This window comes from Vulpes vulpes, chromosome X (assembly GCF_048418805.1).
Source record: "Vulpes vulpes isolate BD-2025 chromosome X, VulVul3, whole genome shotgun sequence".
Lineage (NCBI taxonomy): Eukaryota > Metazoa > Chordata > Mammalia > Carnivora > Canidae > Vulpes > Vulpes vulpes.
Genome location: NC_132796.1, coordinates 116,293,666 through 116,365,754, shown reverse-complemented (window position 1 = coordinate 116,365,754; position 72,089 = coordinate 116,293,666). Strand labels below are relative to the sequence as shown.

General features: G+C 46.0%; 1 protein-coding gene across 1 annotated transcript; it reads left to right on the top strand.

Moving 5' to 3' along the window:
- Positions 1–32,177: 32,177 nt before the first annotated feature.
- LOC140596137 (melanoma-associated antigen 8-like) lies at positions 32,178–71,629 on the top strand. Its single transcript, XM_072743530.1, has 3 exons — positions 32,178–32,242; positions 70,322–70,378; positions 70,804–71,629. The coding sequence occupies exons 1-3, from the start codon at positions 32,178–32,180 to the stop codon at positions 71,627–71,629; spliced, it is 948 nt and encodes a 315-aa protein (XP_072599631.1).
- Positions 71,630–72,089: the final 460 nt, after the last annotated feature.

The following is a 72,089-nucleotide window of genomic DNA, read 5'->3' as shown; positions in this document are numbered from 1 at the left end:
CCCCCATCTTTCTTTTTCTTTCTGTTTTTCTTCTCTTTTTTTCTTGCTTTTTTCGTTTTCTCTTTTCTTTCTTTCTTTCTCTCCTCTCTTTTTCTCCTTTTCCCAATACAACTTGTTTTTGGCCACTCTGCACTGAACAAAATGACTAGAAGGAAAACCTCACCTCAAAAGAAAGAATCAGAAACAGTCCTTTCTCCCACAGAGCCTCTCTGGAAAACTGTGTGGAGGTTCCTCAAAGAGTTAAAAAGAGACTTGCCCTACGACCCAGCAATTGCACTGTTGGGGATTTACCCCAAAGATACAGATGCAATGAAATGCCGGGACACCTGCACCCCGATGTTTCTAGCAGCAATGTCCACAGTAGCCAAACTGTGGAAGGAGCCTCGGTGTCCATCTAAAGATGAATGGATAAAGAAGATGTGTTTTATGTATACAATGGAATATTACTCAGCCATTAGAAATAACAATTACTCATCATTTGCTTCAATGTGGATGGAACTGGAGGATATTATGCTGAGTGAAGTAAGTCAATCAGAGAAGGACAAACATTATATGTTCTCATTCATTTGGGAAATATAAACAATAGTGAAAGGGAATATAAGGGATGGGAGAAGAAATGTGTGGGAAATATCAGAAAGGGAGACAGAACATAAAGACTCCTAATTGTGGGAAACGAACTAGGGGTGGTGGAAGGGGAGGAGGCCGTGGGGTGGGAGTGAATGGGTGACGGGCACTGAGGGGGCACTTCACAGGATGAGCACTGAGGGTTATTCTGTACATTGGTAAGTTGAACACAAATAAAAAATAAATTTATTATTAAAAAAAAACAAAACCTGGATTACAATTAAATGTCAGAAAACCAAATCAGAAGCACTATTATACAGCAACTGGTCGCTCTAGAAAAAAGCATAAAGGACTCAAGATACTTCATGACTGCAGAATTTAGATCTAATCAGGCAGAAATTAGAAATCAATTGAATGAGATGCAATCCAAACTAGAAGTCCTAATGATGAGGGTAAATGAGGTGGAAGAACGAGTGAGTGACATAGAAGACAAGTTGATGGCAAAGAGGGAAACTGAGGTAAAAAGCGACAAACAATGAAAAGACCATGAAGATACATTAAGTGAAATAAACGACAGCCTGAGGAAGAAAAACCTACGTTTAATTGGGGTTCCCAAGGGCACCGAAAGGGACAGAGGGCCAGAATATGTATTTGAACAAATCATAGCTGAAAACTTTCCTAATCTGGGAAGGGAAACAGGCATTCAGATCCAGGAAATAGAGAGATGGTACCCTAAAATCAATAAAAACCGTTCAACACCTCGACATTTAATAGTGAAGCTTGCAAATTCCAAAGATAAAGAGAAGATCCTTAAAGCAGCAAGAGACAAGAAATCCCTGACTTTTATGGGGAGGAGAATTAGGGTAACAGCAAATCTCTCCACAGAGTCCTGGCAGGCCAGAATGGGCTGGCAGGATATATTCAGGGTCGTAAATGAGAAGAACATGCAACCAAGAATACCTTATCCAGCAAGGCTCTCATTCAAAATGGAAGGAGAGATAAAGAGCTTCCAAGACAGGCAAGAACTGAAAGAATATGTGACCTCCAAACCAGCTCTGCAAGAAATTTAAAGGGGACTCTTGAAATTCCCCTTTAGGAAGAAGTTCAGTGGAACAATCCACAAAAACAAGGACTGAATAGATATCATGATGACACTAAACTCATATCTGTCGATAGTGACTCTGAACGTGAATGGGCTTAATGACCCCATCACAAGGCACAGGGTTTCAGACTGGATAAAAAAGCAGGACCCATCTATTTGCTGTCTACAAGGGATTCATTTTAGACAGAAGGACACCTACAATCTGAAAATAAAAGGTTGGAGAACCATTTACCATTCAAATGGTCCTCAAAAGAAAGCAGGGGTAGCCATCCTTATATCAGATAAGCTAAAGTTTATCCCGAAGACTGTAGTGAGAGATGAAGAAGGACACCGTATCATACTTAAAGGATCTATGCAACAAGAGGACTTAACAATCCTCAGTATATATGCCCAGAATATGGGAGCTGCCAAATATATCAATCAATTAAAAACCAAAGTGATGAAATATTTACATAATAATACACTTATACTTGGTAACCTCAATCTAGCACTTTATAAACTCGATGGGTTTTCTAAACACACATCTCCAAAGAAACAAGAGCTTTAAATGATACACTGGAACAGGTGGATTTCACAGATATCTACAGAATTTTACATCCAAACTCAACTGAATACACATTCTTCTCAAGTGCACATGGAACTTTCTCCAGAATAGACCACATACTGGGTCACAAATTGGGTCTGAACCTATACCAAAATATTGGGATCGTCCCCTGCATATTCTCAGACCATAATGCCTTGAAATTAGAACTAAATCACAACAAGAAGTTTGGAAGGACTTCAAACACGTGGAGGTTAAGGACCATCCTGCTAAAAGATGAAAGGGTCAACCAGGAAATTAAGGAAGAATTAAAAAGATTAATGGAAACTAATGAGAATGAAGATACAACCGTTCAAAATCTTTGGGATGCAACAAAAGCAGTCCTGAGGGGGAAATACATCGCAATACAAGCATCCATTCAAAAACTGGAAAGAACTCAAATTCAAAAGCTAACCTTACACATAAAGGAGCTAGAGAAAAAACAGCAGATAGATCGTACACCCAGAGGAGAAGAGAGTTAATAAAGATTCAAGCAGAACTCAGGGAAATCGAGACCAGAAGAACTGTGGAACAGATCAACAAAACCAGGAGTTGGTTCTTTGAAAGAATTAATAAGATAGATAAACCATTAGGCAGCCTTATTAAAAAGAAGAGAGAGAAGACTCAAATTAATAAAATCATGAATGAGAAAGGAGAGATCACTACCAACACCAAGGAAATACAAACGATTTTAAATACATATTATGAACAGCTATGTACCAATAAATTAGGCAATCTAGAAGAAGTGGACGCATTTATGGAAAGCCACAAACTACCAAAACTGGAACAGGAAGAAATAGAAAACATGAACAGGCCAATAACTAGGAAGGAAATTGAAGCAGTCATCCAAAACCTCCCAAGACACAAAAGTCCAGGGCCGGATGGCTTCCCAGTGGAATTCTCTCAAACGTTTAAAGAAGAAACCATACCTATTCTACTAAAGCTGTTCCAAAACATAGAAAGAGATGGAGCACTTCCAAATTCATTCTATGAGGCCAGCATCACCTTAATTCAAAAACCAAAGACCCCACAAAAAGGAGAATTACAGACCAATATCCCTGATGAACATGTATGGAGAAATTCTCAACAAGATACTAGCCAATAGGATCCAACAATACATTAAGAAAATTATTCACCATGACCAAGTAGGATTTATCCTCCAGACACAAGGCTGGTTCAACACTCGTAAAACAATCAATGTGATTCATCATATCAGCAAGAGAAAAACCAAGAACCATAGGATCCCCTCATTAGATGCAGAGAAAGCATTTGACAAAATACAGCATCCATTCCTGATCAAAACTCCTCAGTGTTGGGATAGAGGGAACATTCCTCAACATATTAAGCCATCTATGAAAAGCCCACAGCAAATATCATTCTCAATGGGGAAGCACTGGGAGTGTTTCCCCTAAGATCAGTAACAAGACAGGGATGTCCACTCTCACCACTGCTATTCAACATAGTACTGGAGGTCCTAGCATCAGCAATCAGACAAGAAAAAGACATTAAAGGCATTCAAATTGGCAAAGAAGAAGTCAATCTCTCCCTCTTTGCCGATGACATGATACTCTACATAGAAAACCCAAAATCCTCCTCCCCAAGATTGCTAGAACTCAAACAGAAATTTGGTAGCGTGGCAGGATACAAAATCAATGCCCAGAAATCAGTGGCATTTCTATACACTAACAATGAGTCTGAAGAAAGAGAAATTAAGGAGTCAATCCCATTTCCAATTGCACCCAAAAGCATAAGATACCTAGGAATAAACCTAACCAAAGAAGTAAAGGACCTATACCCTAAAAACTATAGAACACTTTTGAAAGAAATTGAGGAAGATGCAAAGAGATGGAAAAATATTCCATGCTCATGGATTGGCAGAATTAATATTGTGAAAATGTCAATGTTACCCAGGGCAATTTACACGTTTAATGCAATCCTTATTAAAATACCATGGACTTTCCTCAGAGAGTTGGAACAAATTATTTTAAGATTTGTGTGGAATCAGAAAAGACCCCGAATAGCCAGGGGAATTTTAAAAAAGAAAACCATATCTGGGGTCATCACAATGCCAGATTTCAGGTTGTACTACAAAGCTGTGGTCATCAAGACAATGTGGTACTGGCACAAAAACAGAGACATAGATCAGTGGAAATCCTCTTCCACTGTTGGTGGGAATGTGAACTGGTGCAGCCACTCTGGAAAACTGTGTGGAGGTTCCTCAAAGAGTTAAAAATGACCTGCCCTATAACCCAGCATTTGCATTGTTGGGGATTTACACCAAATATACAGATGTAATGAAACGCCGGGACACTTCAGCACCACCACCACCCCGATTTTCTAGCAGCAATGTCCACAATAGCCAAACTGTGGAAGGAGCCTCGGTGTCCATCTAAAGATGAATGGATAAAGACGACGTGGTTCATGTATACAATGGAATATTAGTCATTAGAAATGACAATTACCCACCATTTGCCTCAACGTGGATGGAACTGGAGGGTATTATGCTGAGTGAAGTAAGTCAATCGGAGAAGGACAAACGTTATATGTCCTCATTCATTTGGGGAATATAAATAATTTTGAAAGGGAATATAATTGAAGGGAGAAGAAGTGTGTGGGAAATATCAGAAAGGGAGATATAACATAAAGACTCCTAACTCTGGGAAATGAAGTGGGGGTGGTGGAAGGGGAGGAGGGCGTGGGGTGGGGGTGACTGGGTGATGGGCACTGTGGGGGGCACTTGACGGGATGAGCACTGGGTGTTATTCTGTATGTTGGCAAATTGAACACCAATAAAAAATAAATTTATTATAAAAAATAATAATATTAATAAACAGTGTCCTAAATTAGCATCCAACTTAAAAAAAATTAAAAACAATTCTATATATTTGACATAGTTTTCATCTTTTTGTGTTATGGTATTTTTTGAGTATATACATATTTTACAAATAAATTATATAAAGATATATATATATTGACCTTCTATATTACCAGAAAGCCTCATAGTGTGAACTATTGTCAATAGAAATCACTTTAGTAAAACAAAAAAAATTAAATTAGAAATTATTCAAATGAAATAGAAAAAGGAAAGATGGGATCCCTGGGTGGCACAGCGGTTTGGCGCCTGCCTTTGGCCCAGGGCACGATCCTGGAGACCTGGGATCGAGTCCCGCATACTGCTCCCGGTGCATGGAGCCTGCTTCTCCCTCTGCCTGTATCTCTGCCTCTCTCTCTCTCTCTCTCTCTCACTCTCACTCTCTGTGACTATCATAAATAAAAAAAGAAAGAAAGAGGAAAGACAATAACTGAAAAATAGAATAGAGTGTCCAAATGTGGTGAGATGATATGAAATGATGTAGTTCGTATGTTATTCTGGAGTTCCAGAATGAGAAAGCGGTAAAGAACAGGGGAGACCATATATCTGAAGAGCTGATAGCCAAGGATTTTCTAATGTCAGCAAAAGACAAAATACACAAACAGATCCAATTAGTCCATGAAACATGAACCAGGATAAAAAGGACACACAAAACCCAAACATATCATGAGGATATGTCAAAGGGCCACAGAAGTCAATGAAAAGAGCTCCCAGTGGCCAAATCTGGAAAAATTTGAGCAAATAAATAAAACTGTACTGCATTATAACCCAAAGCATAAAATAAATATCCGTGAGGACAAATTTCTTATGCCAAAGAATTCCAAATCCCCATTAATGTAGATAGTCTCCCACTCAAGGAGATGAAACCTAATCCTTACTCTCTAACTGTGGCCTGCTCATAGTCACTTCTTTCCAGATAATGGCGGAAAGAGAAAGAAAAAAGCATTTGGTGGAGAAGCCTAACCAACACCATCTCAGCCAGATGATCAAGATCACCATCCCCATGGATGAGTCATATTGATAGAATGTACCCTTGATAGGATGTGATGAGAAGAGCACTTGACCTTTCAAGGCTTCCTCCACCAAGCTCATAACAACAGTCGATTTATGAGAAAGACACCAGACAAATTCAAATAGAGGGATATTCTACAGTATGCCTAACTAGTACTCAAAACTGTCAGCATCAAAAAGAATGGAAAGATGGAGAAACTGTCACTGCAAAGAGTATCTTAAGGAAACATGACAGTTACATGCAATGTGGTTTACTGGACAGGATCTTGTATCTGGAAAAGGACATTAGGTAAAAACCAAATATAAAATATAAAAAATATTAATATAAATATTAAATAAATTAATATTTAAATGATGGGATTACCTATAAATGTTAAATAGAAATACACCTGAAACATCAAATCGATATGAATATGCATATCATATGAAAATAAAATATAAAACCTTTGTTAGGGAAGGTATGGTCTACAATGCCAAAAATTTTTATAGTCTAGCCTTTTATGGGAAATATATGTCGACCACGGTATAGAGCAAAGGAGCATGAAAGCACTAAGGGATTTATCACTTAGGTCGAAGGAAAGCCCCAGGGAAAAAGCTGAAACCCTGTGGTGGAGCCTCAGCAACAGTAGGGCAGATACCTTAAATGTAGAGGGAAGATAACCTGTGTGTCTCTGCAAAGAAAAGCTTTGGTACCAAAAAGTGGGAGATAACTACTTTGCTACTTTTCTCTCAATTATCCCACCGCTTGGCCACCAAAGCCAATCCATTCAAGGGAGTGCTTTACAGAGTGGGGAGACTATGGATCCCCTCCTAGTTAGAGGACAAGGAAAGGAATGTCCAGGTAGCCAGGAGAGGGGGGAATGATGAATGTGGTAAATACAAGCGAGGGATCAAGTTCCCTAGGATGCCCTGATTTTACCTGAGTTGCTCATGCTGGAATCTCACCACAAGGATGCCAAAAGCTTGGAGAAGGGAACCATCAGACAGAGCTCAGTTTGGCCCTGGGTTAGTCAGAAACACTATGAATCCAAATATCACTGCTCCATCACAGCAAAATGCTCGTTTATTTCAAGCACATACGGAGCATAACCCAGGATCAACTACATCCTGTGTCATTAAAATGTTTTTTAAAATTAAATGATCCAGGGGCACCTGGTGGCTCAGGAGTTGAGCGTCTGCCTTCGTCACAGGTCATGATACCAGGGTCCTGGGTTTGAGTCCTGTATCGGGCTCCCCACAGGGAGCCTGCTTCTCCCTCTGCCTATGTCTTTGCCTCTCTCTGTATGTGTCTCTCATGAATAAATAAATAAAATCTTTTAAAATATATATTTGAATGATCCAGAGGATATTTCTGATAATAAAGGAATCAAAGTAGAAATCAAACAGTAGGGGAAGAACAAGAAAAACCTCAAAACATTTGGAAATTAAACAGCATACTCTAAAATCATCCCTAGGGCAAAGAAAAGACTGATTTCAGTTTTATTTCTTTGTCTTCCGTTGTTTTGTCTCTTTGTTTATTTCTTTCTTTCCTTCTTACTGCTTTGGGTTGTTTCTTCTTTTTCTAAGTTATGGTGGAAACAGATTATTGATTTGAGATCTTTCTTAATCTAAGCATTAAATGCTATAATTTCCCCTCATAACAATGATATGCTGCATCCCATAAGTTTTAAAACTCTATCCAGACAAAGTAAAAAGTTGAGAAGACGTACATTATCAGTATCAAAAATTAAAGTGGGTTTCACTGCAAGCTCACGAGCCCCACAGTAGACATTAGAGAATAAAAAGAAAAATACTAATAACAAATCAATGTACATATGGTCAAGAACTTAAACGAAACTGTAGAATTCTACAAATACCAGAAAGTACCCAAACTTATCCTCAATGAAATTGCGTAAAGTGACTAGTACCACAGCTATTCAAGAACTGATTTCATAGTTTTACATTTTTCTCAGAAGGATATCTTCAGAACCACCAGAACGTCAAAAATAAAGCATAGGGGTGCCCGAATGGCTCAGTGGTTGAGCATCTGCCTTTGGCTCAGGTCATGATCCCGGGGTCCGGAAATCGAATCCCGCATCGGGCTTCCTACAGGGAGCCTGCTTCTCCCTCTGCCGGTGTCTCTGCCTCTCTCTCTGCATCTCTCATGAATAAATAAATAAAATATGTTTTAAAATGCTGTGAAAGAATAAAATGATGGCAAGAGGGGATTCCTTGTAGAGTTAGCAGGCTGAGCCAACGTCCTCCAAGTGCTGGAGGGACAGCTCTACCATTTAGGAAGAAATGACCAATTTAGTAAGAAATGGCACAATAGGAAGTCAAAGTAGGTTTGGAGGGGGAGGTTACAATATTCCAATGGGGTCCAGAAGTAGAAAATCAAGCCTTTGCCTAAAGTATCCCCTGGTACATTCAAGAGACAGAGACTTCTTTTTTAAGATTCTATTTATTTACGAGAGACACAGAGAGAAAGAGAGAGAGGCAAAGACACAGGCAGAGGGAGAAGCAGGCTTCATGCAGGAAGCCCAATCTGGGACTCCATCCCAAGTCTCCAGGATATTGCCCTGGCCCAAAGGCAGCGTTAAACCACTCAGCCACCCAGGCTGCCCTAGAGACAGAGACTTTTAACTCTATTTCTAATTGGGGTAACATTGTGGCCCCTCTCCTGCTGGTATATTCATGCAATGCCAGGACCAAGAAACAAGTGCCTGCACAGCCCGAATTCTGGGTTTCACTTTCCTATCACTGTTATTGGGAAGTGAGCGTGTGAGGCAAGTACGCAGTAAGTTACTCCATTTTACTTAATTCAAAAGCCAAGAATTTCTATTAGGTTAGCAACTCCACCATTCTTGTGATAGATAAATCAAGCTAGTCTAGGTGATACGCAAGCAAAAAAAAAAAAAAAAAAAACAAGCTTACAAGTGAGATCCATACGGAAACTGTAATTTTGTACATCACCATAGGTAAGAGGATTCATGCCATCCAATAGGGAACTGCAGCTGGAGTTTTCAGTTCTTCATCAAGACTTCCTGCTTTCTTGGGTTTGAGGCCATGATGTAGAGCTGCCACTGGATGGAGCTTACCCTGAGAGAGTCAAGAGGGAACACACACATAAACCAAATGTGGTTTTTGTGAAATATTTTGGTCTCCAAATGAGCAAAGTATTGTTCTCATATGGGAGTTTAAATGGCCCCCTTCTGAGTACTGATAAGTACATGTCTTACTAAAATTTCCTAACACCCAGTGAGGAAGATGAGCAAACAGGCAGTACATGAGAAAATAGCTCTGAACTCCACTACTAAGAAGAAGGAAGGATGGGGGGCCAGCTGTGATCGTGGCACTCTGCTGCTTCATTCCCTGCCACCCACAAGGGAAGGTTTGCATGCTGTATTCTGATAGGCTCCATCTAAAGAGGGACCCAAACCCCCTTATCTCTTCTATATACACCATGATCCTGTTCATTTTTGTCCACATTAGAAGACTTCTGTTACACTGCAGGAAGTAGAGGTTGAATTATTCTTGTTGGGTTCTAATGTGTGACAAGTTGGCTATGGTTAGCCCTGATGCCTGGGACGGTAATTCAGGAAATTAGCCTAGTGCTGACCCCTCCTTTCTCTCCCTTCCTTACTTTTGCACCTGAACGTTAGAGGAGAAACCTGAGGTACATTACCACAGCTGGGTGATAAAGGTCAACATCAATGGTGACATATCATGTTGATAGTATGTACCCTTGATGTGATGTGATGAGAATGGCATTTTATCTCTCTGGGCTTCCTCCCCAAAACCCATAGTCCCAGTCTAATACTTTGGGCTGACATCTCTTTTTTTTAATGAATGGATGTTAATTTTGATTAGATACTTTTCTATATAAAATTAGATCTGATTTTTCTCATTCAATCTGTTAATGTAATGTAAGGCAATCCTTGTCCTCCTTACCCCCAAATTCACCCCTCATTCCTTCCCATTCTGCTCTACATTGTACAAGGGCTTCCCCTGTAGGATATAATTCCTAAATTCACCAACATTTACCTGCCATTCTCATTTAGCTAACTGAAACACCATTAAGAGATTAGAGCCCAGAAGGATAGAAGCAGTCAGAGATTTTCTCCTCCTTCCTCTACATCACCTGGCATTTCCTTCAATGGCTACATATTCTTCATGGCCCCAGCTACGTCAGATTGACCCATCATGGCTCTAGATTCTGCTAAATCTTGAACCCAGGTTCTAGTAACACTCTTTCCACTCTTTGTTCTTCAGGCCTAGGGTTGGGAGTGATTTCTTTGTAATGCTAAATATTGGGTTTCCCAATTCTCCTCTGCTTGGCTTCTCTATCACTTGCATGACCAATTCCTTGCATTAAATTTCCTCCATGTTAAATATTTACAGTGGCTTTGATTTTCCTGAACCATCCTATTACATGTGGCCAATTATATCGATTGACCTACTAGTGTTTTTTTTTTTTTTAAACAGATTTCTTTTTTTTTTTATTTTTTTATTTATTTATGATAGTCAGAGAGAGAGAGAGAGAGAGGCAGAGACACAGGCGGAGGGAGAAGCAGGCTCCATGCACCGGGAGCCCGACGTGGGATTCCATCCCGGGTCTCCAGGATAGCGCCCTGGGCCAAAGGCAGGCGCCAAACCGCTGCGCCACCCAGGGATCCCGATTGACCTACTAGTGTTAAACTTCTTTGCATCCCTGGGTTAAACTCAACTCTGTCACCAGCAGTTAATTATGTTTAAGTTTCTTCTATAATTAGTAACAAAAATAAAATGAAATACTGCTGAACCCTGAAACTTCCTCCAAATACCATTCTAACTCTCTTACCATCTTTGCAGACTTCTCAAAATAATTTTACACTTCCTAGTTTTGTGATATACATTGAAAATCCTCCAGTAGCATAAGTAATAGAATGATCTAGTCGACTTGTTAAAAATTTGAGCAATACATGGGCACCTGGGTGGTTAAATCAGTTGAGCATCCTATTCTTGATTTCGACTCAGGTCATGATCTCGGGGTCGTGAGATTGAGCCCCATGTCAGGCCCTGAGATCAGTGGGGAGTATGCTTAAGATTTTCTCTCTCCGAACTGGAGCATATTATGCTGAGTGAAGTAAGTCAATCAGAGAAAGACAAACCTTATGGTTTCATTCATTCGAGGAATATAAAAAAATAGTGAAAGGGATTAAAGGGAAAAGGAGAGAAAATGAGTGGGAAATATCAGAGAACGTGACAAACCATGAGAGACTCCTAACTCTGGGAAACGAACAAAAGGTAGTAGAAGGGGACGTGTGCTGGGGGATGGGGTGACTGGGTTTCGGGCACTTAGTGGGGCACTTGACGGGATGAGGACTGAGTGTTATACTATTTGTTGGCAAGTAGAACTCCAATAAAAAAATATAGAAAGAAATGATTTTCTCTCTCCTTCTGCACCCCCTCCAAAAAAAAATAAATCTTTTAAAAAATTCAAATACGCATGAAGCTTATAGCATGACATGTGCGGTATAGCCCAAATGGATATCAAAAATAAATATATAGTCTTAAATAGATGCCTCACAGAAAAGAAGTAGTTAAAGTACCCAAGAAGTTCAAGAAGCTAGGGCATGAACATAGTATTGAACCCAAAGGAGTAAAAGGTTGGAAACAATGAAGATAAGTTTAGAAATAACAAAATAGAAAGCAGTAAGACCAACGAACAAATGGCAATTCTTTGAAAATACTCATAAAACAGACATTTTTTTTTGCAAATATGACCAGGTACTAAAGACAACTATCACAAGTAAACAGTGTCAGTGAAAACTGTACAAAATATAGTTGAAGAAGATATTTAAATGATGTAAAGACACAAAATAAATACATGATCCTCTCCGCATAACCAAATGTTGGATGTGGAAATTTTTCTACATATGGAAGTTTTTCAGCTAATACGCTAAGAACGAATGAGAAAACCAGAAAATTCCCATTCTGCTACCCCCAACACACAAAAGTGATGATCATCAATGACTGCCAACTTCAGCACAGAGGACAATAGATATTATGTTCTTCATACTGGAAGGACGTAGCATTATCTATGTGGCAATCTTGTTTTTTTAAAGAAAGAAAATACAGCAGAATAACACACATGCAAACTTAATTTGATCAAGTGTCTACCTGGGACTATCAATTTAAAGAACTAGGAGGCTAAGTACATTTTCAAGGACACCAAAATGTTTTGTTCAACATAATTCAGATTATAGGAAATGTCACAAAATTTGACCTGCATTTTTTCCCTCAGGAACAATAACTGCAAGGGGAGAAAAGAGGGATGTGGGGGAAAATCTGTTGATTAAAAAAGACTTAAGGGATATAACCAAAAATCACCGAATATAGGCCATATTTGTGATTCAAAGAAACATAAAAAAAAATTCCAGGTAAAAAAAAATTCCAGATAAGTTAAATGTGAAAAGTAACTGGATATTTGATACTAATAACTTCTTTATATTGGTAGAAATGATAATTTACTGCATCTATGTTTTACCTATGATTCTTTGTCTTTTGGAAATGCATGTAGAAATACTGATGACATGAGATGAAAAAGCATAGTGTCTCAGATGATCCTCATCTGAGAATCCATCCGATCTGTATGTCTGAGGATCCCCTCTTCCATTGGCATAGATGTGGGGAAGGTGAGGGTATATTGGAACCAGACTGGCCATGTACTAAAGATGATTACTGCTGGCTTTCACGTATACTGGGTTTGTTATATTATTCTCTACTATTGAGTGTGTTTTAGACTTTCTGTAATAAAGGTTTTATTGTAAATATCATGCAATTACATTAGAAATCCTGGGTGAAATGGACAATATTTTTAAAAAGATAAAAGACCAACTAAGTCCATAGAGAAATAGAAAATTTAATTAAACAATAGAAACTGAAACCATAGTCAATACCGAAACTATCCTATTCCTGGACGGGCGGTTTGGGTGGCCAATTCTACAAGTGATCAGGAAAAAATTACCTCCATCTTAACTCAAGTCCTCTGAAGCTTAGAAAAATATGGAGAGTTATTTAACTCATTTTTCGGGGCAAGCTCTCTATACCTCTCAAACCAGATGAACACCCCATTTCCACACTGAAAACACTTGAGCCAAGTTCACTCTTACAGTAGCAAATACCCTAAGTAAATTAATACCATATTCAGTATAGTAGTGAATTGAGTGAACAAGCAGGCTTGGCTGAGAAGTGAAAATATGATTTAAAGTAGAAAATACTTTGAATTCGGATTCTCCATGCTGACAAATTAAAGGGAAACATTATATCATGCCAATGGGCATGATAAAAGCCCTTGAAAAAAATTCACCATGAGTACAAGATAAAAACTTTTAGCAAATTTCCTAATAGCTACTCCACACACACTTAAATGTGAAATGCAAGGTGCATTCTCATTGATGACACCGATAAAACACAGATGTATGCTTTTACCTGTACCATTCAAAACTACACTAGAACAGAGCCAGAAATATGCATATCAAAATACATGACTATCAAAAAGGAAGATAATGGTGCATGAAAATATGACCATCTATATAGAGAATTCAGAGAAATAGGACATGGGATATCTGAATTAGTAAGAGACTTCAGAAAAATTGTGTATGCTACATCACTATAGCAAGATCAAGAGCCTGCTACACACACAAGGGCAATAACTATTTTGAAGGTGTCCTAGAACATATCCCATTCAAAACAGAAGAGGTCTAAGATCTTTATGGAGGTTACTATACAAATTTACTAATAGATTGAGGTGGGGAAAAAAAGCCCTGAATAAAAGGAGCACTAAACCCTACTCATTGATGGGGAACAAAATGTTATAGAGATGTCTATTCTGCTTAAAATTTCTTTTTTCTTTTCTTTATTTTTTTTTACAAATTTTTTTATAAAATTATTTTTATTGGTGTTCAATTTGCCAAAATATAGAATAACACCCAGTGCTCATCCCATCAAGTGCCCACCTCAGTGCCCGTCAACCAGTCACCCCAACCCCCCACCCACCTCCCCTTCCACCACCCCTAGTTCATTTCCCAGAGACTTTCATGTTCTGTCTCCATTTCTGAAACTTCCCACTCATCTCTACTTTCACCTTTATTCCCTTTCACTATTTTTTATATTCCCCAAATGAGACCATATAATGTTTGTCCTTCTCCGATTGACTTACTTCACTCAGCATAATACCCTCCAGTTCCATCCATGTCGAAGCAAATGGTGGGTATTTGTTATTTCTAATGGCTGAGGAATATTCCATTGTATACATAGACGACAGTTTCTTTATCCATTCATCTTTTGATGGACACTGATGCTCCTTCCACAGTTTGGCTATTGTGGACATTGCTGCTATAAACATTGGGGTGCAGTTGTCTCCGTATTTCACTGCATCTGTATCTTTGGGGTACATCCCCAGCAGTGCAATTGCTGGGTCATAGGGCAGTTTTATTTTTAACTCTTTGAGCAACCTCCACACAGTTTTCCAGAGTGGCTGTACCAGTTCACATTCCACCAACAGTGCAGGAGGTTCTCCTTTCTCCATATTCTCTCCAATTTTTGATTCCTGTCTTGTTAATTTCCCCCATTCTCACTGGGGTAAGGTGATATCTCATTGTGGTTTTTATTTGTATTTCCCTGAATGCAAGGGATGTGGAGCATTTTATGATGTGTTTTTTGGTCATGTCTAAATCTTAATTGGTCAAATTTTTGTTCATGTCTTTTGTCATTTCATGATTGGATTGTTGGCTTCTTTGCTGTTGAGTTTAATAAGTTCTTTATAGATCTTCGATACTAGCCAATTATCTCATAGGTCATAGCTCCCATTATGTAGGTTGTCTAAGTTTTGGGGACTGTTTCTTTAGCTGTGCTGAAGCTTTTTATTTTGATTAGGTCTCAATAATTCATTTTTGCTTTTGTTTCCCTTGCCTTAATAGATGTATCTTGCAAGAAGTTTCCATACACAATACAAAAAGGGAGTTGCCTGTGTTCTCCTTTAGGATTTTGATGGATTCTTGTCTCACATTTAGATCTTTCATCCATTTTGAGTTTATCTTTGAGTATGGTATAAGAGAATGGTCTCATTTTATTCTTCTGCACGTGGCTGTCCAATTGTCCCAGCACCATTTATTGAAGAGACTGTCCTTTGTCCAGTGCAGAGTCTTTCCTGCTTTGTTGAATATGAGTTGACCATAGATTTGAGGGCCTATTTCTGCGTTCGCTATTCTGTTCCATTGACCTTTGTGTCAAGGCCTGATATCTGGCATTGTGATGCCCCCAGTTTTGGTTTTCCTTTCAATACCCGTGGCTATTCAGGGTCTTTTCTGATTCCATACAAATCTTAAATGATTTCTTCCAACTCTCTGAAGAAAGTCCATGGTATTTTGATAGGGATTGCATTAAATGTGTAAATTGCTCTGGGTAGCATTGACATTTTCACAATGTTAATTCTTCCAATCCATGAGCACAGAATATTTTTCCATCTCTTTGTGCTTTCTCAATCTATTTCAGAAGTGTCATGTAATTTTTAGGGTATAGATTCTTTACTTCTTTGGTTAGGTTTATTCTTAGGAATCTTATGCTTTTGGGTGCAACTGTAAATCGGATTGACTCCTTATTTCTCTTTCTTTCTCTCATTTGTAGTGTAGAGAAATGCCACTGATTTCTGGGCATTGATTTTGTATCCTGCACACTGCTGAATTGCTGTGTAAGTTCTAATAACCTTGGGGTGGTCTTTTGGTTTTCTCTGTACAATATCATCTCATCTGCAAGGAGGGAGAGTTTCACTTCTTCTTTGCCAATTTGAATGCCTTTTATTTCTTTTTGTTGCCGGATTGCTGAGGCTAGAACTTCTAGTACTATGTGAATGGCACGGGTGAGAGTGGATATCCCTGTCTTGTTCCTGTCTTAGGAGAAAGGATGCAAGTGTTTCCCCATTGAGAATATATGCTGTGGGCTTTTTGTAGATGGCTTTCAAGATGCTGAGGAATGTTCCCTCTATCCCTACACTCTGAAAAGTTTTGATCAGGAATGGATGCTGTATTTTGTCAACTGCTTTCTCTGCATCTATTGAGAGAATCATATGGTTCTTGTTTTTTCTCTTGTACATATGATCTATCACATTGATTGCTTTATGACCGTTGAACCAGCCTTGTATCCCGGGGATACATCCCACTTGCTCATGGTGAATAATCTTCTTAAAGTACTGCTGGATCCTATTGGCTAGTATCTTGTTGAGAATTTTTGCCTCAGTGTTCACCAGAGATATTGCTCTATAATTCTCCTTTTCCGTGGGGTCTTTGTCTGGTTTTGGAATTAAGGTGAAGGTGGCCTCATAGAACGAGTTTTGAAGTAATGCAACCCTTTTTATCTTTCAGAACAGCTTTAGTAGATTAGGCATGGTTTTTTCTTTAAACATTTGATGATATTCCCCTGGGAAGCCATCTGGCGGTGGACTTTTATGTCTTGGGAGGCTTAAGATGACTGCTTCAATTCCTCCCCGGTCAATGGTCTGTTCCAGTTTTCCATTTCCTCCTGTTCCAGTTTTGGTAGTTTGTGGTTTTCCAGATATGTGTCCATTTCTTCTCAATTGCCTAATTTTTTGGCGTATAGAGCTCATAATATGTTCTTAATTCATTTGTATTTCCTTGATATTGGTTGTGGTCTCTACTTTTTCATTCGTGATTTTACTAATTTGAGTCTTTTCTCTTTTGTTTTTTATAAGGCTGGCTAATGGTTTATCTATCTTATTATTTCAAAGAACCAACTGCTGGTTTTGTTGATCTGTTCCACAGTTCATCTAGTCTCTATTTCACTGAGATCTGCTTCAATCTTTATTAACTCTCTTTTCTGGGTGAAGGTTTCATTTGCTGTTCCTTCTCCAATTCCTTTAGGTGCCAGGATAGCTTGTGGATTTCAGTTTTTTCCAGTTTTTTCTGGGATGCTTGTTTTGTGATGTATTTCCCTCTTGGGATTCCTTTTGCTGTATTCCAAAGATTTTGAACGGTTGTATCTTCATTCTCATTAGTTTCCATGAATCTTTTTAATTCTTCTCTAATTTCCTGGTTGACCCTTTCTTCTTTTAGCCGGTTGGCCTTTAACCTCCACGTGTTGAAATCCTTCCAAACTTCTTCTTGTGTTTTTTTTAATTTATTTATTTATGATAGTCACAGAGAGAGAGAGAGAGGCAGAGACACAGGCGGAGGGAGAAGCAGGCTCCATGCACCGGGAGCCTGATGTGGGATTCGATCCCGGGTCTCCAGGATCGCGCCCTGGGCCAAAGGCAGGCGCCAAACCACTGCGCCACCCAGGGATCCCCTTCTTGTGGTTTAGTTCTAGTTTCAAAGCCTTATGGTCTGAAAATATTCAGGGAACAATCACAATCTTTTGGTACCAGTTCAGACCTGAAATGTGACCCCGCATGTGGTCTATTGTGGAGAAAGTTCCATGTGCACTTGAGAAGATTGTGTATTCAGTTGCATTTAGAGTTGCATTAAAGTTCTCTAAATATCTGTGAAGTCCATCTGGTCCAGTGTATCATTTAAAGCTCTTGTTTCCTTGGAGATATTGTGCTGGGAAGACCTGGAATTTTCAGAAAGCACCGTGTTGAAGTCTCCAAGGATAAATGTTTTATTATCTAATTATGTTTTAACTTTGGTTATTTATTGATTGATATACTTGGCAGCTCCCACATTAGGGGCATAAATATTCGAGATTGTTAGGTCCTCTTGATGGATAGAACCTTTAAGTATGAAATAGTGTCCCTCTTCATCTCTTACTACAGTCTTTGAGATAAACTTTATCCTATATGAGGATGGCTAACCCTGCTTTCTTTTGAGGACCATTTGAATAGTAAATGGTTCTCCAACCTTTCATTTTAAGGCTATAGGTGTCCTTAGGTCTAAAATGTGTCTCCTGTAGAGAGCAAAGAGATGGATATTGGATATTCTGAAACCTGCACCTTTGATGGCATCATTAAGCCCATTCACATTCAGAGTCACTATGGAAATATATGAATTTATTGTCATCATAATACGTATTCATCCTAGGGTTTGTGGACTGTTTTTTTGGGCATCCTCTTTCTTTTATTTTTTTTATTTATTTATTTATTTTTTTTTATCCTCTTTCTTTTAAATAGTCCCCCTTAATATTTCTTGCAGATCTCATTTGGTAGTCACATATTATTTCAGTTTCTGCCTATATTGGAAGCTATTTATCTCTCCTTCTATTCTGAATGAGAGCCTTGCTGGATAAAGTATTCTTGGCTGCAGGTTCCTCTCATTTAGGACCCTAAATATATCCTGCCAGCCCTTTCTGGCCTTCCTGGTCTCTGTGGAGAGGGCTTCTGTTAACCTCATACTTCTCCCTATATATGTTAAGAATATCTTGTCTCTTGCTGCTTTAAGGATTTTTACTTTATGTTTGGAATTTGCAAGTCTCACTATTAAGTTGGCTTGGGATTGGGGAGGGAAGCTTGGAGCTAAGAGCCCATGATCAACTGACTGAAGTTCCAAAGTTCCCTAAGAGGAAACATTCATAAATCATACATTTATTTTTTTAAAGATTCTATTTATTTAAATGAGAGACAGAGACATAGAGAGAGAGACAGAGAGAGACACAGAGAGACACAGAGAGAGATAGAGTGAGAAGCAGGCCCCATGCAAGGAGGCCGATATGGGACTCAATCCCGGGACTCTGGGTTCATGCCCTGGGCCGAAGGCACGCTCTAAACTGCTGAGCCACCCAGGGATCCCCAAATCACACGTTTAAAGATTAAGCGATGATGCTGTAAGAAATTGCATTACTGGGGCGCCTGGGTGACTCAGTCGATTGAACGTCTGAGTATTGATTTTGGCTCAGGTCATGATTCTGGGGTTGTGGGATCAAGCCCTGTGTCAGGCTGCAGTGCTGGGTGTGGAGCCTGCTTGGGATTCTCTCTCTCCCTTTCCCTCTGCCCCTACCCCCACTCATGTTCTCCCATTCTCTCTCTCTCTCAAATAAATAAAAAAATCTTAAAACAAAAAGACAGAGATTGTATTAGTAAATCCTAGAGGAGCAACGAAGATCAGCAATGTTTTACCAGCCCCACCTCTGCAAAAAGTCATTGTAGGGGCAGTGTGACACTATTTCCAAATTGGACACGGCAAGCACCACCTCATCTTACAGAGAGAGTGCAGCAGAATCATAGAGAACTTCATCATTGCTTGGGGCCAAGTGTTAAAATGAAGGAGAGACTCTGCATTGCCCCCTAAGAGCCATTTTCCTCTTCCTCCATAATCTCAAGCCTTCCCTTTCAGCTTCCTGTAAGCTAAATATCGCCATGAGACTAAGCTCTGGCCAAGGAGACACTGGTGTCATGAAAGTGTCTTGGGAAAACATGCGGCAGCCTTCCTGGAAGAGCCTGTGGCCTGTGCCCTTTAACCTGCTTCTTTTTTTTTTTTTTTTTAAATTTTTATTTATTTATGATAGGAACACAGTGAGAGAGAGAGGCAGAGACACAGGCAGAGGGAGAAGCAAGCTCCATGCACCGGGAGCCCGACGTGGGATTCGATCCCGGATCTCCAGGATCGCGCCCTGGGCCAAAGGCAGGCGCCAAACCGCTGCGCCACCCAGGGATCCCTTTTAACCTGCTTCTTAAGTTGCTCCTCACTCCTCTTGGCTGGGACGCTTACAAGATGGCTGGAGCTGGAACAGCAGCTTGGACCATGAGGGAACCTTGGGAACCCTGCCGATGTATGGTGGAGGAAAGAAGCCGGGCAGTCCGGGTGGCTCAGGCGTTTAGGGCCACCTTCAGGCCAGGTTGTGATCCCAGAGAGCTGGGATCAATTCCCACATCTGGCTCCCTGCGTGGAGCCTGCTTCTCCCTCTGCCTGTGTCTCTGCCTCTCCCTCTCCCTCTCTCTCTCCCTCTCCTTTCTCTCTCTCTCTCTCTCTCTCTCTGTGTGTGTGTGTATTTGTCTCTCATGAATAGATGGATGAAATCTTAAAGAGAAAACAAAGGCAAGAAGCCAGAAGGACTCAGGATTCCAAAGCACTCGGTGGGCGAACAGAACCAGCAAACCAGCCCTGAGCTATCTACCTGTGGCTTCCACCTGAGAGAGAAATGACCTCTCCTGGTCTGTGAGCCTCTGTCTGTGGTCCCCGCTAATCACAGCTACAGCCCATCTTAACGGACACAGAAAACAACTATCCCAGGCCCCTAAGGGCTCCCAGGGGCCTGACAGGCTAACAGACTTTCTGTTTCTAGCCTGGACAGAGGAACACTGACCACATTTCGAAAGCCTCGCAGATACTTAAAAGAGTGAAAGGCATGGAGTCAACAGTGAGGCTGGGTCAACTGAGGCACAAAGGGGGTCCTGTCCCAGGGAGACCAGGGTGTCTGCTCCCCTTGCCAGAGACCGTGTTACACCCGCCAGACAACAGGGATGCTAAGCCTCTGACCTCTGCTCTTCTCCCCTGCCCTCTCTTTCTCTCCTGCCGCACTGACAACACTCTAAAGTCCCGGGGTGCCTGGGGGCTCAGCGGTTGAGTGTGTGCCTTTGGCTTGGGGCATGACCCCGGGGTCCTGGGGTCGAGTCGTGCATCAGGCACCCCCTAGGAGGGGACTGCATCTCCCTCTACCTGTGTCTCCTCCTGTCTTTCAGGAATGAATAAGATCTTAGGAAACTAAACCAACCCCTAGAGTCCTCAAGAGGAGAGATCAGCCTTCCTACTTTTCTGTGCCCGGTGCCTGACTCTGAGCCTTACCTCCCCCAGCAGCTCACAACTTCCTGAGGAAGCGAAACATGATGCTGACAGAGACCAGGAGGATTCCAACCACGTAGGTGACAGTCTCCTTTCAGAATACTCCTCCTCATGTTTAACCTACACCACCTTTTGCTTTGGGAGTTTGCTTGTGTGTGCCACAGCTGCAGCTCGCCTGGGATTCCGATCCATGACATGGCAGCAGAATTGGCAGCCACGTGGCATTTCCATGCGCATAATGCCTGCCACGTGGCTCAGGGCAAGTTCGGAGAGCATGGGTCTCCCAAAGGCTGCCGCGACACACCTGCCCATTGCTCCACAGTGTGGTGTCAGGAGCGCCACCAGCCCCCAACACGAAGGGTCCCCATCAGCCACCATGCTGGAAGGAAGGCCCAGAAATGCGGGCCTCTTTCCTCCTCTGTCCTCTATGCAAATGTTCAGTGCTTTCCAACTCTTAAAAATAGTCTTTCCACTTCATATAGCACCTTTCATCAGAGGGTCTCACAAAAGGAGTCAAAACCGTTTCCTCACAGACTCTTGAGCCGCATCCCTGTCTGAGCAATGCTCACCCAGGGGTGCAGGAAGGGAGGAGACCATGTTCTGGTGCTTCCTTAGGCGCCCTCTGTCTCGGCAGCCTGCTGTCTCTGGGAGAGAGGGGGAGCATCTGGATTGGCAAAGCCTTCCCTGCCTGGTGTGTGACAAAGGTGGTGCAGTCCACTAGTTTTGCTCCCTGCAGCTGTTCAATAAACCGATTCCTCCTTTTCCATGCTACCGTGTGCATCTTACTTTAGATGTGGTCCAGGACATGGGAACTCCCAGCCAGGGGGTAGTCAGGTGGCCCTGACGCTCCTTCAGGAAGCCCCGACCCCTCTCCCCCGCGGGCTTGTCCACATCCCCAGCGCAGGTGGCTCTTGCCTCCCCAAAGGGCGCTGGGGCTTTCAAGTCAGCGAATGAGGCCTGGCAGAGCAGGGGCACAGCTTCCCTTTGGGGCTGCGACCTCTGGAGAGGGAGACCCTGGGACCCTTGGCTCAGAGCCCGGAGGCACCCAGAGCGGCCTTGCCAGTGCCCCGGGCCCTGTGGTGACCTGGAGTTTCTGTCCCTCTTTCCATTTGGAACCTCATTACAGTTCTACAGCAGCCCTCTCTTCAGGAAGGACTGCCCCCACCTGCTGAAGAAGAGGAGAGTGGGCGTGAAGGCGGCCCAAAGGCAGGAGGAGGACAAGGTTGAAGGGCTGGGAAGTCCCGCAGAGGCGGGCCACCAGAGGAGCTCCTGTCCCCTGCGGAGCACCAGCAGGAGCAGCAACAGGAGATGGCGGGCGGCCAGGAGCATCACCGTCCAGCTGCCCGGGACAGGAGCAAGTCTGCCCCTCCCGCCTCGGTCAAGAGCGAGTCCGCCCCTCCTGGCATCCTCAGGGAGGCACCTGAGCGCCCCCCGACCCATAGCGGTGCCGAGTACCAGCCCTAGGACACCGGTGCGCCCGTGGCTCTCGTGTCTGACGTGGCCATACCCGTGGCAGTGCCCCACCCTTGACCGTGCTGTGCCTCGCCCTGTGGCCCCTGCATATGTACCCTCATCCACTGCCACCCGTGGACCTGGCCGCCATATGCCCTGTGCTGCTGCACCCTCCTCCCTTGTGTTCCCCGGGATGATGCCTCTGTGCCACTCGTGGGTGCCTGTCGTGGCTGCAGGGCCCCTCGACCCCATGCCCGCCATTCCTCCTCCCTGGGCCTGTTCCCCTACTGCCCGGTCTGCCACTGTTTCCTGGGATACCTGCCACCTATGGCTGGGCACGCAGACTGCGCCTACACCTCTCCCTACTGCAGCTAGAGGGCTCGCACCTCGGGCGGGGCAATAAACCGGACGGTGACCGGGCCGTTGTCTGCTGAAGCCAGGTGCTTCTGGCCTCTGGGACGTTTCTTCTCTAGCAGCTTGGAGACCTCAGCTCCTCACCCCCACCCCATGGATCGCCTCCTGCTTCCACTAGATACCATGAAGCTCCCAAGGCCTCAGTTTGCACAGGAGCCTCCGGGAGGAGGACAGCCCCCCCTTCCCAAGGATGAAATCCAACCGAACAGTTCACTAGCTAAGCATGATGACACTTCTTGTTACAATGTGGTTGTTCCAGGTCATCATGGCGACAGAATCCATGTCACTCTGAGGAATGCCATTTCAGACACATTCTGGGGCCCCTCAAAACACAGGAGGACACTGGTGGGGAGCCTGAGTCCCCGACAGGCCCCTGCAAACTGTGCATGGCAGGCGTTGCAGATACGAGGGTTGCTCTGTAATTATTTTTTTCAAAAATTTATTTTCTCATCAGAGACACAGCAGAGGGGGAAGCAGGCTGCCTGCATGGAGCCCGATGTGGTACTGGATCCCAGGACCCCGGGATCACGACCCGAACCGAATGCAGGCGCCCAACCCCTAGCCTCCCTGGCATCCCATTCCTCTGTTCTTTGCTAAGTTTCTGAGGTTCTTTTTTTCTCCAGTGCCAATTGGTTTTTATTGTATTTTCCGGGGGTGAAGAGAGGAGGGAAAAGGGTTATGATGTGTGTTACAAGACACTAGCAAGTGAGAAAGGAAGTGCCCGTCCAGCAACATCACCCAGCAAATAAACTCTCCCCAGAGCTGGAGGGGGTCCAGCCCCGTAGGGCCCAAGGGTCCTGCAGTTCAGAGCTGAGGGGAAAGGGGCAGGCTCAGAGCAGGGAGCTACAGCTTTCCTGACAAATCCCCTCCCCCGACCGCCCCAAGAAATTGTAGATTTCACACAAAGCTTTGGTTTGTGGCAGTCCACAGGGAGTTACATGGGCCTGTGCCTGTTAAAGGGCCTTGCGGCCACTCTGACAGAAGCTTCTAGCACCTGCATAAAAGTTCCTGCGTGGACTGAGTATACCTTCAGCTCCCCTTTCGGGGTCTTCCACACCTCCTGTGTACATGCAAGTCTCCCCTTGTTGCTTCTGCTTCCCTCCACCGTCAGACCTGAGACTAAAGCAGGTTCGCTCCATGCAAATGCAAGTGTATTAGTATGAGTCACACCCAGCAATGGTCTCCACACAGGAGATGGGGAAGGAGGGAGGAAGTGTTCTTTGCTTCTTCAGAATGTGGGGCTTTTCTTGGCAGGGGGGATAGAAGAGGGGTAGGGTAGGAGCCAAGTTTTTAGGACCCAAGACCTGTCCTCTGCGGGAAGCAGACGCCGTGGACCAGCAGGTAAGCATTGGAGAGGCCCTGCCAGTGTCTCCACCACACCTCCAGCTCCAGCAAGGTTGGTGGCGTGGTGACAGGGGCCACAGCCTTCGGGCGGCGCAGATACTCAGATATGTGCGTGGGCCAAGTTCTTGGGATCGACCTCGTCACTGAGTCCCCAGAGGGCCGGGCTCGCTGTGCTCCCCCAGCCTCCGGGCAGAGGAGCCTCCTCCTCCCCAGGCGGTCCTGGCAAAAAGGCCAAGCTGCTCTTCGGGAGGCCCCAGGCTCCTCCAGGACCTCTGCCATCTGGGATGCACAGGGGCCCAGGCAGGGGAGTGGGGACCCCGGGCCTCCATCAGGAGGGTCCTCTGGGGTTCGTCCCAGGTCTAGGCGAGAGGAAGCCCAGGCCTCCCAGGAACCCCTGTGGACAGGCACGGGGAGGCCGGAGCCCCTCCTAGGTCTCCCGCCACCTGGACGGGGAGAACCACACACGCGAGGACTCGGCCCCCAGCTGCTCACCTGCTCTTGCCCCACACACACACCTGCGATCATCTCGTGCCATGAGGGCCAGGGTGCCAGAAAGGGTCCTTTAGGACCCCGAGGGAAGGAATCGCCCAGGGGACTCACCCTTTCTCATCCCGACTGCAGTGGGGTCTCGCGCCCACTCGGAGCGCTCAGCGCAGCCCTGGCCACTCTTACTGGCCCAGGGGATGGGAGCCGGACTTGCAATTCGCGTGCTGACCGCTTGTCCCATGCAGGGCCCCGCGCCTCCTGCTGTAAGTGTCTGTGAGGAGAACCAGGGGGCAGGATGTACCGGGACATGGGACCCTGGGGTGTGTTGGCACTGGGCGCCTGTGGGACAGGCTGCACACTTGGTGCGCAGCTTTTGCCCTGAACAGGGCTCCTCTCCGGCCCATAGAGGCCCTCCACACACAGGCCAGTAGCATCCCCTGACCACATTCCTGGGCAGGGCAGACTTTGTTCACTTTGGACCTGGGAGGGGAACAGGCCTGGGTAACAGTTCCTCATTTGAAGAGCAGGACCTCCCCACTTCCCAGGCCCAGGGATCAGATGACAAGCGTTGCCTGGTTCCCAATCTCCACATCCAGGGTAGTAGGCCCCAGACACACGATAACGACTGAGGGTTCTGTGGACACCAATGTGCACCAGGCCTTGTACGTCCGGGCGGCACCCTGCCCAACACACAACAATGCTTGACTTTGCAGGGAGACTATGCCTGTGTCACCCGTGTGACCGTGACCTGTGTGAGGACAGGGGACGTTGTGCATAATCCACCGTGGCCTGGTGACAACTGCCAGAAAACGGGCCATTGTGTGTGAAGGCAGACATTGCGGGACAGGACCTGGCACCCCGGAGATGCCTCCCCGAGGACCCACATGCTGGTGCTCAGGTGCCCTGAGTGCTCTGTGCCAGCAGTCCATGGTGGCCTGGATCAAACCCTGGGCCCCTGCAGTCACTTCCCTCCCAGGACACCATGCAGGGTCCCCGCATCCACCCGCTACTCTCCCACAGGACTTGCTCCTTGGACTTGTGCCAAGGCCACCAGCCCCAGGACGACGGGTGCTCCTCCTTCCCCCTCTCGTGGGGCAACCGACCTTCTGCACTGCCTGCCTCCAGGGGACCCAAAGGCCCTCCTGGTCGGTTGCTTACAAAATCCTCATGTGACCGAGGGGGCCTGTGGGGTGTGGGTGAGCATCCTGGTGACCACTGCTGTCATCCACTACACTATCCTCTGTTCAAAGTGCCCATTTCCGGACCCTAGGGTCCCGGGGCTCTGGGGATAGCTGATAGGTACACACCCCGTCTCTGTCTCAGCGTCAGAAAGCCAACCTCGCAGTGGACTTCACGAGAACACCAGGTTCTCTATTCTGTTCCATTGATCTGTGTGTCTGTTTTTGTGCCAGTACCACACTGTCTTGATGACCACAGCTTTGTAGTACAACCTGAAATCTGGCATTGTGATGCCCCCAGCTATGATTTTCTTTTTTAAAAATTCCCCTGGCGATTCGGGGTCTTTTCTGATTCCACACAAATCTTAAAATAATTTGTTCTAACTCTCTGAAGAAAGTCCATGGTATTTTGATAGGGATTGCATTAAACGTGTAAACTGCCCTGGGTAACATTGACATTTTCACAATATTAATTCTGCCAATCCATGAGCATGGAATATGTTTCCATCTCTTTGTGTCTTCCTCAATTTCTTTCAGAAGTGTTCTGTAGTTTTTAGAGTATAGATCCTTTACCTCTTTGGTTAAGTTTATTCCTAGGTATCTTATGCTTTTGGGTGCAATTGTAAATGGGATTGACTCCTTAATTTCTCTTTCTTCAGTCTCATTGTTAGTGTATAGAAAAGCCACTGACTTCTGGGCATTGATTTTGTATCCTGCCACATTGCCAAATTGCTGTATGAGTTCTAGCAATCTTGGGGTGGAATATTTTGGGTTTTCTACATAGAGTATTATGTCATCGGCAAAGAGGGAGAGTTTGACTTCTTCTTTGCCAATTTGAATGCCTTTAATGTCTTTTTGTTGTCTGATTGCTGATGCTAGGACCTCCAGTAGTATGTTGAATAGCAGTGGTGAGAGTGGACATCCCTGTCTTGTTCCCGATCTTAGGGGAAAGGCTCCCAGTGCTTCCCCATTGATCTCACAGAGGAAGACATAGACATGGCCAACACGCACATGAGAAAATGCTCTGGGGATCCCTGGGTGGCGCAGCGGTTTGGCGCCTGCCTTTGGCCCAGGGCGCGATCCTGGAGACCCTGGATCGAATCCCACGTCGGGCTCCCGGTGCATGAAGCCTGCTTCTCCCTCTGCCTGTGTCTCTGCCTCTCTCTCTCTCTCTCTCTGTGTGTGACTATCATAAATTAAAAAAAAATTAAAATAAAAAAAAAGAAAAGAAAATGCTCTGCATCACTTGCCATCATGGAAATACAAATCAAAACCACAATGAGATACCACCTCACACCAGTGAGAATGGGGAAAATTAACAAGACAGGAAGCCACAAATGTTGGAGAGGATGCAGAGAAAAGGGAACCCTCTTGCACTGTTGGTGGAAATGTGAACTGGTGCACAAAACCGTGTGGAGGTTCCTCAAAGAGTTAAAAATAGATCTGCCCTACGACCCAGCAATTGGACTGCTGGGGATTTACCCCAAAGATTCAGATGCAATGAAACGCCTGGATACCTGCACCCTGATATTTCTAGCAGCAATGTCCACAATAGTCAAACTGTGGATGGAGCCTCGGTGTCCATAGAAAGATGAATGAATAAAGAAGATGTGGTCCATGTATACAATGGAATATTACTTAGCCATTAGAAATGACAAATACCCACCATTTGCTTCAACGTGGATGGAACTGGACGGTATTATGCTGAGTGAAATAAGTCAATCGGAGAAGGACAAACATTATATGGTCCCATTTATTTGGGGAACAAAATTATAGTGAAAGGGAATAGAAGGGAAGGAAGAAGAAATGGGTAGGAAATATCAGAAAGGGAGACAGAACATGAAGACTCCTAACTTTGGGAAACGAACTAAGGATGGTGGAAGGGGAGGAGGGCGGGGGGTGGGGGTGAATGGGTGACAGGCACTGGTGGGGGCACTTGACGGGATGAGCACTGGGTGTTATTCTGTATGTTGGCCAATTGAACATCAATAAAAAATAAATTTAGTATTAAAAAATAATAATAAAAAAATAAAAATGTAAAACAAAAAACAAAAAAACACCAGGTTCACAGAACGATGGCTATGAACCAGGAGTTGTCTAACAATACCCACCTGGCATAGTAGCCAGGGTCACCAGCTAGGAGAGTCGTTTACCGGCCCCTAGGTCACAAACCACTGGCGCAGCCTGGTCAGTACCCCTGGGAGCACCGGTAGGTAGAGAGGGGATCCCCGTCCAGCGACGCCCACAGCAAGATGAGCGCCCGTGAGCAGCAGTACTGGGGAGGGAGCGGTTGGCAGTGGGGAGACAGGACCAAGCCCCAAGGTCTGCAGGCTGAGGCCACGGTCAGGAGAGACAGGGCAGGGTGGGCAGCAGGGGCCTTGGGGGCTGCCGGCTGGGTCCCAGGAGCAGGACGCCCGCAATCCCAGTCCGGCCACAGGGCAGCGGGCTGCCGGCCTCCCGAAGGAACCTTGTGCGGGGCCTGAGGAGACTGATGGCCGTGTCTCAGAGACCCAAGGTCAGGTGGCAGGAAGGACTGTCCACTGGCCCTCTCTGTGGGGCACAGAGGCTTGTATACAGAATGCCACCAATGCCCACCGGCTGTGGGGCGGGTGCTTCCAAGGCAGGATCACATCTGATTGTCACGACTTTGCACACTCACCTGGCTGTGGTGGTTCAGGGGAGGGATCCCTCCTCACTCCTAGCACCTTGCTGCACATCCCATGGCAGGAACCTCAAATATCTCCACGAGCTGACAATGTGCTCTTTCCCCTGATGCACTGCCACCTGCCAGTCTCTGCTATTGTCCCATTTCAGGAGAGACCGGCACACAGGACCACTGGCGACTGAGGACCGATAGTGGTTGGGAGAAGGTCCAGCCTTATTGTAACATCCCCCACCACACCCCTGCCCTAAGAATTTCCGATTCCTGTGACATATCCCAGGATGGGAGAGCAAGGGGAACTGAAGAGAAACTGAGCAGAATGAGCTGTCTGCACTCGACCCTCCCAGACCACATAGGATTCAATGGCTGTGACACTGGCGTGAGTTTCTTGCCCTGCTGGGGGCAACTCAGAGATCCCACAATTCCAGGAAAAGCTTGGAGCTGGCGAGCTGGTGCAAGTCTCAGGGTACCCCTCCCTGCCTTCCTGTGGGATAGTGGCCGCTAGACTCAGTCCCTGAATCCAGTGTGACCATGGGCCCCCATGTCCCCAGTGCTCACACACAGGGCCTTGCAGGGAGCAGAGCTCAGCCGCTGTGTGGCCGTGAGGGAGCCGCCAGCAGGGCCCTCTGGCCTCAGTCAGGATCCATCTGTCCTGTTCCCGCAAAACCAAGGGAATGCAGGAGCGCACATTGATGTTACTTTGGAAAAATAATACATGGCAAAGGTAATAAGCAAAAGTGAACAAGATTTGTTTTCCTATTTCCACACTCCAACACTTGCCTGCTGCACTCTTGGCCTTTCCAACAGATTCCAACACCATTGCCCTGTGATTTCATCAAGAACCCAAACAAGGAGGGAAGGTCTCAATTTGTATCCAGGACATGATAAAACTCTTAACTCTTGAACTGGGGGGCTGCCAGGGTGGCTCAGCGGTTTAGTGCCACCTTCAGCCCAGGGCATGATCCTGGAGACCCAGGATCAAGCCGCATCTCAGGTCTCTGCATGAAACCTGCTTCTCCCTCTGCCTGTGTCTCTGCCTCTCTCTCTCTCCACTCTGTGTATTCTCATGAATAAATAAATAAATAAATAAATAAATAAATAAATAAATAAATCTTTAAAAAATATGTTGAACTGGAGAAGTATGAACGTGATGGGTGTGTGTCACTCACACACTGGGCTGCGGGAACCTTCTATCCCAAGGAACAAACATGGAGAACTTCCTCAAGGAAAACAAGCTCTGGATGTCAGGGTCATCGTAGAGCCCATGCCCCGAGAGAGGCTCTTGGCCCTGCTTTCCCCCAAACTGCCCTGGCCCTTAACTCCTCAGAACGCCCAGGACTTTCTCTTTACAAATCCAATGGGACAAGACCAGAAGGAAGCACCCTAAGGCCTCCCTTCATGCTGGCCCCACAAAACCTTGAAAAGCAACTGGCTGCCCCTGGGAATGTGGCCCCGTTTCCTTATCTCAGAATTTTTTCTTACAGGACCAGGTAGGACCCTAGGTTGTTGCTATTGACCTGGAGCAGAAAGTCCATGACCTGCAACTTGTCAGTTTCCTTGCAGGCCCTGGACCCCCACAGGAACTCGTTGTAGGCAGGGTCACTGACCGCCACCTGTCGGCGCTGCAGGTAGCCTCCCTGCACCCACAGGTCGGTGAGGTGGTCCCCGGGCTCCCCATAGACGATGTGTTCTTACCATCATCCACCCCAGAGTCTCCCACACCTCCTCCTCAAGGACACATCTGTCCTGCAGGAGGATCAACCCCAGGACCAGCCTCAGGAGGCTGGTCTTGGGGATGCCCCACTGATCGCTCAGCATCCCATCCCAGGTGAGCCCGAGGATGGGGTTGAGGACGTAGGAGTGCTCGCTGGGATCCACTTCGATCACGTCTAGGCCAAAGACCAGCTGCAAGCAGATGGACGCTTGGCTCAACATAGCGGGGAAGTCGTCCTGGTATTCTGGGGTGAAGACCTCCAGCATCTCTGCCTTGCTGGTGGGCTCCTTGGTGCAATAATTGGGGAGCAAGAATACCACCAGGGCAGCCGTCTTCATGCGGAAACTGCCCTCTGCCAAGGGCTCCTCATCTCCTGCCTCTCCTGGGCCACTGGGACCAGGAGGCTCAGGCTGGGCATGGCTACCAGCTGCCCCACCACCGGAGGAGGAGTCGGCACTCTGAGAGCTCTGGGGAGCACTCAGGGCCCCGGCAGCAGCAGACACCTACTGGGGGAGCCAAAGATCATGCAAGAGAAAGACAAAGAGGGGGACCAGGAGGAGGAGGAAGAGGACGAGGAGAAGGAGAAAGAGGGTCACACCCCGGGTTGGCCCTGGGCCGGCTCCAACCACGCTCCTTCCACCAAGCCCCCAGGATCTGGGAGACTTGGCTGGCAAGCCAGAGCACGCCCCAGGTGGTCATCCGGCCCCGGGGGCTCCCAGGACCCATTCCAGGCTGCGTCCCTAGGGCTGCAGTGCCCCTGCAGTCCTGGCCTTGGCTGCCAGCCCCACGTGGGCCACTGCGCCTCACCCCACCTGACCCCACGGCCGCCCACACCCTGGAGGCAGTGCTCCAGCCCAATGGCCACAGGTGTGGGAGGCCCCGTCGCACCATCCAATATGCAGCTCGGGACTTGTCCACCCCCCGACAGCCTCCCGAGGCTGAAGCAGGGGCGGGGCCGCGGTGCTGGCAGCTCCCTGGGGACCCACTCCCTCGGGGGTCTCAGTCCCTCGGGTGTCCTCCCTCCAGCCCTAGGAGACCCCGGGCCCCTCGGGCAGCCGTCCTGAGGCCGGGCCGCTCACACCAAGGCCCTCCCCTCCGCCCGGACCGCAATGGAGACAGGTAGTGACCGTCTTTCCATCAAGACCGCAACCCAGCCCGGGGACTTCCCAGGGCTCACAGAGGGGGCTGAGCTGGGGGGCAGGGGCAGGCTCCCTGGGCCCTTCTTCCCCACCCCTGCTGGCGGGGCTTCCTGGGCACCTGGGCCTCTGCCGGGCTCCACTGCATGCCTCCCGGGACTGACTGTGGACTGGGGTGCAGGGTCCCACCGTCCCCCATGGACATCCTTGCCAGGAACCCAGCAGGACCTGAGCCCACCGTCTGCCCCCTCAGGGAGGCCCTGCTCTGAACACCAGCCCCCTGGTCTCCCAGAGCCTGGATGCGGAAGTGGGGCCTCACCACGTGTTCCCATCCCCCCCACGACCTTCCCGGGAATAACTCTGGGCTGGGGTGGGGGTCCCCCGGGCCTCTTCTGCATCCTCCCCGGGATTCCCAGCAGCACCCGGGGCCCTCCCCTCTGCCCACGTGTCCTAGGCCCTGCTCCTGATGCCAGGGGCCTGCAGTGTCTCGGGAGACCCGGATGTGGAAGTCTGAGCACCCATACTCCCACAGAGGGCAAGTCCCCATCCCCCGGGGGGCCTCACAGCCCTTGTCACCCTCCGACAGGTTCCCCTCTGTCCCGCTCAGGGTCCATCGCTCAGTCCCCATAGCCCCGGGACCCTCCCTCCGCCCCCCTCAGCGTCTGCTCCCGCCACACCAGGCCTCAGGCTCTCGGGTACCCGGATGTGCCAGGCCTGCCGCACCCGCCGCCACCATCCGGCCCCATCCCGCTCCTCCGCGGCCTTCCAGGGCTCACCGTGGGCCCTGCCCTCCGCCGGGTCCCCTCTGTCCACCTCAGGGTCCATCCCTCGCCTCCCCTTAGCCCCTGGGCCCTCCCTCCGCCCCCCTCAGCGTCTGCTCCCGCCACACCAGGCCTCAGGCTCTCGGGTACCCGGATGTGCCAGGCCTGCCGCACCACGCCACCATCGGGCTCCATCCTGCTCCTGCGGGGTCTTCCCAGGTTCACCGTGGGCCCTGCCCTCCGCCGGGTCCCCTCTATCATGGGCTCTTGGGTCCCCTCTGTCCTGGGCTCCCGCCCCCACCGTCACTCCCTGTGTCCCTGCCCTTCTCAGGCCACTGCCCCAGGCCCCATCATCCAGGCCTCAGCTCGAAGCCGGGCCCCGCCTTCCCCCGGTGGTCTCTCAGGGTTCCTGATAGGCCCCACCCCCCCACCCCCCGCCGCCCTTTGGGGCCCCTCCCCCGCCCTCCGAGCCCCCTCCCGGGGCAACCTGCTGCCTGGCTGCCGCCGCCCGGGCCTGGCCTCCTTCCAGGGGACCCCACTGCGACCCCCCACACGAGGCCCTCCGCTGTCTCAGACCTCCGTGGCGGAAGTCGGCCCACGTCACATCCGGACCCCGTGCCAGGGTCCCTAAGGGCTGATTGCACGTCCGCTGGAGATGGGCTCCGCGGGGCGGTGGTAGGAGGACCCGTGTGGGAGGCTCCCTGGGTCCTCTCGCGGGGCCTCCCTCCCTGGACTCGCGAGATCTGCCTATTTTCCCATATTTATGTGTTTAATAAGTCAAATTCTTTTCTCAGTACAGACACATGGGCACTTGTATTACACTTTGGGTTAAAATCCAACATCATTCTATATATTTGTGTTGTTTAACTTGTTCCAGGTTTGGCCACTGGGCGCTCTTCCTGTTAGCTCCCTCTTCATATACCTCCCTCACGCCCCTGGAAACGTTTCCATTGGTTTCTTTTTATGTATTTTTTTTTTTTTAGCATTTCTTTATTTTCAGGCACTACAAGGTACTTCCGGCTCAACTTGCATATTTCCCTGTCCCATTTCTAGAATCAGCATTTTTTCCAGGGAGCCCTTGTTCCATTGACCGTAATAAAGTGTGAGAAACCTAGGTCTGTGCACTAAGTTCGCGGTTTGCAAATGGCGTCATTGTTCCTAGGGCTCTTTGGCTGACAGAGGAAGAAATTACATGTGTGTTCACGACCCGTGTGTATTCACATATGTATACAAATTTTAGATGTAATCATCTATATGTGTATTAAGCTACAGAAGAGTTTTTACTGATGTTTTTGGCTCTAATCCTCCACCACATACATCACTATAGCTTCCTCCTCTACAGTGAAAAACCTTGAGATTTGGACGTTGTTTATATGTCAGTGTCCTGTTGTCTCTGCTGGGTTATCATGGTTATCTCTGAAGAAGGTGCTGAAATAGAATTTGTAGATGGGCTAAGCATCAGTTCAGCTCCAGAATACCCTGGAACCTCATCAAAGTTATGCCTGCCCTCTAGCCTCTGGACTCTGATAAGGCTACCTGGCCCCTGTCTATGGAGCTCTTGAAAGGTCAAGAGAACCCATTATTTGAGTGTCTGAACTGATAAACAATTCGACTTTTGATGCTTTGGGGGGTTGAGATCACCTGTAACTAAGTATGGTCTTCCTTATCTTTCTGGAAAGTATTTCTTTCTTACCCAGAGCTACAGGGTAAGCTGGACCCCAAGATGAGTCTTTGTTTCCTCACCTTTATTTAGCTTTATGACTCAGGGCATGTTATATGAGCTTTTGGTGCCTCAGTGCTTTTTTCTCTATTCTGTATTTGAATAGTCACTGGGAAGCTCCTGGAGGCTGGCAATTAGACTCTACCCAGAGGGAGGTCAGGATAGCTGGATGAAAAACAGACACCCCTCAGATTCGACAGCTGACAACCCTGCTATATGTTACTCATCCTTAAAACCAACTTATATAATGACATACATTCTCCAGTGAGCATCGGAAAGCCTAACTAGAAATTGAGAAATGTGCCCAAGTTCTCAGATTAAAGATGATACATCATGGGAAATCATGAGTTGATACTTTGATTGATTATGATCAATCAAGTAGTAATGATTCTCTCAAGCTGTTCCTTAAATAAATACCATAGAATTGCCTATTTGAAACTCTGCTATGGTGTAAAGTGTGACTGTTCTCCATAACAATACTAGATGAATGTTGAAGGTATTGCTGTAATCACAAAAACTCTCAAACTGTCTGTAAGTGAAGACAGCATACTAGGTCACCTTCTGTGATGTGGTGTAGTGTGGTATGGCCTAACACAAACTAAAAAAACACCTGCAAAATTGGGATTTTAATTTTGATTCAATACGTTGAAGAAAATTTCCATCAAATCAGTATGTGACAGCTAAGAAAAGCTGGTTCGTTGAAAAGACCAAAAATTTTGACAAACATTTAGTAAGAGAGAGAGAAAAAAGAAGACTCAACTACTAATATAAAAAATAAAAGTCGGGGTAGTATTACTGATCTTTTTTTTTAAAGACGGTTTTACTTATTTACTTATGAGAGAGGCAGAGACATAGGCAGAGGGAGAAGCAGGCTCCCTGTGGGGAGACTGATGTGGGACAGGAAGCCAGGACTCTGGGATCATGCCCTGAGCCAAAGGCAGATGCTCAACCCCTGAGCCACCCAGGCACCCCAGTATTTTAGGTCTTAAAGAAACAAACAGGATAGTAAGAGAGTACTCTGAACAATTATACCCCAAGAAATTATATAACCTAAATGAACTGGGTGTATTTTTAAAAACACAAACAACCAAAGTAACCCAAGAGGAAAAGAAAATTAAAACAGATCTAACAGGTAAGGAGAATGAATCCGTGATCAAAAATGTCAAAGAAATAACATCCCAAGACCAGGTGACTTCTCTCATGGATTCCACGAATACTTGAAAGAAGAACTTATACAAATCCTCAATTTCTTCCCAAAATATGGAAGAGGAGGGAATACTTCCTATCTCGTTCTGTGTGTGAGGTCAGCAATACGGAGGTAGTAAAGCTTGACAAAGACATAAAAAAAAAAAAAAGAAGTGACACACTTTCATGATAAAAAAAAAACTTTCAACAAACAAGAAATAAAAGAAAACTTTAACATGATAAAAGGCATCCACGAAAAATCCACATCTAACATACTGAATGGTCAAAGACTGAAATTTTCCCATTAAGTCAAGAAATAAGAAATAAACCAAGGGGCACCTACGTGGCTCAGTCGGTTAAGCAGCTGGCTCTTAATTTCTGCTCAGGTCATGATCTCAGGATTGTGAGATCAGGCCCTGCATTGGAATCCATGCTCAGGGGCGTCTGCCTGAGATTCTCTCTCTCTTCCTCTTCCTCTCCCTCTCCCCCACCCTCTCTCCCTAAAATAAATAATGTTCTTTTAAAAGCCTAGAATGCCTGCTTTTGCTGCTTTTATGTTATTATACTGAAAGTGCTAGCCAGAGTGATTAGGCAAAAAATATTTTTTAATAAATAATAAATAAATAATCATCATAATAAAGACAAACAATGTGGGGGAAAAAGTAAAAAAAAGAAGTAAAAGCAGAAGAAAATACTAAAAATACGTTTATCCAAGGAAATATAAGGCATGTACACTACAGCTTACAACATATTGCTCGAGGAATTTAAGAAGATTTCCGTATTTGGAAAGATACCTTGCATTCATGGAGTTGAAGACTTAATTTTCTAAAGATAGCAGTTGTATTAAAGCAATATACAGATTCAATACAATCCGTATAATAAATCCCAACAACGTGCTTGAAGAAATGGAAAAGCTGATTCCAGAGTGTATATAAAGGGACGCCAGGATGGCTCAGGGGTTGAGCATCTGCCTTTGGCTCAGGTGGTGAAACCATGGTCCTGGGATCAAGTCCCGCAGGGAGTCTGCTTCTCCCTCTGCCTATGTTTCTACCTCTCTCTGTGTGTCTCTCATGAATAAATAAAAAAATATAATAAATAAATAAATAAAGTGTATATGGAGTGCAGATGCCCCTTTGGATAATTATGTTGGTATCGTTTACATAAATACCTCATAGAAAAGAATCAAGATGTCCATCAATAGAATAATGGAAAAAGAAGATGTGATATATATATATATATATATATATATATATATATATATATAATGGAATATTACTGCCTGGCACATTGGTGGTAGGAATAAAAAATGGTGCAGGTTTTGTGAAAGATGTTTGCACTGGTTAAAGTGTATCAGATTGTCAAAAAGTTAAACTTTTTAAAATTTATATTTTTTACTTTAATTTATAGGACTATCAATTCCACTCCTATGTATATACTCAAAAATTGGAAAACAGGTATTCGAACTAATACCTGTGTAGAAATGTTCACCAAAATTCACAATAGCAAAAGGAAGAAACGACCCAAATATCCATCAATTTGAGAATGAATAAGGGAGGTGTATAGGCCTATAAAGAAATATTAAGCCGTGAAAAAGAATGAAGTCTCAATACAGGATTTAGCATGGAAGCACCTTGAAAACTGCTGAGGGCAAGAAGCCAGACACAAAGTTAGCATATTGCAATTTCCGTTTATATGAAATACACAGAACAGGTATATTCAAAGAGAAAGCAGAGTAGCGGTTGACAGGGTCTGAGGGAGAGGAAATGGGCAGTGTCCACTTATCAGATTCGACATTTGCTCTTGGGGTGTTGCAAGTGCTTTGGAACCACACAGAGGCGATAGTTGTACAACACCACAAATGTACGAAATGGCACTGAATTGGACACTATAGAATGACTTCATGTTATGTGTATTTACCTTAAAATAAATAAATAAATAGATGATAGATAGATAGATGATAGATAGATAGATGATAGATAGATAGATATAGATAGATATATTGATAGAGGCTGTGAAACAAGAAGGCATGAATCTGCTGGAAACCAAGGAGTGCCTTCCCCTTCTCTCAATTGCCCTTTGCCCTCAACCTAGGGTCAAGCTCCGTGGCCTAACATGCTGGGTTAAAGGTCTAGCCTGATTCTCTGCGTCTGGCCTCGTCTTCTGCCTTCCACCACACTGTAGCCTTTCTCTTTCCGTACATGGAACTGTTTTCTCTGATATTGAGCAACCGAGTCCTCATTATCTCAACTACGTTCACTATTCATTCCCACCTAGTAAACAGATGAGCAATTAGAGATTTGCTAAGTCCTACTTCTGTGAAACCAAGACATACTAATTGGGGTACAAAACTCGTGTCCCCTTCAATGAGGTCTGGCTGTTCTTACAAGAAATATACCCAGGAACGGATGAGTCCATATGACAGGGACATTGGCATTGACCCTGGACCTTCTTTAACAGGGTGACAGATGAATTTAAGGAGCAAGGGGATCTGAGGATACTGGTGAGAGGGTCTATTTCAGGCTGCTGGCCATGTGCACGGGAAAGATGGACCACTGGTCACATGCTAGCAGTACAAACTTATTTAAGGGCCAGTGAAGAACGACCCACAAGCTTCATTCCTCTTCACTCCTGGAGCCATGTAATCCGAGACTACATTTTTGCTTGAACTCCATCGTCCTTGCCAGCGAGGCTTCTCCTTTAGTTTAGCAAACCTAACTGCGCTTTTGGCTTCATTCACCCAGATGGCACCCCCAGATCTCAATAAGAAGGACTGCACAGTTGTGACCAAAAATCTTAAAACATCCCTAAAGAGTTACTGTGTCCCTTCTATCTCCACTACAGCATCTCATATGATACTCTGGAAAGTAGTCTGCAGGTTATGGTCCGTCTCAGGTTGTTTAAAGGTTTTAGGTTGGATTCTTTAAATTGGCAAGACTTTTTCTTCTTTTGAAATTCCTTGCCATCTCTGAATGAACAGCAAAGCCCAAGTTCACAGAAACCAAGAAAAGAACCACCCTAATCCTCACACCCTTCACCAACTGGACTCTGGGTCCTTCCCACTCTCCCTCCACAAAGCCCTTTGCCAACCACTGATGACTGTGGGAGGTCCCACCCAGAGCAAGCTCTCCAAAATGAGATCTTGAGGACACTGCCTCACCTCTCTGAGAACTTGAAAAACTATCTACAATGGGAAATATCATGTTTCCCACATACTGTTTGCAGTAGCTGTTTTTTTAACCCTTTATTTTTTTATTATTATTTTTAAATAATAAATTTATTTTTTATTGGTGTTCAATTAACCAACATACAGAATAACACCCAGTGCTCATCCCGTCAAGTGCCCCCCTCAGTGCCCGTCACCCATTCACCCCCCCCCCGCCCTTATCCCCTTCCATCACCCCTAGTTCGTTTCCCAGAGTTAGGAGTCTTCATGTTCTGTCTCCCTTTTTGATATTTCCCACACATTTCTTCTCCCTTCCCTTATATTCCCTTTCACTATTATTTATATTCCCCAAATGAATGAGAACATACAATGTTTGTCCTTCTCCGATTGACTTACTTCACTCAGCATAATATATTTTTTTGTATAAAAATATATTTTTTGATTGTGAAATGGTGCAGCCACTCTGGAAAACTGTGTGGAGGTTCCTCAAAGAGTTAAAAATAGACCTGCCCTACGACCCAGCAATTTCACTGTTGGGGATTTACCCCAAAGATTCAGATGCAATGAAACACCGGGACATCTGCACCCCGATGTTTATAGCAGCAATGTCCACAATAGCCAAACTGTGGAAGGAGCCTCAGTGTCCATCAAAGGGTGAATGGATAAAGAAGATGTGGTTTATGTATACAATGGAATATTACTCAGCCATCAGTAGCTGTTGTGATAAGTAAAACCCCAATGCCCACAAAAGCTGTACTGAATCAAGAGTGGCTGTAATCTCAAGCTCCCATTGCTTTCTTGTAGGCGTCCATGGAATTTTCATTTAGCATGAGAAAAGGGCCATAGTACCCAAATAGGTTTTCACACACACACACACACACCCTGGGTGGAGAATCAAAAATGTCTTGAGTGTATGAAGCAGAAGTGTAAAGTATCAAGGGGTAAAGGACTCATGGCTGCTGCAGCCTAGTTGGAGTTTGAAACTCTATGGCACTGTAGATATGTGTGTATTGTGGGGTGCTTGAACATATGATTGGATTCTGAAAACAATGGAAGCATCCTCTATTTCAAAAAACAAGCAATAGCTATTCTTGTGTTCCTTTTCAGCTTTGGTTGTCAGCTTCACTCTCAAACTACCAGACACATCCCACACACAGCCAGCCAACCACAGACATGTGAAGACTCGTCATACCATCTCCTGCTGGTTTCAGGAAGAACTTCATGGAATGAATGCTCTCTTCTCTTACCCAGAGAGGCACTCGCTTTGGAATAATTCATTTTTCCCTTTCTGCCTGTCTCTTCCACAGGCCAGTTTCATTAATGTTACTGAACCTAAAATTAGTCTCAAGTATATGTAAGTATGCTAGATGGTTGTGAATGATAGTTACAGAAAAGCATTGGGGTAATTCTTCATGAAATCATGTTAGATGATAATTTCTTAGATTATGACACTGTCTCGATCTGCTTGAGCTACCATAATAAAACACTATAGACTGGGTGGCTTACACAATACTAAATTATTTCTCATAGTTCAAGAGACTGGCAGTCCAAGATCAAGGTCTGGCAGGATTCAATTTCCAGTCAAAATCCCTCTCTTGGCTTGCAGATGGGCACTTTCATTCTGCAACCTTTTCGTTCTGCAAGGCCTTTTGTCTGTGCTCACACACAGAAAGATAGTATAAGCACACTAATCCCATCATGGGGATCCCACCACCATAAACTTGTCTAATTCTATCTCCCAAAGGCCTATCTCCAAATACCATTGCATGAGGGGCTTTAACATGAATTTGAGGGTAGGGCCACAGATAATTCCATAGCAGATACCAATACCCAAATGACAAAAATATAGATAACTTAAATTTCATAAAAATTAAAAATGCTTCTGCTTCAAAGGACATCATTTTAAAAAATACCACCCACAGATTGGGAGAAAATACTTGCTCATCATGTATAAATGTGTGGTATACAGAATATATAAAGAACTGTTATGGGGATCCCTGGGTGACTCAGCAGTTTAGAGCCTGCTTTCAGCCAAGGGTGTGATCCTGGGGGTCCTAGGATCAAATCCCACATGGGGCTCCCTGCGTGGAGCCTGCTTCTCCCTCTGCCTATGTCTCTGCCTCTGTGTGTGTGTGTGTCTCTTATCAATAAATAAATAGAAACTAAAAAAAGAACTGTTACAACTCAACAAAGAAAAGAAAAATAAACCAATTTTGAAAAGAGCAAAAAAAAAAAAAAAAAAGGAAAGGAGTAAAACATTTGAATAGACATTTCTGAAATAAGATGTATAAGTAACCAATAAGCACATGAAGAGATACTCAACAGGATCATTAGGGAAATGCAAATCAAAACCACAATGAGTAAGGATTTCAAACTTGCTGGCTAAAATATAAATATACAAAGTAACAACTATTAGTGATGATATGAAGAAATTGAAGTCTTCATATATTGCTAGTTAGAACATAAAATGGTGCAGTCACTGCAAAGCAGTCAGCAGTTCCTCCAAAAATTAAACATAGAGTATAACCATATGACCCATCGATAACACTCCCAAATATATATCCAAGACAGATGAAAACATATGCTCACACAAAAACCCTATCCACAAATGTTCATAACAGCGTTCCTTACACATAATAACATAAATCAGGAAACAATTGCAACGTCCATCAACTGATGAATACATAAAAGGATGGTCTAGCTACATAATGTATATTATTTGTCAGTACGAATAGATGAAACGTTGATACATGGTATAATATGGGTGAACCTTGAATACTGCATGCTTAGGCAGAAAAACTAGACACAAAAGACCACATATTTTATTATAGTATCCATATGAAATATTCAGGCTATGCACATCACTAGACACAAATAGTAGGGTAATGCTTGCCTAGGGCTAGGGAAAAGGGTAATGGGAAGTCACTCCCAATGTTGAGAGCCTTTTGAAGTGATGAAAATCTCTGGAGTTAGGTAGTGGTGATACTCCACAATCTAGTGAATATAATAAAAAGCACTGAATTGTACACTTTATTTTATCTTTTAAAAAGGCTTTATTTATTTATTTGAGATGGAGAGAGAAAGAGAGGACACAGGCAGGGTAAGGGGCAGAGGAAGAGGGAGAAGCAGACACCCCCTCACCTCCCACTGAACAGGGAGCCCGATGCGGGGCTCGATCCCAGGACACCCGGATCATGACCTGAGCCGAAGGCAGACACTTAACCAACTGGGCCACCCAGGTGCCCCTGAATTGTATATTTTAAAAAGGTAAATTAGATGGCATGTGAATTATATCTCAATAAAGAATAAAAAGGAGAAAACAGGAGATGAGAGGGTAAGAGCACAGATGGAGAGGCCCTGGCTGGTGTAGCCCGCTGAGACTGCTGGCAGCTGAGACAGCGGGGACTCGGGGAAAACCCTGACATCACAGGCCCTGAAGTTGGCACAGGGAAAGGCAGCTCACCACTGGAAGATTTTGAAACTCGTAGCAACAACAAACCTCGGACCCAGCTAAATTACAGAGTAGATGTGCTACATCCCACGTGCTAACAGCCCAGCGAAGAATACGCATGCCAATTTCCAGTCCTAAATGCTATTCACCTCAGTCTCTGCTGTACTCCTACAGATGATGTCTGGCTGCAAATCAATAAAAAATATTGCAAAATACCAACACTCCAAAATCAAGAACAGTCAACTCACTGCCAATAGAAAAAACAATAAGTAGAACTCTACTCCAAGGTGATTTATATTCTAACTATATTAGGGAGAAACTTTTATTTTATTGTTTTAAGATTTTATTTATTTATTCACAAGAGACACAGACACAGGCAGAGACACAGGCAGAGGGAGAACCTGGCTCCCTACAGGGAGCCTCATGTGGGCCTTCATCCTGGGACCTCGTGGATCACAACCTGAGCCGAAGGCAGACACCCAATAGCTGAGCCACCAGGTGACCCAGAAGAAACGTTAAGTCACCTCTGATTAACATGTTGAATAATCTAGAAGAATAGATGAATAACATGCATGAAGAGATTGGTAATTTTAACACCGATGTAAGCAATAAGACAACCAAATGGAAACGCTAGAATTGGAAAACAATATCTGCTAAAAGGATTATAAACAGACTGAACATGGAAGAGGAAAGACAGAATCAACTTGAGAGAAGTAAATTAGAAATTGATGCGAGGCAAGATGCCAGAATAGTCCGGTCTCCAAGTCATCTGTCCACACCAAATTACCTAGATAACTTTCTTTTTTTTAATTTATTTTTTATTGGTGTTCAATTTGTCAATATATAGAATAACACCCAGTGCTCATCCCATCAAGTGCCCCCCTCAGTGCCCGTCAACCAGTCACCCCCACCCCCCACCCACTTCCCTTTCTACCATCCCTTGTTCGTTTCCCAGAGTTAGGAGTCTCTCATGTTCTGTCTCCCTTTCTGATGTTTCCCACTCATTTTTCTCCTTTCCCCTTTATTCCCTTTCACTATTTTTTATATTCTCCAAATGAATGAGACCATATAATGTTTGTCCTTCTCTGATTGACTTATTTCACTTAGCGTAATATCCTCCAGTTCCATCCACGTTGAAGCAAATGGTGGGTATTTGTCGTTTTAAATGGCTGAGTAATATTCCATTGTATACATAGACCACATCTTCTTTATCCATTCATCTTTCGATGGACACCGAGGCTCCTTCCACAGTTTGGCTATTGGGGACATTGTTGCTATAAATTTCAGGGTGCAGGTGTCCCGTCGGCCTGAGATTTAAAGAGACAACTGCTGGGATGCTATAGTGAGAAGAGTTAGCGCTTCTATCAAGGTAGGAAGACAGAAAAAAATAAAGAAATAAAAGAGCATCCAAGGGGAGGGGGCCTCTCGAGGTGCCGGGAAAGAGCCCCTGGGACAGGAAAGCCTTGTCCTGGAGAAGCAGGAGCTTTACCAATCTTCCTGGACAGATGGTGCCCACAGGGAACACGGGCAGGATCCCAGGAGGGGCGTGGATGCCCTCAGGCTCCCGGGGGTACTAACAGAGGATTTGCACCCAGGGGAGAGTGCGCCACACACCTTTGGCCTAGGTCCGTATAGGGCTGGAGTGAGTGCCCGGCAGGGCGGGGAGCAGCTCAGTCAGCACAGGTCCCAGAGCCCAGGGCACCGGGGGACACCGCCCAGGATCCAGTGTTCCCCCCAAGAACAGGTGGAGCCCGGGAGGACACAGGGCACCAAAGACACTCCTGTTGCTGGGCAGCCCTGAGCTGTGCAGGTCCATGCCCACCGGCCCCCAAGACAATGAGACCCCTACAGATGGGAGACTGCGATAGTTTCTGCAGGAGCTGACTCCAGAGATGGAGAGCTGGCCGCTGCCACTGTCATTGTTCCCCCTGGTGTCGCCTTGTGCCTGGGACTGAGCAGGGGCCTCACAGGATAAACACCTCCCACTGAGCCGTGCAACTGGCAGGGGACTGGGAAGCTCCCCCAGGTGCACACAACTGAGAGTGAGCACCGCAGGCCCTTCCCCCAGAAGACCAGCTGGAAGAACAGGGGAAGAGCAAGTCCTTGACCAAGCAGCCCTGGAAAGTTCCAGGGGAAGTCGAGAGATTTACAGTATATAGAACCAGGGGATACCCCTCCTTGTTTATTGTTTTCTGTTTCCCCCGACCCCCTTTTTTTCTCTCTTTTACTCCTTTTTCCAGTAAAACTTGTTTTTGGCCACTCTTCACTGAGCAAAATGACTAGAAGGAAAAACTCACCACAAAAGGAATCAGAAACAGTCCTTTCTCCCACAGAGTTACAAAATTTGGATTATAATTCAATGTCAAAAAGCCAATTCAGAAGCACAAGTATAAAGCTACTTGTGGCTCTGGAAAAAAGCATAAAGGATTCAAGAGACTTCATGACTGCAGAATTTAGATCTAATCAGGCCAAAACTAAAAATCAATTAAATGGGATGCAATCCAAACTAGGGGTCCTAACGACAAGGGTTTACGAGGTAGAAGAACGAGTGAGTGACATAGAAGACAAGTGGATGGCAAGGAAGGAAACTGAGGAAAAAAGAGAAAAGCAATAAAAAGATCATGAGGATGGGTTAAGGGAAATACATGAAAGCCTCAGAAGGAAAATTCTACATTTCATTGGGGTGCCAGAGGGCGCTGAAAGGGACACAGGACCAGAAAGTGTATTTGAACACAAATCATAGCTGAGAACTTCCCTAACTTGGGGAGGGATACAGACATTCAGATCCAGGAGATAGAGACATCCTCCCCTAAAATCAATAAAAAACGTTCAACACCTTGACATTTAATAGCAAAACTTGCAAATTCCAAAGATAAAGAGAGGATCCTTAAAGCGGCAAGAGACAAGAGATCCCTAACCTTTATGGGGAGAACTATTAGGTTAGGAGCACACCTCTACAGAGAGACCTGGCAGGCAAGAATGGGCTGGCCGGATATATTCAGGGTCCTAAATGAGAAGAACCTGCAGCCAGGAATACTTTATCCAGCAAGGCTCTCGTTCAGAATAGAAGGAGAGATCAAGAGTTTCCAAGATAGGCAGGAACTGAAAGAATATGTGACCATCAAACCAGCTCTGCAAGAAATATTAAGGGGGACTCTGTAAAAGAAAGAGGAAGTTCAAGGAAACAATCCAGAAAAATGGGGACTTAATAGGTATTATGATGACACTACATTCATATCTTTCAATAGTAACTCTGAACGTGAATGGACTTAATGATCCTATCAAAAGGCGCAGGGCTTCAGACTGGATAAAAAAGCAAGACCCATCTATTTGCTGTCTACAAGAGACTCGTTTTATTTTATTTTATTTTATTTTATTATTTTATTTTATTTTATTTTATTTTTTAATTGGTGTTCAATTTGTCAACATATAGAATAACATCCAGTGCTCATCCCAATAAGTGCCCCCCTCAGTGCCCATCACCCAGTCACCCCCACCCCCTGCCCACCTCCCCTTCAACCCCCCCCCCCCCCCCTAATTCGTTTCCCAGAGTTAGGAGTCTCTCATGTTCTGAAGAGACTCATTTTAGACCTAAGGACACCTACAGCCTGAAAATGAAACGTTGGAGAACCATTTACCATTCAAGTTGCCTTCAAGCCTTTCTGCCCCTGACCCCGCCAAGTAAGCATCATTAAAGTCTCCCCTCACACCGCCATCATATCTAAGTCAGAGTCTCCCAAAGAGCTTGAGCAACTGCGGAAACTCTTCATCGGAGTTTTGAGCTTGGAAACAACCAATGAGGGTCTGAGGAGCCATTTTGAGCAATGGGGGACGCTTATGTACTGTGTGGTACTGAGCGACCCCAACACCAAGTGCTCCAGAGGCTATGGGTTCATCACCTACGCCACCGGGAGGAGGTGGACGCAGCCATGAATCCTTGGCGGCAGAAGGTGGATGGAAGAGTCGTGGAACCAAAGACGGCTGTCTCCCGAGAAGATTCTCAAAGACCTGGTGCCCACTTAACTGTGAAAAAGATTTTTGTTGGTGGCATTAAAGAAGAAACTGAAGAAAATCTAAGAGATTATTTTGAACAGTACGGGAAAATTGAAGTGATTGAGATCATGACAGACTGAGGCAGCGACAAAAAGAGAGGTTTTGCTTTTGTGACCTTTGACGACCATGATTCTGTAGAGAAGATTGTCATTCAAAAATACCATAATGTGAGTGGCTACAACTATGAAGGAAAGCTCGATCAAAGCAAGAAATGGCTAGTACTTCGTCCAGCCAAAGAGTCCGAAGTGGTTCTGGAAACTTTGGTGGTGGTTGTGGAGGTGGTTTTGGTGGGAATGACAACTTTGGTTGTGGAGGGAACTTCGGTGGTTGAGGTGACTTTGGTGGCAGTCGAGGTGGTGGTGGATATGGTGGATGGCCGTGGGGTTGGCTATAACAGATTTGGTAATGATGGTAATAATGGAAGCAACTTTGGAGGTGGTGGAAGCTATAACGATGTTGGCAATTACAACAATCAATCCTCAAATTTTGGACCCATGAAAGGAGGAAATATTGGAGGCAGAAGCTCTGGCCCCTATGGTGGTGGAGGCCACTACTTTGCCAAACCACGAAACCAAGGTGCTATGGTGGTTCCAGTACAAGCAGCAGCTATGGCAGTGGCAGAAAGTTTTAATTACTGCCAGGAAACAAAGCTTATCAGGAGGGGAGAGCCAGAGAGGTGACAGAGATGCTACAGGTTACAACAGATTTGTGAACTCAGCCAAGCACAGTGGTGGCAGGGCCTAGCTGCTACAAAGAAGACATGTTTTAGACAATACTCATATGTATGGGCAAAAAACCTCAAGGACTGTATTTGTAACTAACTGTACAACAGGTTATTTTAGTTTCTGTTCTGTGGAAAGTGTAAAGCATTCCAACAAAGGGCTTTAATGTAGATTTTTTTTGCACCCATGCTGTTGATTGTTAAATGTAATAATCTGATCATGACGCTGAATAAATGTGTCTTAAAACAAATAAAGCAGGGGTAGCCATCCTTATATCAGATAAATTAAAGTTTATCCCAAAGACTGTACTAAGAGATGAAGAGGGACAATATATCATACTTATATATAGATCTTGTGGGATCTATCCCACAAGAGGACCTAACAACCATGAATACTGATGTCCTGAATGTGGGAGCTGCCAAGTATAGCAATAAATTAATAACCAAAGTTAAGACATACTTAGATAATAATACACTTATACTTGGAGATTGAACACAGCCCCTTGTATAATCCAGAGATCTTCTAAGCACATTTCCAAAGAAACAAGAGCTTTAAATGACACACTGGACCGAATGGATTTCACAGATATTTACAGAACTTTACATCCAAACGCAACTGAATACACATTCTTCTTAAGGGCACATGGAAATTTCTCCAGAATAGACTACATATTGGGTCACAAATCAGGTCTTAAACGATACCAAAAGATTGAGATCGTACCCTGCATATTTTCAGACCATAATGCTTTGAAACTAGAACTAAACCAGAAGAAGAATTTGGAAGGATTTCAAACACGTGGGGGTTAAGGACCATCCTGATGAAAGATGAAAGGGTCAACCAGGAAAATAGAGAAGAATTAAAAAGATTCATGGAAACTAATGAGAATGAAGATAGAACAATTCAAAATCTTTGAGATATAGCAAAAGCAGTCCTGAGGGGGAAATACATCACAATACAAGCATCCATCCAAAAACTGGAAAGAACTCAAAATACAAAAGCTAACCAATCCAATCATGAAATGGCAAAAGACGTGAACAGAAATTTCACAGAGGAAGACATAGACATGGCCACGAAGCACATGAGACAATGCTCTGCATCACTGGGCATCTGGGAAATACAAATCAAAAGCACAATGAGATAACACCTCACAAGAGCGAGAATGGTGAACATTAACAAGACATGAAACAGCAAATGTTGTAGAGGATGTGGAGACAGGGGAACCCCCTTGCCCTGTTGATGGGAATGTGAACTGGTGCAGCCACTCTGGAAAACTGTGTGGAGGTTCCTCAAAGAGTTATAAATAGATCTGCTCTACAACCCAGTAATTGCATTGTTGGGGATTGACCCCAACGATACTGATACAGTGAAACGCCGGGACGCCAACATCCCGATGTTTATAGCAGCAATGTCCACAATAGCCAAACTTTGGAAGGAGCCACGGCATCCATCGAAAGATGAATGGATAAAGGAGATGTGGTCTATGTATAGAATGGAATACTACACAGCCATCAGAAAGGGCAAATACCCACCATTTGTTTCGACATGGATGGACCCGGAGGTTATTGTGCTGCGTGGAATAGGTCAGTCGGAGAAGGACAAACATTATATGGTCTCATTCATTTGGGAAATATAAAATTAGTGAAAGGGAATAAAGGGAAAGAGAGAAAATGAGTGAAAATATCAGTGAGGGTGTCAAAACATGAGAGACACCTAACTCTGGGAAACGAACAAGAGGTAGTGGAAAGGGTGGTGGGCGGGGGGTTGGAGTGACTGGGTGATGGGCACTGAGGGGGGCACTAGGTGGGATGAGCACTGGGTGTTATGCTATAGGTTGGCAAATTGAACTCCAATAAAAAAAATGTGTTGTTTTCCATGTGCTGTAGCACTTCTGGAAGCAGAGAGAAATTACGTTATGTGCCCATTCCACCCTATCAGAGGGTGAGCCACACAAGGCAGGAGTCATATATCATGACTCATCAAACTCCTGGCACCCATCATGGGCTTTGTCACACAAGAGGAGATCAGGAAATGTGTGTTAAACGACATCTTATTCAAAACTCACACAATCATGTTGGATCAAATTTTTCTGGCCTCCAGTACACATAACGTGTCAACACAAACATAAGAACAAGCAGGATAAGTAACACAAATGGCATATCTTAAAACATCGTAGGAGGGCAGCCTCCGGGGCTCCGTATTTTAGCGCTGCTTTCAGCCCAGGGTGTGATCCTGGAGACCTGGGATCGAGTCCCCCATCCTGCTCCCTGCTTGGAGCCTGCTACTTCTCCCTCTGCCTGTATCTCTGTCTCTGTCTCTCTTTCTCTCTCATGAATAAATAAATAAAATTTTAAAAAAACATCTATAGGAGAGATGCCTAATGATTACACACTCAACAGCAGATGGAACAATTCCTGTCTATTTGTAACTTTAAAAGTCCCATTTTCATGGAAATCAGTAAAATGCTGTGAAAGAACAAAATGGTGGCAGGAGAGAGTTCCTCATATGGTGATTGAGCTGAACCAGTATCCTCCAAGGGCTGGAGAGACAGCCCTACCATTTAGAAAGAAATGGCCAACCAACCACAATAAGAAGGCAAATTAAGCTCTCAGGGAGGGGGGCCAGAGACAGAGTGGGCTGCAGTTTCCTGATGACTCCAGGAATGTGAAACCAAGGCCTTTACTAAAATACCCTCAAACACACTCAAATTTTTACACATCTAGTTGCTTTAAATGTATTCCAAATAAGCTGACATTTAGCTTTTTAGGGTCTGCCTGCTTTGCATACCCTAGAAAACTGTACCCAACAACTGCTGAGCATAGAGAAAGTAATTCTAGGGCTTTCAGACCTCCAAGCCACTGCTGCCTTTCTCAGTTCTCTGACCTAGAGAATTTACATTGTGCTGATGGGTGAGAGCACGCTGATTCCCCTATCCTCTGGGAGTTCCCTTGTCTCCTTCCCCTTCGGGTTGGCGAGCTTTTGCCATTCTCTAAACAAGTAGTTGTGTATTTCCCAGCTAAAGCAAATTCTAGTTGATGCAATAGGCAAAACCCAACCTTTGAATGGCTTAACACAGCAGAGGTTTGGTTTTTTTGTGCACCCAAATTTTTATGCTGTTTGGCAGGGTCTCACCTCTCTCAGGGAACCCAAGTTTCCAGGCTGTTTTGAAGAGCCCCCATCTCAGCATAAGATTGTCATGTTTGAGGGCAACTGGGAAGGACATTTGGGTTAGCATCAGACAATCTCAACTGTATTTAATTCTCAGTGTCACCTGCCTTCCTTAGCCAGAGTCTCAGTACCTTGGCCACGGCATCCTTCCTTTTGTCACCTGGGAGACACCATTCTGTCCTCACTCCTGATGTAGGAGTCAGAAGGCTGGCCACAGGATGGGCAGGATGGGAACATGGTGGAATGGACATGACTTCGCACCAGGGTTCCAGTCTCTGCCTTGTCACTCACCAGCAATGCGATCCTGGGAAAGGACCAACCCTGGGTCTCCAGGATCACACCCCCGGCCGCAGGCAGCGGTAAACTGCTGTGTCACCGGGGCTGCCCAGTATTTTCTGCTTTAAATCATATTTTCACTTCTTAGCCACAGACTGCTTGTTCACCAAATTCACTGCTATACTGAATATGGCATTAATTTACTTAGGATATTTGCTTCTGTAAGAGTGACCTTGGCTCAAGTGTTTTCTGTGTGGAAATGGGGTGCTCATCACCCCATGAGCATGGTCATCCAGTTTGAGAGTTATAGAGAGCTACACTGGAAACATGAGTTAAATAACTCCCCATATTTTGGTATGCTTCTGGAGACTTAAGATGAAGGTAAGTTTTTCCTGGTCACCTGTAGAACTGGCCACCCAAATTGCCTGTCCAGGAATAGGAGAGTTTGGGTGTTTACTATAGTTTCAGTTTGTATTGTTTAATTAAATTTTCCCTTTCTCTATGAACTGATTTTGTCCTCTATCTTTGTAAAAATATTGTCCATTTCACCCAGGATTTCTAATGTAATTGCATGATATTTATAATAAAACTTTTATTACAGAAACTCTAAAACACATACAATAGTAGAGAATAGTATAACAAACCCAATATACATGATGGCCAGCAGTAATCATCTTTAGTTCATGGCCAGTCTGGTTCCAATATACCCTCACCTTCCCCCCATCTCTGCCATTGGGATAACGTGAGGATCATCTGAGACATCGTGCTTTGTCATCTCATCAGTATTTCAGTATTTCAATATGCATTTCCAAACAAAGGATCTTTGGTAAAACATAAATGCAATACAATTATCATTCCCACAAATTTAAAGTAGTTATTAGTATTAAATATCCAGTTACTTTTCACATTTAACTTATCTAGAAAATTTTTTTAAGTTTCTTGAATCACAAAGATGTCCTATATTCTGTGATTTTTTTGGTTATATCCCTTAAGTCTTTTTTCATCAATAGATTTCCCCCCACATCACCCTTTTCTCCCCTTGCAGTTATTGTTCTTGAGGGAAAAAAGCAGGTCAAATTTTGTGACATTCCCATAATCTGAATTATGTTGAACAAAACATTTTGGTGTCCTTAAACATGTACTTTGACCTCCTAGTTCTTTAAATTGATAGTCTCAAATAGACACTTGATCAATTTAAGTTTGTGTGTTTGTTTTTCTACTGTATTTTCTTTTTTTAAAAAATAAGATTGCTACATAGATAATGCTACATACTTCCATTATGAGGATCATAATATCTATTCTCCTCTGTGCTGAAGTTGGCACTCATTGATGATCATCACTTTTATTTGTGTGTTGGGGGTTGCAGACTGGTAATTTTCTAGTTCTCTCATTTATTCTTAGCGTATTAGTTGAAAAACTTTTATATGTATAAAAATTTCCTCATCCATCATATGGTTATCCAGAGAGGATCATGTATTTATTCTGTGTCTTTACATCATTTAAATATATTCTGCATCTATATTTTGTACAGTTTTAACCGACACTGTTTACTTGTGATTTTTCTCCTTAGTACCTGGTCATATTTGCAAAAATATGTCGGTTTTATGAGTATTTTCAAAGAACTGGCATTTGTTAGTTGGTCTTACTGCTTTCTAAAATTTTATTTCTACACTTATCTTCATTATTTCCAACCTTTTACTCCTTTGGGTTCAATACAATGTTCATGCCCTAGCTTCTTGAATTTCTTGGGTATTTTAACTACTTTTTTTCTCTGGTGCATCTATTTAAGACTATATATTTATTTTTGATTTCCATTTGGGCTATACCGCACATGTCATGCTATAAGCTTCATGTGTACTGTTTGAATTTTTTAAAAGATTTATTTTTTGAGGGTGGTGCAGAGGGAGAGAGAAAATCTTTTTTTGTCTATATTTTTTATTGGAGTTCGATTTGCCAACATATAGTATAACAATGCTCATCCTGTCATGTGCCCCCCTGTGGCAGTCACCCAGTCACCCCTTCCCCCCGCCCACCTCCCTTTCCACTACCCCTTGTTCATTTCCCAGAGTTAGGAGTCTCTCATGGTTTGTAACTCTCTCTGATATTTCCCACTCATTTTTTCTCCTTTCCCCTTTAATCCCTTTCATTATTTTTCATATTCCCAAAATGAATGAAACCATATAATATTTGTCTTTCTCCGATTGACTTACTTCACTGAGCATAATACCCTCCATTTCAGAGAGAGAAAACCCTAAGGAGACTCCCCACTGATCACAGGGCCCCATATGGGGTTCAGTCTCAGGACCCCGATGTCATGACCTGAGCCGAAATCTAGAATAGGATGCTCAACTGACTTAGCCACCCAGACACCCCTGTATTACTCAAATTTTTAACAAGTTGACTAGATCATTCTATTCCTTATGCTACTGGAGGATTTTCAATGTATATCTCAAAATGAGGAAGTGTAAAATTATTTTGAGAAGTCTGCAAAGATGGTAAGAGTGTTAGAATGTTATTTGGAGGAAGTTGCGGGGTTCAGCAGTTTCATTTTATTTTTGTTATTAATTATGTAAGAAATTTAAACATAATTAACTGCTGGTGACAGAGTTGAGTTTAACCCAGGGATGCAAAGAAGTTTAACGCTAGTAGATCAACCAATATAATTGGCCACATGTAATAGTCAGGATGGTTCAAGAAAATCAAAGCCACTGTAAATATTTAAGATGGAGGAAATTTAATGCAAGGATTTGGTCATGCAAGTGATAGAGAAGTCAAGCAGAGGAGAATTGGGAAACCCAATAATTAGCATTACAAGGAAATCACTCCCATCTCTGGGCCTGAAGAACAAAGAGGGGAAAGAGTGTTACTAGAACCTGGATTCAGGATTCAGCAGAATCTAGGGCCATGATGGGTCACTCTGATGTAGCTGGAGCCAAGAAGAATATGTACCCATTGAAGGAAATGCCAGTTGATGTAGAAGAAGGAGGAGAAAATCTCTGACTCCTCTATCATTCTCGGTTCTAGGCTCTTAACGGTGTGTCAATTAGCTGAACCAGAATGGCAGCCAAATGTTGGTGAATTTAGGAATTGTAACCTACAGGGGCAGCCCTTGCACAATCTAGAGCAGAATGGGGAAGAAAGGGGTGGATCTGGGGGGGAGTAGGACCAGGATTGCCTTACATTACATTAACAGATTGAATAAGAAAAATCAGATCTACATCGATATTGAAAAGTACCTAATCAAAATTAACATCCATTCATAATTTAAAAAAAAAGAGATGTCAGCCCAAAGTATTAGACTGGGACTATGGGTTTTGGGGAGGAAGCCCAGAGAGATAAAGTGCCATTCTCATCACATCACATCAAGGGCACATACTATCAACATGATTTGTCACCATTGATGTTGACCTTTATCACCCAGCTGTGGTAGTGTTCCTCAGGTTTCTCCTTCTCTCGAGCTCAGGTGCAGAGGTAAGGAAGGGAGGGAAAGGAGGGGTCAGCACTTGTCTAATTTCCCAAATTACCAGCCCAGGCATCAGCGCTAACCGTAGCAACTTGTCACACAGATTAGAACCCAACAAAAATAATTCAACCTCTACTTCCTGCAGTGTAACAGAAGTCTTCGAATGTGGACAAAAATGAACAGGATCATGGTGTATATAGAGGAGATAAGGGAGTTTGGGTCCCTCTTTAGACGGAGCCTGAATATCAGAGTACAGCATGTGAACCTTACTTTGTGGGTGGCAGGGAATTAAGTAGCAGAGTGCCAGGATCACAGCTGGCCCCTCATCCTTCCTTCTTCCTAGTAGTGGAGTTTGGAGCTATTTTCTCATGTACTGCCTGTTTGCTCACCTTCCTCACTGGATGTTAGGAAGGGTTAAAAGTGCTTAGGAAGACATGTACTTATCAGTACCTCAGAAGGGCACCATTTAAACTCCCATATGAGAATGATACTTTCCTCATTTGGAGACAAAATATTTCACAAAAACCACATTTGTTTTATGCATGTGTTCCCTCTTGACTCTCTCAGGGTAAGCTCCATCCAGTGGCAGCTCTACATCATGGCCCCAAACCCAGGAAAGCAGGAAGTCTTGATGAACAACTGGAATCACCAGCTGCATTGCATTTCCCTATTGGATGGCCTGAATCCTCTAACCTATGGTCATGTACACAATTACAGTTGCCATCTGTATCTCACTTGTAGGCTTTTTTTTTTTTTTTTTTTTTTTTTTTTTTTTGCTTGGGTATCACGTTTACTAGCTTGATTTCTCTGTCACTAGCATGGTGAAGTTGCTAAGCAGACACAAATTCTTAGCTTTTGACTTAAGCGAAAGTGAACTAACTTACTGCGTACTTGCCTCACACACTCACTTCCCAATAACAGTGATAGGAAATTGTAACCCAGAATTCGGGCTGTGCAGGCGCTTGTTTCTTGGTACTGGCATTGAATGTGTACAACAGCAGGAGAGGGGCCCCTATGTTCCCCCAATTAGAAATAGAGTTAAAAGTCTCTGTCTCTTGGGCATCCCGGGTAGCCCAGCAGTTTGTTGCTGCCTTCATCCCAGGGCATGATCGTGGAGACCCAGGATCCAGTCCCACATCAGGCTCCCTGCATGGAGCCTGCTTCTCCCTCTGCCAGTGTCTCTGCCTCTGTCTTTCTCTCTCTCTTTCTCACAGCATTGTATTGATTTTCATAGAAAATGTGACTTTTTAAAGTTACACATACACCTAAATGGTTCTGTCTACTGTTGGGTGTAAGAGTAGGCACCTCTCCTAAAGTTGTTTAGAGACATGTACTTGAGTTACTAATCCCGTGTTTATGGGTGTGTAGATATGTTGTTCATATTAGAGGCCAAATAAAATTGATCCAACAAAATTGTGTGTTTTGAGTGAGATGATGTTATTTAGCAAACATGTCCTGATTTTGTACTGAGTGCCAAAGGCCCATGCTGGGCTCAGGAATATAGATTATGACATGTGATCCTTGCTACAAGCAGCTCACAATCTTGATGGCAGGGTAGCTACAAATCTGTTTTCCAGAGTCTTGCTGAGGTTGATTCTAACAGTTTCTGCTTGATTTTTTTTTACATATTGTATTTATTTATTCATGAGAGACGCAGAGAGAGAGGCAGAGACATTGGCAGACAGAGAAGGAGGCTCCCTGCGGGCTGGGATCATAACCTGAGCAAAGGCAGACGCTCAACCACTGAGCCACCCCGGTGCCCCTCTGCTTTATTTTTTGATGTTCCAGTGGTCCTAAAGATATCTTTCTTGGAAAAATTTAAAACTATGAAATTAGTTCTTGAATAGCTATGGTACTGGTCAGGATATGCAATTTCATTGAGGGGTAGTTACTGATATTTGAAGAATTCTACAGTTTCATTTAAGTTCTTGAACTTATGTACATAGATTTGTTCTTAGTATTTTTCTTTTTTTTCTCTAATGTCTAGTGTGGGGCTTGTGGGCTTGCAGTGATACCAACTTTCATTTCTGATATTGGTAATGTACGTCTTCTTTTTACTTTGTCTGTCTGGCTAGAGTTTTAAAATTTATGGGATGCAGCAAATCAATGTTACAAGGGGGAAATTGTAGCATTTAATGCTTAGATTAAGAAAGATCTCAAATCAATAACCTGTTTCCACCATAACTTAGAAAAAGGGATGATTTTAGAGTATGCTGTTTAATTTCCAACTGTTTTGAGGTTTTTCTTGTTCTTCCACTACTGTTTGATTTCTTCTTTGGTTCCTTTATTATCACAAAATATCCTCTGGATCTTTTACATATATTTTTAAAGATTTTATTTATTTATTCATGAGAGACATACACAGAGAGAGGCAGAGACATAAGCAGAGGGAGAAGAAGGCTCCCTTTGTGGAGGCCGATGCAGGACTCGATCCCAGGATCCCGGCCGGTATCATGACCTGCGCCGAGGGTAGACGCTCAATCGCTGAGCCACCCAGGTGCCCCTGGATCATTTAAATTTAAAAAAACATTTTAATGGCACAGGATGTAGTCGATCCTGGGGAATGCTCTGTATGTGCTTGAAATAAACGTGCATTTTGCTGTGATAGAGAAATGGTATTTGGATTAATAGTGTTTCTGACTAACCCAGGGCCAGACTGAGCTCTTCTCCAAGCTTTTGGCATCCTACTTGTGGTGAGATTCCAGCATGAACAACTCAGGTAAAATGAGGACTTCCCTGGGAACTTGATCCCTTGCTGGTATTTGCCCCATTCATCATTTCCTCCTCTCCTGGCTACCAGGATATTCCTTTCCTAGTCCTCTAACTAGTAGGGGATCTATAGTCTCCCCACTCTGTTGAGTATTCCATTGAACGGATTGGTCTAGGTGGCCAAGTGGTGGGATAATTGAGAGAAAAATAGCAAAGTAGTTACCTCCCACTTTTTGGTACCAAAGCTTTTCTTTACAGAGAAACACGTTACCTTCCCTCCCTATGTAAGGTATCTGCCCTTCTATTGCTGAGGCTCCGCCACAGGGTTTCAGCTTTGGGCCGGGGCTTTCCATCGACCTATGCGATAAATCCCTCCGTACATTCATGCGCGTTATCTCTATACCGTGGTCGACATATTTCCCATAAAAGGCTAGACAATAAACATTTTTGGCTTTGTAGGCCATACCTTCTCTAAGATAGATAGGTTTTATATTTTGTTTTCATATGATATGCGTATTCATATCGATTTTTTTAATAATAGATTTATTTTTTATTGGTGTTCAATTTGCCAACATACAGAATAACACCCAGGGCTCATCCCGTCAAGTGCTCCCCTCAGTGCCCGTCACCCATTCACCCCCACCCCCGCCCTCTTCCCCTTCCACCACCCCTAGTTCATTTCCCAGAGTTAGGAGTCTTTATGTTCTGTCTCCCTTTCTGATATTTCCTACCAATTACTTCTTCCTTCCCCTCTATTCCCTTTCACTATTATTTATATTCCCCAAATGAATGAGACCATATAATGTTTGTCCTTCTCCGATTGACTTATTTCACTCAGCATAATACCCTCCAGTTCCATCCACGTTGAAGCAAATGATGGGTATTTGTCATTTCTAATGGCTGAGGAATATTCCATTGTATACATAAACCACAGCTTCTTTATCCATTCATCTTTTGATGGACACCGAGGCTCCTTCCACAGTTTGGCTATTGTGGACATAGCTGCTAGAAACATTGGGGTGCAGGTGTCCCAGCGTTTCATTGCATCTGTATCTTTGGGATAAATCCCCAGCAGTGCAATTGCTGGGTCGTAGACCAGATCTATTTTTAACCCTTTGAGGAACCTCCACACAGTTTTCCAGAGTGGCTGCACCATTTCACATTCCCACCAACAGTGCAAGAGGGTTCCCTTTTCTCCGCATCCTCTCCAACATTTGTGGTTTCCTGCCTTGTTAATTTTCCCCATCCTCTTTTTTATTTTTTGAAGTTTCTCAAAATTTTATTTTATTTTATTTATTGTTTTTAATAATAAATTTATTTTTTATTGGTGTTCAATTTGCCAACATACAGAATAACACCCAGTGCTCATCCCGTCAAGTGCTCGCCTCAGTGCCCGTCACCCATTCACCCCCACCCCGCCCTCTTCCCCTTCCACCACCCCTAGTTCGTTTCCCAGAGTTAGGAGTCTTTATGTTCTGTCTCCCTTTCTGATATTTCCTACCCATTTCTTCTCCATTCCCTTCTATTTTATTTCAGGCGTATTTCTATTTAACATTTATAGTTAATCCAATCATTGTTTGTTTAATATTTATATTACTAAATAGCATTTAATGCTTAGATCAAGAAAGATCTCAATATTTAGTTTTTTATATGTTTATATTTTTATATTTAGTTTTTACCTAATGCCCTTTTTTTATATTTTTATATTTAGTTTTAACCTAATGTCCTTTTCCAGTTACAAGATCATGTCCAGTAAACTGCACTCCATGTAACTGTCATGTTTCCTTAAGATGCTCTTTGCAGTGACAGTTACTCTGACTTTCCATTCCTTTTGATGATGACGATTTTGAGTACTAGTTAGGCATACTGTAGAATATCCCTCTATTTGTATTTGTCTGGTGTCTTTCTCATAAGTAGGCTGCTGTTATGAGTTTGGGGGAGGAAGTCTAGAAATGTCAAGTGCTCTTCTCATCACGTCCTATCAAGGGTACATTCTATCAATATGACTCATCCCTGATGAGGGTGATCTTGATCATCTGGCTGAGATGGTGTTGGTTAAGCTTCTGCACCAAAGGTTTTTTTCTCTATCTTTCCATCATTATCTGGAAGTAAGTGACGATGTGCAGGCCACAGGTAAAGAGTAAGGATTAAGTTTCATCTTCTTGAGTGGGAGATTATCTACATTAATAAGGATTTGGAATTCTTTGGCATAAGAAATTTGTCCTCATGGATATTTATATGTACTCATCAGTTCAGACACTCAAATAACGGGTACTCTTTACCTTTCAAGAGCTCCATAGACAGGGGCCAGGTAACCTTATCAGAGTCCAGAGGCTAGAAGGCAGGCATAACTTCGATGAGGTTCCATGGAGTTCTGGAGGTGAACTGCTGCATTACACATACACAAATTCTATTTCAGCAGCTCGATCAGAGGTAACCAAGCCTTTGGGCTACCCAGCAGAGACAAAAGGACACTGACATATAAACAACTTCCAAATCTCAAAGTTTTTCACTGTAAAGGAGGAAGCTATAGTGATTTATGTGGTGGAGGATTAGAGCCAAAAACATCAGTAAAAACTTTTATGTAGCTTAATACACATATAGATTACATCTAAAATTTGTATACAAATGTGAATACACACAGGGTAGTGAACACACATGTAATTTCTTCCTTTATCAGCCAAGGATCCCTAGGAGCAATGACCCCAGATGCAATGTGCGTGCTTAGTGCATAGACCAAGTTTTCTCATACTATTCTATGGTAAATGGAACATGGGCTCCATGGAAAAATAGCTGATTCTAGATATGGGACAGGGAAATATGCAAGTTGAGCTGGAAGCACCTTGTAGTGCCTGAAAATAAAGAAATGCTTAAAAAGAACAAATATATAAAAACAAACCAATGAAAACATTTCCAGGGGCGTGACGAAGGTATACACAGAGGGAGCTAACAGGAAGAGCGCCCAGTGGCCAAACCTGGAACAAGTTAAACAACACAAATATATAGAATGGTGTTGGATTTTAACCCAAAGTGTAAAAGAAATGCCCATGTGTCTATACTGATGAAAGAAGTTGACTTATTAAATACATAAATATGGGGAAATAGGCAGATCTCCATTGGAGAACAATTCTGGTTTACGAAGATGCTCTCACTTGAGGATAGTACAGCATAACTCCCTAGCATTGAAGTGTGGGCCACATATGGTGACTTTCTTCCAAAGGGGACAGTATGCAAAGGGGGCTGAGACCAGTAAGTTTACAGTGGAGACACTTAAGCGGTATTAACTCAGTCAGGTGATCAAGGTAAACCTCATCAGTGATAAATGAAGCTACTGGAATGCAGTGTTGGTAGGATGTCATTACATTAGCACTTCACCGCTGTGGCCTTCTTTCCCAAAGCACAGAACTCCAGACCAATCATGAGTAAAACATCAGAAACATTGCGAGTGAGGGACAATGTACAAAATATCTAATCACTCCTTCCGAAAAGAGTCAAGCTCCTCAAAAACAAAGAAACTGCCACAGCCAAAGAAACACTAGAAATAATGTAAGGCGGTATGTTGGCAGGGATCCTGGAACAGAAAATAGATTCTGGGTAAACATTGCTGAAGTATGAGTAAAGTTTGGCTTCAGATACTAATAAATGAAGTGTCAAAATTATCCCATTAATTGTAACAAATGTACCACATTGACAGAAGCAACTGCTTCCGCTTTCCATCATAATGGGAAACTGCGTGAGGAGCATATAAAAACTGTACTATCTTTGCAAATTTTTTACAAGTCGAAAACAAAATAGTTTAAAATTAATAATTTATTGAAGTTTTTAAAATAAAAAGGGCAAAGAGCAACTGAACAAAAGGTAATGGATAAGTTTCAGAAAAAGAAAGATTCATAGGAAAATCAAACACAAGCACACAAAACCAGGCAGTGTGGAACACAACCATCCTGAATCTTCTTCACTTCTTTCCCCTCGTTTAACTTCCAAGCCAGCATTATACTCTAGTCTGCATTCTTCCATCGCATAGACATTTCTGGAATCCATTCCTTCCTCGAGCCCTGCAACCCCTGCCCTAGCCCAGCCTCCCAGCTGTCTTCCCCGGATTTTAGCAGGAGGCTCCCAATGAAGCCAGATGGAGACCTGCAAGTACTTATTTGCCCACGAAGGGCCTTAGGACACCTGCACGGGTGTCTGGCACAGGGCAGGTCTGGCAAGAACCAGGCAGCAGTTCAACTCCTTGCAAAGGAGACCAGAGTGTAGAGCAGGCCTTTCGCTCAGGCTGGGAAAAAGCAGAGGCTTCTCAGATCCGGAAGACAAGGATCGAGAGTGAGTCCTCAAGGCCGGGGAGCTCCAGTCTGAATTGCTTTGTCCTGCGTTCAACAGATCAGGGCCTGGGTTGCATGTGTCACACAGGAGGGTGTGGCTAAAGAGATGTACCCCAGAATGACTCCAACAAAGGGGGTAGAGGGCCAGGGGTGTCCTAGCTGCTACAGCCCAACAGTCCTACTCAACTCTGAGTAAGAACACTGTGGGACCCACCAATTCCCCACAGCAAGCAACATTAGCAGATGTGTCCCCGCATCCAGCCGTGACTGCCCCACAGGACCTGCCCCTGGGACTTGTGCTAAGGCCAGCAGCCTCAGGATGGCAGGTGCTCCTCCTCCCACCTCTTGTGGGGTGGCCGACCTTCTGCACAGCCTGTTTGCCACCTGGGGACCCGAAGGCCCTCCTGCCCGGCTGCTTACAAAATCCTCATGTGAGCCCGGGGGCCTGCGGGGTGTGGTAGGGCATCCTGGTGACCACCGCGGTCACTCACTACACTTTCCTCTGCTCAAAGAGCCCGTTTCGGGACCCTAGGGTTCCAGGCAGCTGTCGGGATGGCTGACAGGTCCACACTCCCTATCTGGCTCAGCCTCAGAAAGCCAACGTGGCAGTGGCCTCCACGAGGACACCAGCTGCACAGAGCAGTGGCTATGACTCAAGAGTTCTCTGAGAAGAACCACTGGGGACAGGCAGCTTCCAGTGGGGCAGCTCCTCTTTTGAACACCTCCACCCCAGCATTGCACCTTAAGGTGCAGAATCCGGAGTCTTGCACCTAGGAAAACCTGTGAGCCTGACTTATGTCCCTTAGTAAGAGAAGACAGTTGCCTGTGCTCTGTGAGCTCACAGTGTGGTAACAAAGCCCTTGACTCCCGAGGCTTCTGTAGAAACAGCCTCATGCAGTTTCCTACACTCCCAACTTCGTGCTGGCCATTCTCCAACTGTCAGGACCCAGTCCCTCAACCTTGTCCCTCAGTTTCTCTCATTGTGGGGGATAGGATGCTTGATCCTGCAAGGAGGAATGTGGGAAAGGCATGCACTGTCCTCATGGGTGGTCTTGACTCAACAGCTCAGCATCAGACTCCTGAGTATGTCCCAATTGGGCACCTGCATTTACCCAGAGTGGTGGTACAGTCGGAGGGACCATAAAGTGGCCACGGGGCAAGAGCCCTGGGGGCAAAGGGGCAGGAATGTGCCCTTTTTCTTTGCAACCCTGGATGGCACATTGCAGGCAGTCATTATGCCCGCTTCATGTCCTCCAATATTAGATAGCTCCTTCGTATTTCCTGTCTTTTAGAACCTGAAATACTTCCCTATTGCTGTTGTTGTTTTTGTCTTTTTAAAGATTTATTTATTTATTTATTTATTTATTTACTTATTTATTTATTTATTTATTTAGAGAGACAGGCAGAGGGAGAAGCAGGCTCCATGCAAGGAGCCCGACTTGGGATTCAATCCCAGGTCTTCAGGATCACACCCCGGGCAGCAGATGGCACTAAACTGCTGTGCCACCGGGGCTGCCCTCCTATTGCTGTTGTAAGAGATCACCACAAAGTTAGTGGTACAGCACAAATTCATTAATGGAACAACAGAAATGTTGGAAGTCAGAAGCCCCAGAAGAGTCTCACTGGGCTAACATCAAGCCATCAGTAGGGCTGTGATGCTTTGGGAGTCTCCAAGGAGAAATATGTTTTCATGACTTTTCTAGCACCCAGAGGGTGACCACCATCTATGGATCATAGACCCTTCCTCCATCTTCAACGCCAGCAATGGGCAGTTGAGTCTCTCACATGACCGTGTCCTTCCACATTTGGAGCATTGTATTTATATTGGGTCTACCTGGATTATCTTGAACAATCTCCCTATCTTCAGGTCAGGTAATTGGTAATTTCAATTCCATCTTCAGCATTAATTCCACTTTGATGTGTAACTTAACATATTCCAGCTGTGCGCATTAGGATGCGGACATCTCTGGAAGGCCAGTGTTCTGCTTATATCTATGGCATTGACATTTCTGAGGAGTACTGGTCCAGTTGTAGTAGAATGTCCCTCTGAGTGTGTCTGATGCCTTCTCACGAGGAGGCTGGCCTTTGGCATTATCAGGAAGGACAGCACCGACAGCAAGAGCCCTTCTCATTGCAAGTAAAGTATCTCCGATACCTCAGGATGCAGGGAACAGTATGTGCAAAGGCAAGGAGCGCACCTGCATTCTGGCAATGGGGAGAAATCCTAGTGGTTGGAGTGTTTTGGGTTTGAAAGTAACCTTGCAAACCATCTTAGTTACCCTCCTTTCTACCTTCGCTAGGGAAGTCTTTTTATGGTCATATGTGAACATGGGTGTGCCCTCTGGAATCAATGGGCATGTGCTGTGTCAACTGGCTATTTGTAAAACCTTCTGTGGCCCAACCCAAACCCCAGGACACGTGAGTCCTTGACTGTAGCAGCTTATAGATCCAAGCCAACAAGAAGGAAGAGCAGAGCATAAGGGCGAGGGCCATAGCTGCCTGCTGGCAGGAGAGAGTGTCCAGTCAGCCATCGTTGTTTGGAATCCTACTACGCTGACTTCCCCCAGAATACCAGGAGCACACACCAGGGACTGGGGCTAGGGTTCTCCAGAGTCCCCTATAAGCTCAGTGGCTTACCTTGTCCATGAGCCAATAAGTAGAGCATGGACGGGAGCATTCAAACTTTGCCTGTTTGGACAGCTGTGGGGGTTAGAGATGCCAAGGGGGTTTAGGGACGAGAAGCTCCAAGGATCAGGACCTTGGAGCTGGCAGTTCTTTATTCATTCTCAACATGAGTAGTAAACATGTACTGTGTGCCAGGTGCTGCTCAAAGCTCTTAGAATACAGCATTGAACAGATTCGTTGCCTCTGTAGTGCTTATAGCCTAGCATGTGTAGCGGTGTACACTGAAGTGAATCATGAAATGAAGTGAAAGGTGAAGTAGGCTGAGTAGTTTTCAATGCTATGGAAACAAATCGAATCCACAGAGCTGAATACAGAGTGTTGGGGATGGGGTGGGAGGAGGGGTTGCAATTTAGGATTGGGTATTCATAGAAGGACTCATGGAAAAGGTGACATTGAGGGCGAGACCTGAGGATGTCCCAAGAGGACCACTAGCAGCGTGGCAAAAGCAAATGCCCGGGGAAGAACAACGGCATGCAGTAGCTCAGGGCCCTGCAACAGAGAGCAGGAGGCAGAGGTCTAGAGAGGGTAGTCTGGAGGGCCTGATCCTCTGAGCCTAGAGCAGCCTTGCACCAAGATCAGTGGCACGGGTACAGTGAACTGGCTTGTCAGATCCAGGATTTTATCCTAGCTTTCTGACTTGACCTAGGGGATAGGGAGCAAATGCAGATCTAAGCATCCAGGGGCCGTTCTCCCAGGATAAAGGGAAAGGCAGGCACCATTGACTTGGAATAGGCAGGGCGACTGGGCAGTGTTGTGGCATCACTGTGGTAGGCAGGGAAATGGTGGCTTTCTTGAGCACACGGGATGCAAAACAAAGCAAACATGTTCCTGCAGCTGCCCAGAGCTCTCGCCACAGAGCAGACCCTGTGCCTTCTTCTCCTGAAGACAGCTGTATTTCCTGTCACTATACGTTCACCCCAGTTGGAGGGAGGCCAGAAGCAAGTTCAACTTTCTCTGGAGATCATTACTCCTCGGTGGTACTGTGTGCTTCTTAGTGCTTTCTAACAGAAGGCATGCCACTTCTGGCTCCTCCAGTGTGTGTGGGTTTTTTTTCAAAGATTTTATTTACATATTTATGACATACAGAGAGAGAGACAGAGGCTTAGAAACAGGCAGAGGGAGAAGCAGGCTCCACGCACCGGGAGCCCGACGTGGGATTCGATCCCCGGGTCTCCAGGATCGCGCCCTGGGCCAAAGGCAGGCGCCATACCGCTGCGCCACCCAGGGATCCCCATCCCGATAGTATCTTTATAAATATTATTCTGCACTTTAGTTCTACCATCTTACTTATGTCCATACTCATTAGGTGCCTGGCAGTCAGTACTGCCTTTGGTTCTCTTTAATGTGATGAGGTTTTTTCCATCTGTGCAGAGAAGAATCGATGAATGAGAGAACAAAATACTGAAATGGCAACAATGACCCCAGAGAAATATACACTACACAAATCACAAGAGACCCAGAACTGAAAAGAAAAATTAAAAAGAGAGAATATAATCAGACGGGTGAAGAGAATAGAGTAATACACTGGATCCTGTGTGTATTTTGGTCCGTTTGTTAGGAAACTAAATCCCAAAATTGTAACAAAAGGAAAACTTTTATAGGTACTAAACAAATTAAATACAAGGAAAGGGTAGAATGCAATTGTAAAAATGAAAATTAAAAGAGAAAAAAAGTAGAAATATCAACAGACAGGTGAAGAAAACAGAGCAATACACTATATTCTGAGTGTATTTCCTTCGGTTAGAAGAAACTACATCTCAAAATTGTGAAGAAGGGCAGCCCAGGTGGCTCAGCGGTTTAGCGCCACCTTCAGCCTGGGGTGTGATCCTGGAGACCCTGGATCAAGTCCCAAGTCAGGCTCCCTGCATGGAGCCTGCTTCTCCCTCTGCCTGGGTCTCTGCCTCCCTCTCTCTGTGTCTGTCATGAATAAATAAACGAAATTTAAAAAAAAGATGGCTTCAAAATTTTAAAGAAAATAACCTTGTATATATATTATGTATATTAAATACATTGACAGGATAGAATGTAACTGTAAAGATGAAAATTTAGAAAGACCTTAGTTTTTTTTATTTTTATAAATTTATTTTTTATTGGTGTTCAATTTGTCAACATATAGAATAACACCCAGTGCTCATCCCGTCAAGTGCCCACCTCAGTCGCCCCCACCCCCTGCCCACCTCCCCTTCCACCACCCCTAGTTCGTTTCCCAGCGTTAGGAGTCTTTGTCTCATTCATTTGGGGAATATAAAAAATTAGTGGGAAATATCAGAAAGGGGAGACAGAACATAGAAAGAACTTAACAAAAAACAAACAAGGAAGGAGAAAAAAGAAGAAAAAAGCGATTTTGAGGAGACAGGTGAAGAAAACAGAATCATATACCGTACACTAGGTGTATTTTGGCCTGGTGGAAGAAACTGCACTGCAAAGGTGTAAAGAAAAAAAAAAAAAACTAACACATATAAAATTAAAAACAATGGAAGGATAGCATGTAAGAATGAAAACTAAAAAATATTTCCTAAAAGTTTGATAAAATAAGAAGTTGGTTGCAAAAGGACAGGGAAAAAAAATGAAATGGAAAGACCAAAGAATCAAGGGGGAAAACGCTATGAACTGTATACGTTATATACCCCTAGCGCTGGAGTTTTGCGGTTCTCGGTGTTCGGTAAAGTTGGTCTGGGCCGCATGCTCTTGCTGACTTTCTAGGGGAGCGACCTGTTGCGCTGATTCTCAGGGGTCTTTGCCCCGAGTGGGCGAGCACCGCCCTTGCCAGGGGGCCAGGCTAAGTAATCTGCTCCGGGTTGCTCTCTGTGGATTTTGTTCCCTGAAGACCTTGCAGGCCGCTTTAGAGGCTGAGAGCGAAAGTGGTGGCCTCCTCATCCCCAGCCCCAGGGCAGAAAGCCCAGCTCCTTAGCGCACCCCCAGTGAAAGGCAACCCATCACTCCTGTCTCCCTGGTCCCGGACCGCACACTGTGCTCACCCAGCCTGTGACCAAGCGTTTCCATCTCAGGCACGGACCCTGCTTCGCCTTCCAAACCCTGCAGATTCCTGCTGTGTGGACCTGTGCGCTGCTCCTCCCCAGGGGGAGCAAGGGGATCTTGCCGGTTCAGCCGCCTGCTGGGCTTCTGCTCGGAGAGCCTCTGTGCTAAGGGTGCTGGGACCCACTGACCCTGCTGGGTTTTGGGGCTATGGTCACCACTGGCTGAGAGCCCGCTGCTGGGCTCGCTACCTGCAGCCGGCTTCCCTGCTCCCATGTCTGGGAGCTCTGCTGCACTCAGGCACCATCAGTGTTCCTGTGACCCCGGGGGATCCTGAGACCACGCTGTCCCACCTGGGATTCTGCACCCGCTTCACTGTCTGAGCACCGGGCAGGCAGGGCCGTCCCTCACCAGAGCCGACTTCTAAAGTCTGGATTCTGCTCTCTCTGCTGCTCCATCACTTTCTGGTGGAGGCTGCTGGAGCTCACCCCCTTGTTGCTCCCCCGTATCTTCCCATGTATCGCCTCCCTTTTGCCACCCCCCCCATCTTCCCATGTATCGCCTCCATTTCACTTCTCCACACCTCCTATCTTGCAGAAACTGGATGCTTTTCTCTTTGTAGCGTTGCAGCTATTCTTTTTGTAGATGTCCGGTTCAGTTCTCAGGGGTTCAGAATGATTTAGTAGCTGTCTCGCTGAATTCCGGGGACCAGAGGAACTTAGGTCTCTCAACTCCTCCGCCACTTTGGACTCCCCGCCCCCCCTCCGCCCCGATGCCCTGTGGTCTCATTCGACCAAATGGTTGGGGAGAAGTCATCATCTTAGCGAAACTCCTTCAAACTAAAGAAAAATATGGGCATTGTTTTCAATTAAATGTCCCACGCTAGTGCTCCTGGATGCAAATGCTAGAGGAGAAATCCACCTTGAAAGAACGCTTAAGCCAAAAGCACTCATATAGCAGCAAATATCCTGAATAAGTATATGCATATTCAAAATCGTAGCGAAGGAAAGGGACGAGAGGCGGTGCCCAGTGAACAGAAATCTGCCTTAACGTTAGAAAAATCTTTCAACTGTATTTATCTACATTGACAAAAGAATGGATCTAAAAACATCTGATCACGACTGGGTATAGAAAATTCCTTTGAAAGAAATTCAACACTAGCTAATGGGAAAAGCTTCTATCAGAATACGATGAGGAAGGAATTTCCGTTTTCATCTCTGTGCAACTAAAACCTCACTTAAAAAAAAGTAAGTCTCGGGCAGATACTTGGTCCTGGAGAGCCTGGATCGAGTCCCACATCGGGCTCCCTGCGTGGAGCCTGCTTCTCCTTCTGCCTGTGTTGCTGCCTCTCTGTTTCTCTCTGTGTGTCTCATGGGTAAAGAAATAAAACCTTAACAAAAAAAAAAAAGAAAAAGAAATGAAAGTCTTGAAAAACACACAGAGAATAAACAACGTCCAAACAAACAATAAATGAGGCGAAAGCCTTGGGGGACCCTGAAGACTGCTGAGCTGGATATTGAGTTTGGGTTGTGGATGCAGGGAACATCAGGGATGTGGGGAGGGAATGCAGCCTGCATCAATGCAGATGACAGGATTGATAGGCGGAGCAATTTCCAACTTCTCCTTCTGCTTCCCAGCATAAATCTGAGGCAAGACCTCAGAGTACACATGACCTTAGCCCTGGGGTGCTAAGAGGACACAGGGAAAGACAGGATGATTGAGGCATTGGACTCTAGAGTCTATGCAAATAAGCACCTGAAATCATCTTAGTGGCCAGGAATGCCCCTTAACAAAATCACTTAAGTAGAATATACAGAATCAACCTGAAATAGAGTAGGGAGTATCAGAGCAATTTACAGAGTAAGAAAAGGTATTTTTGATAAAGTATATATATGTAGTGTACACATATATAGGTACATATACAAATGCCTGTATCACGTGAACACAGACGCACACACATGTGTCAACGTCGGTATTACGTGATATGTACGTACGTTTGCATATGTACCAGCACATATAATCTGCACACCTTATACATACGCGTGCACAGGACACACACTCGGTAGAGAGGGACGGTGTGTTTCTCCCGATGACGCAGCAAGTCAGGGGAAAACCCCCTGCAGTGGGCCCCGCAATTCGGGACGCCCCTAGACACCCTTGCAGCTGCTCGGCCGCCCCCAGGAACGTAAACCTTTAGCAGGATGTTCCTAAAGTCTGGCTGCTGGCCAAGGGACCCCATGGGAAGGGGCGCTTCCTCGCGGCCCCTGCCCCTACCCTGCCCCTGCCCCTGCCCCTGCCCCTGCCCCGGGGCTATGGGCCCTGCGGCTGCACAGCAGAGGCTGCAGGCAGCAGGCAGCTGCTTGCAGGCAGGCCTGTGCAGAGGCTGCAGGCAGAGGCAGCTGCACAGGCTGCAGGCAGGCCTGTGTCCTGATGAGGGCCTCCTGGGGGAGGACTGAGAGCCGAGCTGTCCCAGGACGCTGGGGGCCACCGAACCCTGCTGTGCCCCTGCCAGCAGCCCTGGGCCACCCCGGGACCTGCAGAGCCGGTGGGGTGGGGCCCGAGCCGCAGCCACCATCCCTCAGGCGCTCGGGACGTCGGGGCCTGAGAGGCTCGGGGTCAGGGGCACAGGCTGAGGTCTGCAGAGAGCCGAGGCCCCAGCCCGCCCGAGTGCAGGGCAGGAGCCCAGGGAGGACAGGGGGCCCCCGCCTTGCCAGCCGGCGCGCTTCCCTCCTCCCACCCTAGCCTGCAGCTCATCTCAACCCAACGTGCTGTCAGCCGTGGGGACCCCTGGCAACGGGGTCAGGGCGTGATGTGACGTGGGCCGACCTCTGCGTCAGAATTGAGAGAGCGCGGAAGGCCTCGGTGCGGGGGGTCGCACTGGGGTCCCCTGGAAGGAGGCCAGGCCCGGGCCGGCGGCAGCCAGGCAGCAGGTAGCCCCGGGAGGGGCCCCGGAGGGAGGGCGGGGGGCGGCCCTGGAGGGCGGCAGGGGAGGGGCCCCGGAGGGCGGCGGGGCGCGGAGGGGGCGCGGAGGGGGCCTGTCGGGAACCCCAAGAGACCACCGGGGGAAGGCGGGGCCTCGGCGTCCTCGGCGTGGAGCTGAGGCCTGGATGCTGGGGCCTGGGGCAGTGGCCTCGGGCCCCCGGAGGCAGGACGGGCCCGGGCCCTCCGCGGAGCGGGGTGAGGACCTGAGGGAGAACTGCGGGGGTCCCCCACCCCACCTTCAGGCGTCCACCCGCGGCCCGCCCTCCCCGAGAGATGGAGGCACCGGGCCCCCCCTCGGGGCTGGGGGGCGGCCCTGGGGAGGCAGGACACCCTCGGCCACCCGGGAAATGCGCCTCGGGGGCTGGGGGTGGGGACCGGAGCCCCCGGAGCTCAGGAGCCAGGGCTGGGCAGGGGCACAGGGCGTGCCTGTGGGGGCGGGGGCGGGGGCCCTGGAGCCCAGGACAGAGGGGACCTGGCAGGAGGTCGCCAGGGATGGGAGGCCTGGGAGGCCCCCTGGGCAGGCTGGGGTTGGGGACCGGAGCCCCCGGAGCTCAGGAGCCGGGGCTGGGCAGGGGCACAGGGCGTGCCTGTGGGGGCGGGGGCCCTGGAGCCCAGGACAGAGGGGACCTGGCAGGAGGTCGCCAGGGATGGGAGGCCTGGGAGGCCCCCTGGGCAGGCTGGGGTTGGGGACCGGAGCCCCCGGAGCTCAGGAGCCGGGGCTGGGCAGGGGCACAGGGCGTGCCTGTGGGGGCGGGGGCCCTGGAGCCCAGGACAGAGGGGACCTGGCAGGAGGTCGCCAGGGATGGGAGGCCTGGGAGGCCCCCTGGGCAGGCTGGGGACCTGCCTGCGGCCGGGCGGCCAGACTTCCCCATCTGGGTCTCCCGAGAGACTGGGGGCCCTTGGCGTCAGGAGCACGGCCTCCCTGAGGGGGCAGACGGTGGACCCCCGCCCACCCCACATTGAAGGGGTGAGTGGCCCCCAAGCCAGCCCTCAGGCCCAGGAGGGGATGGCCCCGAAATCTGGGTGCCCCTCCCTGGCAGCCCTGGGAAGAGAACCCGGGGTGTGGCCTATCCCAAGGAGACCCTCCTCCTCTCCAGATCCCTGGGCTCAGGGAGGGGAGGGCCTGGGCCTGAGGGTCTGCACTCAGGTCAGCAGAGGAGACCTTTGGCAGGCCTGCCCAGAGCCGGTCCCCTGGCTTCCTCATGGGGAGGGTCGGGGCAGCCTGGTTTTGTGGGGACACTTTGGCCTCAGGACCGCAGACAGAGGCCGGGGTCCCAGGCCCTGCCAAGGGCACTGGCAGGCCAAGGAGGGGACTGGGACTGCTGGGGACCTCCCAGAGTGCGAGCCAACCTTCCTGTGTGCACTGGGGGCCCAGGGCTGGGCTGGCAGTCTGCACCCTGAGGTGCCCCCTGCTTCCCTCCTGCAGGGGCTCCAAGAACTGGCAGCGCAGCAGGGGCCTTGGTGGCCGGCAGGAGGCCCTCAGGTCACAGAGTGAAGGAGGCATAGCAGGTCTGTGTCGCGGGACCTGCTGAGGTCCACGTGGTCTCTGAGCCTGGTGCCAGGGGCTCAACTCGCCCGGCCCAACACGCAGGGGCCTCCTGTGTAGCCGATCCTGATGCGGCCCGCTCTCTGCCCTGGCACGGGGCCTCTCTTGGCCCAACTGCACCCCGACCAGCCATCCCACCGCTGTCTTCAGCTTTAGCTCCACGCCCACACCATGCCCCTGAGGCACACGAGTCAGCTCTGGAAGCTGGAAGAAGACCCGGGAGAAGCCCAGGGCCTGGTCAGTGCCCAGCTGCCAGAGGCTGAGGATGAAGACGAAGATTCATCTTCCCCCTACCCCTACCTGTGTTCCTCTTCCTCCTCCTCGCCCTCCTCCTCCCCTTGCTCCTCCCCTTCCTTGTCCAGCTCTGGCCTGTTCTTTGTGCCCCCAGAGGAGGGGTCTGAGACTGCCTGGAGTCCTCCCCAGAGCCCTCAGAGTGCCGGGCCCTCCCCCAGTGGCAGGGCAGCTAGTGGCTGGAGCCAGGTGGAGTTTGCTGGCCCCAGTGGCCCAGAGGAGGAGATCTGGAACCCCTGGGAGGTGCCCGAATATGCGCAGCCCTATGCCCAAGGAGGAGACGCGATGCTCATGAGTGGGGCTGACCTGGTGGGCTTCCTGCTCCGCAAGTATCTCGACAAGCAGCCCACCAGCCAGGCAGAGGTGCTGGAGGTCCTCAGCCCAGATATGCAGGATGCCTGGCCCGAGATCTGGGGTCAAGCCTGTGAGTGCATGCAGCTGGTCTTTGGCGTGGAAGTGAAGGAAGTGGACCCCGTCGCACACTCCTACGTCCTGGTCACCGTCCTGGGCCTCAGCTACGATGGGGTGCTGAGCGGTGAGCAGGGCCTGCCCACGACCGGACTCCTGGTGCTGCTGCTGGGGGTGATCCTCCTGGAGGGCGACCGTGCCCCCGAGCAGGAGGTGTGGGAAGCCCTGGGGGTCATAGGGGTGTTTGCCGGCAGGCAGCACGTCATCTATGGGGAGCCCAGGGAGCTCCTCACCCACGTCTGGGTGCAGGAAGGCTACGTGGAGTACCGGCAGGTGGCGGGCAGCAACCCTGCCCGCTACGAGTTCCTGTGGGGGCCCAGGGCCCACGAGGAGACCAGCAAGCTACGGGTCATGGAGTATGTGCTATGGGTTAATAGCAGGTGGCCGGTTTCCTCCCTGGCCCCGTTTGATGAGGAAGAGTGGGTCTGAGCCCCAGAGGCGGCCCGGCCCTCTCCAGCCTTTGGTGGGGTCGGCCGGCAGCTTCTCCCGCGGGATGGGCACGAAGGGAGGCATCCCTTCTGCTGCTTCTTCCCCGTGGGCGCCTCTGGGTCTACCTGTGTGTGTTTGTGTGTTTGTTTGTGTGTTTGTGTTGGAGAAGACAGACCACTGGGCTTTCTAGGGGTGCAGGGCCAGGGCGGCTTGGGGGCAGAAAGCAGGGTGAAGAGCCACTCTGGGGGCCTGTTGTCTGCCGCCACCCGGACATCGAGAGCTTGGTTAACATGAGGAGGCTCTGGCACATCGTTGCTCGGATTCGGGGGATTCATCAGCTTGGGAGGCTACGTGTGCCACTGACATTCCGCCCGCCCGGACCGCCGCAGCCGCCCCCCACCCCAGACGAACTTCTGTACATCCCCCAGTTCAACAGTTAAGAGTTTCATCCTGTCCTGAA

Bases quoted from the DNA above. Each gene is read 5' to 3' on its own strand.
- LOC140596137 (XM_072743530.1), top strand. From the start codon at position 32,178: ATGTGCCAGGCCTGCCGCACCACGCCACCATCGGGCTCCATCCTGCTC. The intron at 32,243-70,321 runs GTTCACCGTGGG...TCCCTCCTGCAG, and splicing joins CTCCTGCGGGGTCTTCCCAG to GGGCTCCAAGAACTGGCAGC. The intron at 70,379-70,803 runs GTCACAGAGTGA...TTCCTTGTCCAG, and splicing joins GGCCGGCAGGAGGCCCTCAG to CTCTGGCCTGTTCTTTGTGC.